The 72,089-nt window shown below is 40.2% G+C and overlaps 1 protein-coding gene across 2 annotated transcripts; it reads right to left on the bottom strand.

Annotated features, from left to right (window-relative positions):
- Positions 1 to 34,441: 34,441 nt before the first annotated feature.
- Positions 34,442 to 54,918, bottom strand: IRX1 (iroquois homeobox 1). Of its 2 annotated transcripts, none has more exons than XM_065052915.1 (4): positions 54,109 to 54,918; positions 50,490 to 51,504; positions 49,846 to 49,918; positions 34,442 to 44,175 (listed from the first exon to the last, which is right to left on the bottom strand). In XM_065052915.1, the coding sequence occupies exons 1-4, from the start codon at positions 54,370 to 54,372 to the stop codon at positions 44,166 to 44,168; spliced, it is 1,362 nt and encodes a 453-aa protein (XP_064908987.1). In that variant the 5' UTR covers positions 54,373 to 54,918; the 3' UTR covers positions 34,442 to 44,165. The 2 variants fall into 2 exon arrangements, with proteins under 2 accessions (XP_064908987.1, XP_064908986.1); XM_065052914.1 differs by lacking the exon at positions 34,442 to 44,175 and adding an exon at positions 49,020 to 49,420 and having other exon boundaries at positions 54,109 to 54,917.
- Positions 54,919 to 72,089: the final 17,171 nt, after the last annotated feature.

The raw sequence follows: 72,089 nt of genomic DNA, 5'->3' as shown, positions 1-72,089 counted from the left end.
TCAAGGCAATACAAGAAAACTATGTCATCCATTCTCACATCCTAGATGCAAGTAAACAAAGTAGCAGCAGAATTTATTGCTTCATATCCACAAATTGAACTAAACTATGTTTATTAATTTTACAGGTAAAAAGCCAGACAATGGCTTAAACAAGGAAATAGGATGAAAACAAACTGTAAGGCCCTAGAAGTTTTTACCAACCTCCACAGCTCTTTATCCCAGTGAATAACTCAACTTACACACCTTAGCACATGTTCTTATTCACAGAACACAGAAAAGGTTGTCTGGAAAGGAGCTCTGGAGGTCATCTAATACAATCTTCTGGCTAAATCAGAATGAACTTTGAAATTAAATTTGATTGTTCAGGGCCTTGTTGCAACTTGTGTTTGTTGCATCCTGGCCTTCCACTGTCCATGACTATAACCTGAGCAAAGAATGTTGTTGACATTTTCTGACTACTGTCTGTACATACACCTTTCATGACTTCTGTAAACGTTACAAATTCACAAACATTATTTCAGGTGCACCTTCTAAATAACTTATGGAGCTCTTTTTTTTTTTTTTTTTCCCTCTGGACTGCAATGCTTTTTGTTGTGGACATGTTATAAATTCATCCAAAATTAAAAAAAAAAAAAAAAAAGTACAACCTAAATAGTATTATATTTCTGTCTTCACCTGACATTTTTAACTCTAGATGTTGCAGGTCTTCAGATAGCCTCTTGAATGGTTTTATCCTCTATATCTCTCTATTTAGCCCTCCAATAATAAGTAAGAAAATCAGATGTTGTTTTCTTAAGTTAATTGCTTATATAATCCAGATGACTTTAAAAATAAAAGAAAAATAGTTCAAACAAGTAAAAGGCTGAAAACTTATATAAACAAGGCAGCAAATTTTCTGTGATATAGAATTTCATTTCTACCTCAGTTGCTCATCCACATTGCATGTAGCATTCATTTCTGTCAGAATTATGCTTTTCTATCACTTTTTATTTATTCTGTTTATTGCAATAGTTAAAAATAGCTGCAATTCCCATTCCTCACTCCACCAAATCCTTCCAGACCTAGAAAGAAACACCTCAGTTGAGATAGACAGACATTTATATTTATGGTCCAAGTGGAATAACTACATTTTGTTTACACATGTATTTTTAAATTGTCACCGATCTCTGGCTCACAAAAATCTAGGTGAAAAATCACTTCAACTGGCACTTTATCAAGCAGTTGCATCCTTTTAATGAAGACCAGGATGCAAATTATTACATTTGTATTACCTTGAAACATTCCCCTTCAAGTAAAATGGCTACAGCTGTAGGTGTTAATAAAAAAAAAAAAAAAAAAAAACTAATTTCCTGAGAACACATTGTGAGGAGAGAATAATTAGTGTGACTGATCACAGAACAAATATTACAGTGCATTCTTTCTGTAACATTACTGTGTTACCGACAACATCCCTACCAATTCATCATCTCTCGGTATACTTCTAACTTTCCATCATTCTTAGTACTTCAAAGTTTCCTATTAAAACAAAACCAAAGTATGACAGAGTATTTGACTTTCTCCTCATCTGCATTTTACACTAAAAGATCCAGGATGAGTTTTATTGACTATCAGCTTTTAAAGAAATACCTATCACTCTTACCCATTGAAAACCCTTGAGAAAGGTTTTTCTTGTTCCCTCTACACAAATAGACTGATTGCAGTAAAACCAGTACTTCTTTAGAAGATAAAAAGCCTTTTTTACTTCTGATAAGGAATTTATTTAAAATCTTCTAACAAACAAACAAAAAACACAAGAAAACAAACAAAGAAACAAACAAACAAAAATGACCACAAAACCCAAAACTTTCCGGTGTCCATTCTTTATCCTAAAATGTGACGTATGTAAAATATAATAAAACATATTGCAAGATACACTCTCCAAGAAGGGTTCTTACTGTCAGAATGGATTTATTCACCACTCATACAAAAAAAAACCCTCTTAAATCTTTAGTTATATGGCCTCTACATCACACCATCATGTATATATAAAAACGTTTAGAAAAACAATGTAGAATAACATTAAGATTACAAAGTGAAAGACTGAAGTTTTGAGATGTCCATATTAAAGTTGCAAGTAAAAATCTAATTCAAGGCTCTTGCATATGTGATTTTTAAAATAGTGTTCAGTTAATTAATCACAAGTCACTCTCCACATATCACCACTTCATTCAGCATGCAGAATTGTTGACATTGTGATCTTGAGATAATGTTAAATACTTTGCTTTCTTCAGTGTTTGCCTCTCCCGCCTTTTACTTTAGCTCATTCTTCAAATCCCACTATGAACATAGACTTTCATTTTCCTGTGGGTGTTTTCCTGTGTCACTGTAATATAATAATTTATTTTTTGAAATAACAATATGAAGCATAGAGGTGTAACTATCATTACTTTACAAAGTGCTGATGCATGCAGACACTGAAGGCAGAAGTTTCCAATTAAGTATCCAGTCTGAGATACCTTACACAATAAAGCTCAGCATCCACCAGTTTTGCTCATCAGTGCACAGTACCCTGGCAAAGTCAGCCCAGGTACACAGAAAATGAGGCACACACAATTAGAGATCGCTTGTGAAAAGTCTGGCCTAAGGAACTTGCTAAATATCATGACAGGGCAGCAAAGAATTTGGTTCTCCAGGCTAAAACATGGCAATAGCAAGACAATACTACCTCTCTTCATTGGCTGTAATTACAGACTGCATTCACTAATTCCTTCTCATTTCTGAACTAACCTGGGGACGAAAGAAACAATAGCTTTAATAATGATGACACTGGTTCATCACTGTTCTGTGTCACAAGCAAAATTGTTCATTGGAAAAACAAGCAACAAACACATAATGAAAGAATGCACCTAAATCGGCCACAGTACTTCACTGAATTCAGGACTTGCGGTTTTAGGGTCCTGCCTCCAAAAATGCAAACCCTGGGAACTGACTATTCATCTGCCAGCTAATCCTAGAGGTACTTCAGGTTGCATTATCACCTTCTCTTTCATCATTTTTAACTTCAGAGCTCCGCAGGCACCTAGACCAAAGCATGACAAGTCTTTACAATCTGGGCAGCTCAGCAACCAGCCTGAGCTGGGGCTCTTGTCAGTATCTAGAAGCCCTACACTTGTTTGCTGACACCTCCAAGGACTTTGCCTCAGTCAGTGGTCTCAAAACACATTTAATATGCTCCAGAATTATTGGCTTCTCACAAAAAGTGATGCTACAGACAGGAGGAGCTCCTTCTCTGTCTGATTTTAAAAAGTATTGACTCCTTTTTTCATTGTAAATAGCATATAGTCACCTGTCTCCATTAGGTGTCTCTGAGATGTGTATCCTAAATACACAAAATGTCTCATTTCTCTCATAACACCGTGGTTAAACTGGAGGAATTAAGACACACCCCTGTTCTGACCCATTCCTACTTCTTAGCTCCAGGCAACAAGATGCTAATTGGGCTGTTCAGCATGCAAACATTTTGAATCTCATTCCAAAGTACATGATGTTCTTATTGGGTGATTAATGAGAGGCCAGTGTCTCTGTTTCTGAGATTAATTCTTTATGTACATTCTCTCTACTAGTGTAACAGTCTTTTAATTTCTGTAGCACTGTCAGATAATTGGCTTCTTCTTGATCATTTTAATGGAAAACTTTTCAGCAAATCTAATGTCATGGGCTTAATAAGAATAATAATAATTTTTTTTTTTAAATCCCATTTTCTTCAGTTTTCTCTATAGCTCCTTTCCTTTCATAAAAAGTTCAAATCCTTATATTAATCTCTTTCACATGGCTGCTGTATGTTTGCAGAGTTCAATTTGCAATGGGGTCTTACACTGTTTCTGCACTTTTTTAATCAACTATATATTTCTTTTACAAGAGTTTTCTTCATGTCTTTCACCTCTAGTATCAGATAAGCTTTACAATTGGTGGTGAAGAATCATTTCTTTGTCATACTTCTTTTGTACACTTGCAAATATTTGGAAGATCCTGAAAAGAAATAACAAAAATTTCGTATGAATTATTTTCCTAATGTCATAATATCTCTAAGAGCAAGCTAAACCAAAGCCAGTACAACACATACATGCACACAGGTACCCATATATGCAGCTTCCCCCTGTGCTCTTAAAGGAGGTTCATGCCTTGATGCCAGATACCAATGGAGGGTTCAAATGCTAAAATATAAGGTCACCTTAGCTTTTTAGTTGTTTAACCGCTTTATTAGTTCTGTGTCATAATGTATACAGATAGGACTTGAATTAAGGTTGCTTAAGCAGCTTCAAGTGTTGCAGTGCCTAACTGTTCAGTGTTTGACTTCACAGCCTTGCTAATGTTTTTCACTGTAATTTTGCCTGTAATCATCTAGTTTTTCAAAATGTGTAGTGACCTCCTCCCTTGTTATTCCATGGCATTATTTTGATGCTGGCGTTGACCCCATCCTGTTGATGAGCTGACCTAGACTATGCAAGACTATCAAAGGAGCCCACAGGTATATATGGAGACTTTTGTCTCCTCATCCATAAACAAGAATGGGATGCTTTTCACAGATATTTGCCAGTAACAAACAAAGAATAGAAAATTCTAATTTAAAAAAAAAGCATAAACACATGGCCAAATGTAAGCAGATTTAAGTGGGATTGGTAAAAGCATATATCTGACACAATTGTAGTGTTTTGCCCAACTTCAAGTCTTTACAGCAAAGAAGGTGGACTCTAGCTTAAGAAATTATCACAGAGAGGGTCCTCGTATTCATTTTTAGCACAAAAAGAAATACAAAAAGCTCATTCATTTTTTAACAAGGGAAATACACAACTATACTTTATACTTTACTGAATTCTCAGTTCCATACCCACCCTTGCTTCACTTTCCTATCTCAACTTCCATTTGTCCTGCCCTGTACCAAAAAAAAAATGGACAAATTTGGATACTCAGAATGAAAAAATGTCAGACCCGGGGTTAAAGCTGTGGAGTCATAAGCACTGGAAACCAAGACCTTACTTAAAATGCCAAGAAATCTTTATAATTATAAGAAAACCTGTTACAGAGCAGTAAGATGTCTTGTAATTTAACCTTGACACTAAAAGGGATAAGAAATGTTCCTAATTTTTTATTGTTACTTTATTCCTATCTTGGTCTGCAACAAATAACTGGAGCTCAGAAAAGACCGAATACACAAAACCTACGGAGCTAAGAATTAACACAGTGAGCAAAATGCAGCATTTTTCCCAAACAGTAACACGAAGCTGACCTTAAATGACCATGGTAGGTTTTAGTGATGATAGCTTATTTCTATTTGTATTTGAAATATTTTTATCTGGATCAAATTAATGTATATATGTCTCTAAATATATTTATACATATATAAAATTTACAAATCAGATGACATATAAAATTTAAAAATCAGATTAATTAGTACCAGACTATTAACACAGAGGGTTAATAAAAATCTATGGGCTGAATTCCTGTGTTATTCACTAGGTCCTTTGCAATTCAATACTTTTTGTCATCTTTTCCTAAACCGAAACAACATTCTCTCCAGAGAGCAACGTGCATAGTAATGTGTGAATTTTTCCTCAGAAAATATATTACTTGGTGGTCCCAGTATAACTAGTTTACTGCTTTGGCCTAAGAATTTCCTTTCTGCACCATGGATAAACACTGCACGGATGAAGCCAAACACTTTTTTGATTGCCCTTTCATCTTGACAGATGCAATGCAGAGGCACGTAAGTGGCACCTACTGAGAACAGTAATGGACTTATTTCCTGGATTTTAAATCTTGACAGAGCATTTGGAATCTGGATTCAGATGAAGACCATGAAAAATGCACAAATCCAGACATCTCACTCCATAGGGTAATAACAGTAATAAAGAAATCACCTGCCAAGCATCTTTTGAATAGTTTACCTGCATTTCTCACATCAAAGAATTAAGAGTCTCATTTTAATAATTCTAACTGACTGGGAAAAGGAGGCCTCTTATTACTGCAAGCTGTACTTGTTAGGCTAACATCTTGAAATTGGTTTTAGCCAGTGTGGAGTCATGAAATATATTGAAATTGGCCAATATATAATCACAAAGCCAATGACTGAGTTGTTGTCCTGTTTTTGTATATCTGCAGTATTATAACAAACAGATGCCTACAATTTTGCAGTGCAAGTTTGTGTCTGTATGACTGGCTTTAATGAAAGAAAATTCAACTTCAAGTGATTGACTTTGTAGTGAAGTTGCCCATAAAAAGTGTTCTGCTTAGTTCTGGAGAAAGATTGTCTGCATGAGGTAGCATCTGATGAGCCTGAAGGCTGACAGGGAGACAGAGCCCCTCATTCACAGACATTTCCTCTTATATCCATCCCAAGTTTGAGAGGCTTTGTTTTGGCACAAGATGATAATCACTATGAGAATGAGAAGTTCACAGGCAGAACTGAGTAGTGTGGGAGAAATATGTGACATGAGACGAGATAGAGGGAGGATGATGTCTGGCATCACAGCTGGTGCATAATTTGTTTAAATATGGCACTGTAGACAACCTTGGAGGCCCCTATACTGATGTTTTGATGTAACCCTTTTTGTCGCTGCTTAAGATGAGTGACAGGGGGATTGCACTAGATGATCTTTCGAGGTCTCTTCCAATCCCTAACATTCTGTGATTCTGTGACAGGAATAAAAGCAGCCTGTGTGCAGATGGGAACAAGGAGTAGGGTTCAAGCCTTCATCCTGAATGCAATCATGAACTATGAGCATACCTATATGTAAGCTCATGTAATAAATCCAGGTCTACAGGTGAGAAAAGACTTTTAGTTCACCTATTAACAATTCCTTCTGTTTCTCCATCACTGGATCCACTATTCACATTTCTAAGCTAGCCCTCCAAGGACCCTAACCTGGTGCATGAGTCCGGGAAACAGAAAAGCACTGTGGTACTGGGGTAGGAATATGATCAGTGGTGGTACCATAATAGAAGGTCAAGAGAAAGGGAGCTAAAGCCCTGGAGGTCTCACAGTAATCCTGTTCACAACCAAGATGGCAGAGCAAAATGGTGTTCCTTGAATATATTGGGCTTGGTCCTGAGGATGTGATCTGCACAGTTCTTCAGTGCCCTGGTAAGGGCAAAGCAGGAATAAAAATCAGGTCCAGATCATTTCATTAAGTTGTTCCCACCTTTCATTATTTTCTAGCATAACAGATGTCATGATCTTTGTCCTATGTTCCGTTTGACTGAGAAAGAAATTTAAAGTGTTTGCAGAGTCTACTATTCATAATTTAATGTATACTGTGTACATAAGCAAGAATGCATAAATAAAGCCTGGGTTATGCAAAATTGTCAAGACTGTTTTGTTGCAGCCATCTCTTGAAATACTGGATGAAATTTTCCTTCTTCTGAGATAACAATAGTATCACCTTGATATGCTTAACATCCCCTGTAAAGTAAAGCTATTGTTGTATCAGCTTCCAAGATTTCCTTCATAACTATGACATTTTCTTGTGTCATTCTGCCTGAATTCAAGTGAGTAAAGTAACCTGGGTCTGGTGTGGGCAGAGGTTAAAGGTAAGATGAATTGAAGCTGTGCTTTTGTGGTGGTTCCAGCTGAAATTTAGCTAGCTGAACTTTTGAAAAATGGCAGACAGGATGGTTAAAATTTCAAATGGTATATTAGACTGAACAACCTTTTATTTTCCCTCTTCTAACATTAGTGGTTTTACTAAAACCAACAAGAAACAAAACAAAAAACTATATAAATAATGGATGCTCAGAGCACCAGTGACTCATGTAGAGCTGGGAGAATTGTTCATAGTAAATAAATTGTAGAATATTTTTTTTATTTTTCCTGTTTGCAAATTGTCTGTGAACAGTTCATAATTTTCTTAGATTTATTTATTTGAAATTAATCAATTAATTATTTATGTGATTCATTCATGGCTGTATCTTATTCTGAAATAATTAATTGAAAATCTGTAATAATAGGGGTCAAGATTGCCCAAATATTTCACTGAATTTATCTATTTTCTAGGTTATCTGAGTGAAATTTCATCTCCGGTTTTCAGATATTCACGTTTGTGAATTTTAAAATCCCTTGACAATAATATTCTTCAATATGTGTTTGTAAGTTCTATATATCAACCAACATTCATATTTGTAAATGTCTCTATTTAAATTATTTTTAGAAATCAAACAATGAGTGAAACAAAAAGACTAAGTATTAAAATAATATTTTCCAGAAAATAGTGCTGAACTGAATTTTTAGTGAGAGTGAATTTTTTAATAAGCTTTGTTCATTCCAGGTACTCACACAAGCATAGACTTACTTACAAAATGGTATTAACATTTGGCAAGTCAGCAAATGTGCTGGTTATGCTGTGACTCCTGATGGGAAGAGTAATATTACTGAGCTAAGGGACCAACAGAATGAGACTTCAATTCATTAGTCCATCAGTGATAATTTCAGACGCTGAGTACCAGAACTCCCTGATTGACATTCAACATTAATTGAAAGACAAGTTGAAGTCAAAGAAGGTACAAGAAAGGGCAAAAAAGGGGATTTCATTTTGGAGAGGAGAAGCCTAAGGGGAAATACAATTGAAGATTATAAAATCATGATGATCAGTGAGAATCTTTGTTTAGCAAATTCCTAAAGTCTAGAATTTCAGCACTCCCACTGAATCTATTAATAGTAGAAGGTCATCTAAAATGGATGGAAGAAATTAATTTCTTTTACCAAACAGGTAGCAAAATTTTGATATGTGCTGTCTGAAGACAGACGGTATCAGTGTTTCAAAAAAGATTAGACAGACTCAGAGACACAGTTCCATAAATGGACTCCCAAGAGAATATTCAGGGATGTATACTCTATCCCATATCCATAAGTATCATGTATCCAATAGCTGTGAATCCCAGGAAAGGAAAAATGCAGGTGGCCAAACTCACATGTTCTGGCTAAATATCCTCTTCCACTGCCAGTGTTAGAGATGGGGTATTGTGTAGGATGCTGGTCTTGCTCAGTGGGATGTTTATCATGTTCTTGTAGCACTTGAAATGTTTCTAGTATGCACATTTTCAGTTTGTATATTTCTACTCAAAATTGACAGCGGTTTCCCATGTACCATCCATCAGTTTCTTGTGATCAGCCAGCATGAGGCAGAGATTATTAAAATTTTGGCACCTTCACAGAGCAAGACAAACCCTTATATCTGCATACATTCCTTAAAGATGCTGTAGGGACTTACTGAGGCATATTTATTCCACATCCCCCTCCCCATAGCGAACGCTGTACAATTTCACAATCTCACAAGGTTCTGCATCACTAGCTGTTAAACCTGCTGTTTGTGAAAGACAAAGTCTTAATTTTGTTCAGTGAGAAATTTCTGTCTTTAGGAATTGTCTCATAATGTGGTGGGTTTTTTTTTGCTGGACACAGAAACTGCACGTGAACAAATTCTAACCAATGTTCATGCACTGGTGCAGCTCTGCCTGAGAGCAAACCAGAGGAATTCAGAATGAACCATATTCTGACAGATAATATGAGTCTGTCACTATTGAAACCTACCTTAAAAGCACGTTCAGCTCACCTGGAAGTTCCTTAGGAAAAAAGAGTGTGGACAAACACAATGGAACAAACATTTTTTATTTTTTTTTTAAGATCACAAGGCTGAGAAGAAGCTTGCTTATACAAGTGTATTTAAAGAAAAAAGTCCTTCCAGGCTTCATAGCTGACATTCCCATGGCTGACAGAAAGAAAGAAAACAGACTGTTCTCTTTAATGCCCTATACTTTCTTCCTTATGACACAGTCAGAGAAAAACAGACAATCTTCTACCACCCATTTCTCTCATGGTAGCAGAGGAAAATAAAAGTGACTCTTGAAGTCTCACCCACCCCCAAATCTCTACCTTATCAAAGGAACACAGAATTCATGAATTCACATACTTCTCAACAAAACAGCCAACCATCCTCATTTTCTAAAATTTACCTAACATTGAGGAGATGTCTGCGCTGTTCTGGGGCCTTTTGCTTGTAACTTTGTGACTTTGTTACTCAGGCTGCAAGAAAAACATAGTTCCTTTCCTCCTTAGCCATATGTAATGTTATCATACTAGATGATCTTTCGAGGTCCTTTCCAATCCCCAGCATTCTGTGATTCTGTGATATCTCTGGAGGTGAAGTCCTGAATGCAAGCCTGCAACAGCAACACTTCAACACAATTCATTCAGTTACATAAATTTTCTTTCTTGTCAGAGAGTTGTTTTCAGTTTAAGGCATACATTTAGGCTATGTAGCAACTGAGATGATCTCTCTGGGTTTATATTTCTTCAGAGAGATGCTGTAACAAACTTTCAATACAGAGGTCAAGCATCAAAGGCAGTTACAGGTTGTTGCCATTCATTTGTCTTCTGGGTACAAAAGAGAACACTTACTCACTTTGAAGATGGAAGAGCTGAAGCAGGCTTTAAATCAGTGTATGTTAGAGGTTAGTTCAAAGGGCATGGAATATAACATCATACTACTGGTCTATAGATGGGGGGAAAAAGATAAGGACAGAATAAAAAGCTAAAAAAAGTGTCTGCAGAGATGCTGTTAAAAGCAAGAGAAGAAAAGATTTTAAAATATGAAATCTTTTACTGAAATTATAAATAAACATATATAGTGAAGATTAAACTGTTGACTTTGTGTAAAATATTAGCTGACTTAACACCAAAACTTTCTACAATCATGCTAACATGAGAAGAAAAAGAATGAAGTAGATCCTTGCAATTTTTCTTCCTCTCCAGGCACTTTGCTTACTCATGACCATCAAGAGGGCTGCAGGCAGAGCAACAGAAGCAGGTCTGTAGTCACCTGAGGAAGTAGTACCAAAATCTAAATGCTGTCTAGAATTTGGATGGTTTTAGTGTTCAGTGAAAACTGAAGAGGCTTTTCAGCATATCCGGACTTAATTTTAGAAACAGATTTCTAAATTCTGATTTAGGTCTATTCTAACTAGATGATTAAATTCCACTTTGGGTCTCTGGCAAAAATATTTCAGATGCTTCCTTTGTTTCTTTAGTGTTCTCTGCTTCTCACAAGTTGAAATATGACGTACTTCTAGAAGTAAAAATTATGTACTTTCTTTGGAGGTAAACAAGGTGCTTGAACCTTTATTTCAATAAAATTTAGATAAATATTTTCTTCTGATCTTAAAGTCCAGTGATATCTGTATATTTGCAGCTCTACAGCTATGCCTATAGATACCTATCATTTTGAGGTCACGATCAAGTTATTCTTTCAGAAATCTTGCAATTTGTTACAGGAATCTTGCAATTTGTTACAGAAATCTTAAAGTCTAATCTTTGCCAAGAAAATCCCAGTGTTAATGATTCATTCTCTAATGAGAGATTAAGCTCCATATAAGGAGTAACATCCTGTGCAGTACCTTAAGTTCAATAATACCTATTTTGAGAACTAAAGTGTTGCTTGTAAGTGATACATCATCTGTGAATACATCTTTTGCTCATAGTTGAATTCACATTTGAAGAATATGAAAAATTCTGTTATCAGATCAAATAGAATCATAGAATAGTTTGGGTTGGAAGGGACTTTTAAAGATTAACTAGTCCACCCCCCTTGCAATGAGCAGGGACATCTTCAACTAGGTCAGGTTGCTCAGAGTCCCATCCAGCCTGACCTGGAATGTTTCCATCTACCACCTCTCTGAGCAACCTGCTCTAGTGCTTCACCAGCCTCATAGTAAAAAAATTCTTCCTTATATCTAGTCCAAATATACTCTTTTTTTAGTTTAAAACCATTACACCTTGTCCTATCACAACAGACCCTGCTAAAATGTTTGTCCACATGTTTGTTATGAGTCCCCTTTAAGTCCTCCAGGCTGAACAACCCCAGCTCTCTCAGCTTGTCCTCACAGGAGAAGTGTTCCAGCCCTCTGATCATTTTGTGTGGCATCCTCTGGCCCCTCTCCAACAGGTTCATGTCTTTCCTGTACTAAGGACTCCAGAGCTGGATGCAGTAATCCAGATGGGGTTTCATCAGAGCAGAGGGGCAGGATCACCTCCCTTGACCTGCTGGCCATGCTTCTTTTGATGCAGCCCAGGATATGGTTGCTTTTCTGGGCTGCAAGTGCACATTGCTGGCTCATGTCCAATCTTTCATCCACCAATACCCACAAGTCCTTTTCTGCAAGACTGCACTCAATTCCTTCATGCCCCAGCCTGTAATGATACCAGCGGTTGCCCAAATTCAGCCACAGGACCATGAACCTGGCCTTGTTGAATGCCATGAGGTTCACATGGGCCCACTTCTCGAGCTTGTCAAGGTCCTTCTAGATGGCATCCTATCTCTTAGATGTGTCAATCACACCAGTCAGCTTGGTGTCATCTGCAAACTTGCTGAGAGTGCACTTGACCCCACTATCTGTGTCACTGATGAAGATATTAAACAGTACTTGTCCCAATATGGACCCCTGAGGGACACCACTTGTCACTGGCATCCATCCAGACATTGAGTCATTGAAGACTACTCTCTGGATGCAACCACACAACCAGAACCTTATCCACCAAAAAGTCCACCCATCAAATCCATATATTTCCAATTTAGAGAAGGATGCTGAGGAGGGGCCATGTCAAAGGCATTACAGAAGTCCAAATAGATGACATTCCCTTGTTCACTGATGTCCCATGATGACCATTCCCATATGAATAGGCTCTGCTTCCACTTGCCCCTCCAACAACACTGCACAGACAGTTGATTTATATGCAAAACTCATTTTCCCTTGTATTTATTCCTTGTATTTATTTCCTTGTATTTATTGTTAACTGAGCAACATATATAGATTTTGAGTGTCTTTATGTAGGATTTTCATAAATAGCTCTTCCCATACAGCAGGCATCTTCATCTTTGAAAACAAAGAAATAAAAAAATACTTTTTATTCTCCTGTAGACTGCATGAAAGTGGTACTTTAATTTAAACAGCTCGGCTATCATGAAGGAAGCTACTGTACTTGAATTTAAGTTGAGGAAATTCATCATGACAGTGCTCCTAGGTTAGCCAGTGGACCAAAATACAAACCAAAAGATGCCTAAGCCAGAGAGTTATCAAGAGTTCAAAGCTGAATGTCTACAATCATAAAAGCAATTTCTTCTGTAAAATTCAGCTCCACAACTTTCAAAGATTGGCATCCAGATCAGGAAAGGAATTTACAAGGTCAAATGATTTGAAACTCCTAAATATATAAATTAATTAGGCAGAGTTAAGTGAATGGATTGGGATTCACAAGAAACAGCATGTTGAGCACAAAGGTATTTAAACCAGCTAATAAGAAATAATGAAAGATCTGTCTAAAACTCTGCCTCTTTCATGGAAACTTATATCCCAGCCAGTTTTTGCACAGCAGCTCACTAACTCAGGCTCTTGCCTATGAAATGGAAAACTTCCTCAGTCAACTGAGAGTTTTCACACATTTATCCACATTATACACCTATATAGGTATAACCTTACCACCAGCTAATCCAGTGTTATGGATAAAAATTTTCTCTAGTTAGTGAAATACTCTGCAATTCTTAATGCAAAATTCATGGGTGAATCAAAACTGTTTGACAGAACAGGCATGATGTGGCTTAATAAGCAGTGAGGTGATCTGAGAAGCAAATTTTGAAGTATTATGAAACACATAGCAAAATCAATTGTCTGCATTTAGACATGTTGGGCTCTGACATGCACCTGTACATTGGTTCAGTTGGTTCTGTAGTCACATGGATAGTGAGACAATTTCTCCATGAGGTTACCATCTGCACTCAGCCTCAATGCAAATAGAGCAGTTCTCAGTGTCAAAGAGGACAGTACAGCAGCCAACATGGTAGGAGAAACAATATAAGCAATAAAAGAAAAGCCACAAGCAGGAGTACATATGCATATGAAACAAAGTGCCTATGCTGGAGGACTTATTTGCACAAAGACAATATGAAAAGTGTTTGGGTGAATAGAATTGAAAAGGATTACCCTTGCCAGGGTTTCAAGGGAAGAACATTAGCTTGTGAAACATTTCAAGTCCTGTAAGGCTAGAATCATAACAACTGAAGATATTCTAATATCATACTTCAGAGAATAAAGAAGTTAGACTATTTGCCCCAAAATACATGCATGTCATAGGAGAAACCATTCCATTCTACAACAGAGAATGGAAATTAGGTTTAATAGGCTCACAACTCTGGGAATTACAGCATGAGGAGAGAAACAGAGATAATAACATTTATATAAAGACCTGAATTAAAGAGAAGAAATATTTGTCTTTGTCCTAAAACAGGAAGGGAAAAGGAAATTGTGGCAGAAATTGTTGACATAAGGTTTTTTTCTAAATTTGATTAATCAGGGAGGTTCAACTGAAGTGTTTAAAAGATGGGACATCTCTTCAATACTGCTGTGAAAAACATCATTTCTTTAAATTGATTTATATACAACACCAATGACATTTCACAGGAAAATACAATATTTCCTGCACTAGAACTCATATTAAGGCCTACAGAAATTACATCTTGATTTGGGAAAAGTGGTTGAAGGCTGTGACTGGTGGCTTAATACAGCTTTGCAAAGAGCAAGAGCAGTTGTGTCAAGAAGTTTGAGTAACAGAAGTAACATTTCAGGAAGATAAGTGAATATGGTAAACTGTACGGGTAGTCCACAACATAGTCTGGGATAATCCCCAAATCTGTCTTCCAGTAATCATGAAAGGGTCTTGCAGACTCGTTGGTACTGTGAACTACACAAAAACATATATGTCCGGTTTCTTTGAACCAACAGCAAGAAAACTACTGTATAATGATGCCGGATAGCTTAAAATTCTTAATGATATGCTTGATGAACTGGAGGAATAATTAAATACCCTAACAGAGAGGTACTGTGATAGCAAATAAAAATCAAAGCAGCATATAGGTAAGGAGAGTACAGATAAAACACAAAGAAGTTTTCACTATCTTATAATATGGTACTCCATCAAAAGAAGAAACCCATAGGCTGCTGGACAAGTTCAGGGCAGCCATAATCCTGATATTACTTTGTTTAACAGTCTAGTTATACATATTTGAAACATTCCAGAATCCTGATATGGCTTGTAAACTGTTATTATTTTTGTATTTGATTAGGAATAGAAGATGTGAGACTGGACCTTTGAGAAGCTTTAGCAAGAAGTTGTAGATGACTATTATCTCATGCTGAGATTCCTGGTATATAACATTGATTGCTTAGGAAAAAAAAAAAAAAAAAAACAAACCACAGTCAACCTCCTTGGCTAAGAAGGATTTCTGAACAAACATAGCTTTCCCATATGAGGTCACGCTTTAAAAATAGGATATATATTCACCACATACAGTTTTCTACAAGTGAAGCAGTGACATCAAACACAGTAGTTGTTGGCTTATTTAAAGCTGACTTCTTAATGTGGACTCTCCACTCAGTATGAGAGAACACAGTTAAGAGCTGATCAGTAAAATTCAAAAATTTTCCATGTATACAGAAAAAAATAATGGTAGGTTGAACCAATCCCAAAATTAAACTCATAATAATTCTGAGCAAATGACTGCTTTTAACAGTTATTTACTGTATTTTATAGCACAATGTTAACCTAAGCCATAAAACATAATGACTTGGACTGCAAAAGTGGCAGCACATTTTAATTTTCATTCCAAAAATACTAATACATACTGGTTTTAACTTTTGCTCTAGTGCTTTGTATTTAATGTGCAGGCATTTGTTGTAAATTGCTATAAAGATTGGAATTAATTTCCAAAGCAAAATAAAAATAAATTATTTCCTTCTGACCCCCTCAACCATCTCCTGGACCTATAAAATAGTTTCCTTTATAGAGCTACTTATAAAAAATTTAGTCTTTTTCCAAAGTAAAGTTCTCTGCAGTGATGTGCCAAGTGATGTGATCATTATGAGGGAGCTGGGTAACCATGGAGTTTGTTTTCCATCTACTTCATAATTATATTGCTTATAGTTCATGTTTTTAGCTTGCAGCTACCATGAAACCTTTTTCAGTGTGTCTGACAGCCAAATCAGTTTTTCTGTCCTTGGTCACCACAGTAGCAGTGGTTGGTTGTAGCCTTTCTGACGGGTATCTAAGTGGTCTCAGGCATAACACCTTGTGCCTAATTGAAGCTAAAGTACTGTACAAGGTGAAAATCAACGTGTGGAGGGGAGAGAGAGCAGTAGTAGAAGCTGTCAAATACCATTTCTGACAAGCACTTTTGCCTGTAAAGGAAACACAGGCCCTTCGTAAGATGGAAAATTGATGTCCCAAGTTGTTGTCTATTAGGTGCTTTCATTCTCAATCCTTAGGAAAATTAAGTAATTGAGGCAGTTTACTTTTAACAATTAGCAGAATTTCCTGAAAATGTGACAGTGACAGTGGCCTTTATTCAGAGGTCTGCTGAGAAAAGAACAAACCAAGGACTAAATGTCTCACAGCTTTTTGGAACACAAATAGTGAAGAGAACAAGAAGCAGGGAAGAAGGACTTTCTAGATTCACCTCTAACCAACAGGGAAGAACTTGTGAAAATCTGAAAATAAAAGGTAACTCTGATGAGCCTGGCAACAAAATGACAAAAGTGATCATTCTTAGAGAGAGAGGGAAAATGGAATATTAAGACAAAAAAAAGAGAAGTGTGGAAGCAGACTCTGGTAAACTCAGCTTTGCAAGTAAACTCTTATGGAAAACAAATCTAATGAGGTAAAAACTGAGTTCTGAAAAGTAAAATATATCAAGGACACAAGTGTAAATTACACCATGGTAGATGAAGGATAGAAAGTGAAATTACTGATAATGAGTTTTTCAATCACTTACAATTTAAGAATAGAGACGTAGAAACTAGGTAATTTATGAAGGAGCTTAAAAGAATAGTTGGAGCATGAGGAAAAGAAGAGACAGGGCTCAAAACAGATGACTGCTGGCAAGAGACATAAGTAATAAGAACACCAGAAGAAGGGCTGGCCACTTCTCAAGGGAGCAGGAAGCTCTCCATATGATATCAAGAAACTGAAAGTAAATCTTATGTTGTGGGCTTTTTTTCTCCAGTCTTTGCTAAAAAGGTCAAGCTCAGTCAAACAGGAAATGCAGCTAATGCTCATGACAAAAGGATTAGGAGTCAGGCCACAGAAGGGTAAGAACAAGCCTGAGATTGCTCAAATTGTTTATACAACTTTAAGTTGGCTGGACATGCCCATTTCCACTCCAAGATATGCAAAAAAAATAATTTCACTAATGTCAGAGGCATTAGAAGTTCTTCTGGAAAATTTCTGACAATAAGTGAAGTTCCAGAAGACTAGAGTGGGACAAATAATATCCATCTTTAAAAGTGCAGGAGAAAAATAGGAATTACAACTTTACTCACAGAAATTAATTACAAAAGAGGGAAGATAATATGGACACAAACGAAAGCAAACCTAGTAATCAAACATGTCTCATTTTCTTCTACAAGATGAGGAGCACTTGCATGTGGGTGAGATCCAGTGTCTTGATGTCAATAAAATACATACAGTTGTAAGACAGCAAACCAGGGACTGGAGTGTGCTGAAATATTTTGGAAAACCGTATTTTCACTAGTGAATTAGAAGACAGATATTGTCAATTTCCAAAAGGCACACAGCACACTAGGAGGGGTAAGGAGTTGTTTCCCAGAACACACAAGGCCTAAGGCAGAGTAGTCTCGTATCTCTAGTATGGGGCATTGTCCAAACAAGGCTTACAAGGAGAAGGCAAAGAAGAACATCACAAAGAGTCTTTGAAACACTGGGATTGTTTAGATTGAAGAAGATATACAGAGTAATAAGTATCTGACGTGCAGATGTGACTGAGAAGAGCAAATAGAAAAGTTGTTCTCCACACTGTGCATAGGTAGGGAAGAAACAAAGGCTTTAAACTGGGAGAAGAAATTGAGCTCCAGACTAGGAATAAAACTTCCTAGTGGTAAGACCAGATAAGAGCAGGAATTGGTTTCCCAGAGAGAGAAAGTAAAAATATTGGGTTTTAGAAGCAGATTAGCAAACATTTTCAATATTGTAAGTGAAGTTAACCCAATTTGAGACCAAGGAAATTGACTGGATAACCTCAGTTTCCTTGTGCATCTATCTGCCTGACTGTGGAGGGGAGCACAGGAGGGAAACAAAAGAACACTTCAAGTTGGAAGATCTTACAGAATGAGAAGACTGGGTACAATTCATCACTATGCAAAAAGTGAACACCAGATATGTGCAACATGAAGGTTTCCTTAAATCCTACAGACTAAGTGGTACGTAAGAGATCTACTGGAATTACACTGGCCTTCAGAACAGGAACTTTCTTGCCTTTTCAAAACAAAGTGAACCAAAACCTCTAATTATTTTATTTTAATCTTGTTTGCTATAGTATTGTCATGAACTAACCAAAACCAAAGCCCTGCTATGTTAGATACTACATAAGAACAGAAGAGTGGATAGTAGCTGTATCAGAAAGCTTACTGTTCGAAGGTGTATGCAATATATTCTTCCTGCTTTCCCGGTAATAATTCTCATCTACATGAAGGTGGAATTTTTTATCTCTGAGATCTCTGAAGATATGTAAATATGTGTTTCTGTTAGTGAAATATATTACTTTATATCTGAAATCTCAAGGAAAATCTGTTATCACTCTAGTTTTCAGCATTTAGTCTTTCTACAATGAGCATTTTAAAACCTGAACTGTTCCAGGACCATTTCAAATAGGTCAGGTTTTGCATTGTTTGAGGTTTGGGATATTATTATTTCAACTGTTTTCTCTATTTAAAATGTCCTTCCACTTGGAAAAGATTCTACCAGTTTGCAATAACTAATATTTCAAAACAAACCTAAGTACAACAGCTTTACCATGCTAGAAATTGTCTGCCATTTCTGAATTACATAACCTGTATCATCTGACTTTGATTCGGTAAGCCAATATGGTTTTAATCTGGTCCAAATGTCATTCATTTCTATTGTCAGACATTCCATATCTTTAATTTGAGCTAAAGAAAACAACCATTCACATGAAGAACATACTGCATGAAATGACTCTATGGATTTTGACTCTCTTAATTGTTTTATCTTGATGTTTTGTAAAACTGTACACACACTTTCAAATTACTGGCATGGTTTACTAAATTGTTAGCATTTTAAAGTATATTCTTTAGACATAATTTTGCTGGAGCATGGAAGAAATGAAAGCAACATTACAGCATTAGAGAAATGAGGGTCATGTGATAGAATGTATTTGCAGGATTAAACAAAAATGCAAATGTTGTGTTCCCTTTTCTAGAGAATTCATCACAAAACAATACCATGTACATGACTGTTGTCTCATAATATATGAGTAAATGTATCTGAAAACAAACAAACAAAAACAGAAAAAAACCCACCCCACAACTGTTGCTAGATATGGGATTTCTGTTATAAATGCCATTGTATTAATCGCAAGGGCTTTTTCTCATTGTGTACTTTGTCTGTTTGAGTAACTATGATGTGATATTCCTTTTCCTTTTTCTTCAAAGAAGTAATGATTTATGACATCTAAAAGTCATAGTTGTTCTAACCTACAAATCATAGAGTTTTTTTTAAATAATTCTTAGCATTTTCCAATTACAGACAATGAATAACTTAAGCTAATACTAATCAAACAAGATCATAGGTTTTGCTGTTAAAATGACAATTTTATTATTTAATGGTGTGTTGTAGCTGCATTTACTGTATGTATTGATGTATGAACTTTATGTTGTTTTTCTCTTATCCTTTTCTCCATCCCCTCTGTAATCGCAGTCTGAATTTCTGCAACATTATAAGTGGTTATTTTCTATTTGTCAAGATTTGCTTGTGATTCTTCTTCTCTTGGTCTTAACATTTTCATTAATATTTTTTTATTTTTATAACAGAGCATGAATTATCAATATATTTATTCTGGGTCCAGTTATTTGTCTTTGTGCATATGTATACTCCCCTTACCTTTAGAGGAGCAGTTAATTAATACAATCCACCGCACTGCTTACCACTACTCTTTTTTTGAGCCTGCTATGGTGAGTAAGGATGGACTGAAACATTTGTGTTATGTTGTCTGTGTGCTTTAGTGATTTATTGAAGCAGGCTATGTGTGCAAAATTAACTATATGTGTAACTGTTTGTAAGAGAAAAACTCAGTTGTCCATAGAGACATTTATGCAATTAAATCCATGACACCACTAAAAAAGCCACAATGAGAGATATCTGAATTCATGCAGAGCTTGAAATAAACTCAGCAATACATCAGGGTAATGGAAGCTTCTCCTTGGCCTCTTTATAAGTATTAGTAGCAGTATGTACATGAAAATGTGAAATGAATATAACATTAATGTTATGCATTTGACATAGTATGAATATAGACAGTACTTTGGTAGTTGCAATAACAATATATTCTGAAGTAAACCTTAGTATTATGGAAAAAAAATTCAAGTGGAATTTCAAATTAAAATATTTTATCTTTTTTATTTCCACATTTGACACTGTAAAAAACAGAAGGTATTTCAAAATTTTTTATTGAATTTGATTGACAACTTAATTTTAAGGCTTGTAACTTAATGGACTCGTTACCTTACAATTAACCCATTAATCCACGTAATTCATTTACAAAGCTGAAAATCTGACCAAGGATTGTTCTTATGAAACAGACATAGCAGTTTTCCCTAATTTGATTCAATAATTTTTAATACATATATTTTTTAAAACATGTATTATGCACTATGTAGTAGAATATATAATTTTATCATTTGCAATAGTTGTAGATTTAAACATATATTTTATTTATTTGCAAGATTTACTTTTTTTTTTTTTATGGGGAAAATATATATTTGTGCAATTTCCCCACGGTTTAGCTATTCTTCAAAGATACTACAGTGAAGTGACATGGCACGAAATCTGTTTGCACATTATAGTAATTAAAAATGATACAATATTGTTGCTTCCTTTATGCAAATGAGAAGTGAAATAGCCTTGAGATGATTTAGATATACCCATAAATCAGACAAGCCAAACAAAGTAATCTTTGCTTTGCACAGATGTGACAGCCAGATGTGGCTCTGCTTTTTATTTCATAGCTGTAATCTGTACTGGATTTAAGTTATTTCCTGAAAAACAAGGCATGCACTCAAATCTGAAACATCACTAGTAGCTTCAGATCGGTACTTGTTTTTAGCAGGGATCATTTCTCTGTTTGGATTTTTTTTCTCTGGGGAAGAGATGGAATAGAAATTGTTGTTTCAGGGCTTTTTCTTAAGAGTTCTTAAGAGAGGCCAGCAGATTTCACTGCATTTAGACAGTGGGATCATTCTTTAGATTCGTGTTTGTTTAAAAGATTCATTCAAATTATTAAACAGGTTCTTGGCAAGCAGCACAAAATGTTTTCACTGTAACAGGTTTGTTTCTATACCACATTAATTTATTGTTCTTTTAAGCCATAATTAATGTATATCCCAAGATTAATAAGTTTTAGTGTAGAGAAAGTGCATTATTAGCAGGTTCCTTTGGTGAAACAGGAAGTTTTCATGAGTTTTAGTTTTCACATTTTTTAATCTATACAGCTGGTAATGCCTTCTCTAGAATTAAGAGATCAAGATTTGTCCTTGGCATGCACACTATTCTAATTAAAGGTAATGGGTGAAATTTTGTCCTCAATTATGTGAACATGATCTCCAACAAGCAGATGCCAATTTTTGTGGAAATTATGAACACAAAATCTAAAATCGCAGATGTGATCTCCTGTATGAGGTGCAGGAAAAGTGCTATCATATCTCTGTGCACTGTACAGTCCATATTCCTGTTGCCTTGTTAATGAATACTCTATATCTAATCCCTTGTTCATGGATGGTCTATATCTAACATCTGCATGCTCCAAATGAGTAAAAAATTCCTAGGTGCTTGACAGTGAGAACCAAAGACACTGAGGCCTTCAAAGCCAAAACAGTAGGCAAACACCTTCCACTTGCAGATGGATGAGGCAGAAAGATGACCTTAAGATACACAGAGTGTCAAGTTTGTTTAAGCTTTTCTATTCAGCTGCTTTCTGTGGGTTTTTCCTCCCTCCAGACACTGTTTTTCCTGCATTGCCTGGCAGCTACCAGGCAGTCCTCACCTCTGAACCTCCCAGCTCTGTCTTGTGGTAAAGATGCGTGTTCTGAGACAACGGATAAATACTCATATCAAACTGGATTCTGGTCATCAGCAGTTAGCCACTCTGGATAGACTATCATTTCTGATAGCACACAACCAGCTTTGTGGAGTTAACTGAAAAAATAATTGTTCTAGTCCTTTTTCTCATATATGGTATGTTCTAAACAAAATGTCTGCTTGGTACTGTGTTTGTAGATTTTCAAGGCTTACTTTAACTGTAGTTAATACAAGGCACATAAGCTTGTAATCTGATTCTTTTTAGGGTTTTATGACTCCTACTAACTTATATGGAATAATTTTGGTATGGTAGGAATAGGACCAGTTCTCTTTACCACTTTATGAAGACATATTCTTGAGACAACACATAGTCATGCTGTTGGTCAGACCAAGAAAAAAAAGATCTTCCATTAGAAAGTAACATAGGCACGAAGTGTGGTTGTCCAGCTGTCTTGGAGTCTTCTGTACTCAGATTATCTGATTGTGATTTTGGACATGGTCATGGATTAAAAAATGATAGCTTGGTTGCAGCTTTTTCAGTTGCAGTATTCAGCACATTAAACTTTAGGTCCAAGGTCTTTCCAGTGTAGATCTCTTTCTATTATTTTTTCCTTGGTTTTTGTTTTTGGTTTGGTTTTGTTTTGATGTTTGTTTTGTTTTGTTTTGTTTTGCTTTGTTGTTTTAATTTCATCATTTGATGAACCTTGAGGCTGATCAGCTATTTACATCATCTATACCTAATATTTAGTTTTTGTTAGATATTCTTATCTTGTATTGTATGGGTAGTTCCTGTTAATCTGGAAAAGAGAATAAAAATAGGCAGATGCAGTTTGCTCATTCAGGTGGGCAGAAGGTTAATGAGTAAAGAAATGTTGGCATGGGACAGTGCTCAAGTGTAATGACTCAGTGTTAATTTAAAAACAGACTTAGAGAGTGGTCAGATAACAATGTATAATGTGTCTAAATAGATGGCTCTGGAAGGCTACACTATTTTTGCTGTGTTTTTCCAAAAAGTGGTTCGCTCTGTCACCTGGTAAAAGGGCAGTCTATGACTGCACCCCATCTAGGATGATACCCTGGTAAAGAAGTGTCTATTAGTTTGTCATGACAAAGACTACATTACTAAATTTATAATTCTAGGTTAATTTTGAAAAATTTGTTTAGGTCTCACATAATCAAGTTAGAAATACAACTGCAGACTTCCCTTTATGATAGCCCTACTTAGTATCACTGCTTTTTACTTCAGTCCATCACTTGCATGCATTTCCATTATGGTGACAAATTTCTTTAGTTCATCATCTTATATATCAGAAATGTAAAACTTTTTTATATATTTCAACACCAAAAAATTGGGGTTTTTTACAAATGGCAATCCTGGATGCCGCTGAATATTTTGATCTTGAGTTTATGCTCAAAATATAGAATTTCAAAATACAGACTTCTGACTGGCTTGAAAAAAGATGTACTTTAAATACAGAATGTGGTTGTTTTAAGTCACAGCGTTTTTGAGAAAGACTACATGAGCCCTCTGTAGATGTCTTTATAATGAGCTTCCACATTAATTTTAAGAAATCAGTATGATGTGCTGCTTGCAGATTATAATGTAATTCTGTAATACAAATTAGATCAGCTTTGAATGTCTTTGAAATGTAGTGTGTTAAAAATGGTATGTACAGGTTAAAAGATACAGATTCAGAACACTGGGATTTACATGAAATTATCACACATGCTTTGATAGAGTCCTAGACTGATTCAAAAGAGCAAGTTTCATATGAAGCTGTCTCATTTTCTTTGATAGCCACCTTGATCTTTATGCAGTCATCTATTAATTATATTACAGATAAGGTAAATAAAAGTGTTGAAATATTGAGATCACAGCCTCCTTTTTTCTTGTGAAGACTAAAGGTATGCTTCTATGAAGTCAGTGAGCAATGGGGGATGATAAAGGTATTCTTGAGCTGTCAGACAGTATTTATTTTGACACGTGACTGCAAGATCTAGAGTTGAATAGCTAAGAGCATAACTGAAAGGGTAAAACTTTTATGTGATCAAGACCAAAGGTGCTATAAGACTGTCTACTGATTTTCTAGAGCCAATACACTGGATAACACTATGAAGGTTTTCCTAGTGGAATTATATTCCATTTAGTTCTTAGAAAATTGCATTGTAAACCCTGTCCTGCAATGTGCTGATCACACCAGACAAGTGCCACTAACATCACTGGGCATTCAAGCTTGTTTCCTCTCAGGTTTGGCCTCTCTGAACTCCTCATACAAGCAGCTCAGATGGTTTAACCCTGCTAGTTTTAGAGGAGCCCATCATGGTTATTACAGACTAAACATAGGAATTTGCTTATTTTATCAGCATTCAGGATTTAGCACTGTGGGTTTTGCATATAGCAATTTTTCAACTCTTTTTTTTAAGACAGCAACATTTAGCTAATGAAACAGATAACACAAGCTGCCAGCAAAAAAGGAAAAAATAAAGGCAATCAAATCATGGCTATGTCTGCTAGAACAGTATCTTTATTTAAGTAAACATACAAGTCTCTATACAATGCCATCTCTCAGTGCAATACGTTTAATTCAATTCATGGCCTCTACTGATATTGGTGTTGTGGAAAGATGACTTCAGAAGTCTTCTTTTTTCCTTTTTCTTTTTTATTTTTTTTTTTTATTTTAGGAGATGTTCACATATATTTAAATTTGAATCTGATATCAACATTGGTTTATATAGCTCACTATGACATCACCAAAGTTAACACTGATGTCTACTTTGGTGTGTTAAAAACGTGAACTATCAATCTGCTAAAAAAAGACTCTAGATCCTCATAGTCATTAAGGGTGTATTTCTGCTTTAGGGGATTCTTCTTCTACTTTTGTATGTTTCAGTCATAGTATTTAAAGGGTTTATTTTCCAAGCATGCATATCATTCCTACCACCACTGATGATATTTATGCTACAAATGTATGCAGAGGGAAAACACTCCTTATGCTTTTAAAAGTAGTTTATATAAATATTGCAATAATAGAAGTATGCAGATGGCTGTATTTTTCTGTGCTAAAATTCTTCTGTAAACTCACTTTGTAGTCAAGACAGATGAGTTTTTTGTAAGTTTATTTTTCTCAAACCAAGGAATGCAATTAGGTGACTTTTATCTAAAACACAAATCTGCTGACTTGATGTTAAAGTTTGGAAAATGAGGAAGCAGGCAATGGTTACAGCAAGAATTGCCTAGACTGCAACTGTATTGGTGCTTCTTCCTAATTATGTGCTTTATACTATAGGATGATTATATGGGAAAACTGTGGAAAGCATACAGTGGCTATATGCAAGCAGAAAAGAGCATGAAGAATGATGGACACAAATCCCCTACAGGAAAATATATAGAAAGCTATAAAAACATTATTCCTCTTATAGGATGACCTGGCAGTATCCTCTGCTAGAGAGGTTTTCATCAAAGCCAAAGTGATGATTTGTATGTTAAAATCATCTTGCGTACAACACAAAGAGCGGTAACATATGTGCTTGAAAAAAAAGTACTATAACATAGCGATGTAGCAATATAGAGATGAGAGATGTTAGATAAGTATGTATGTTTTCCATAAAACAGAAGTGGAGTATTGCCAACAAATGATGAGCAGTTTAGTCTGTGAGGAAGTAGCTTCAGCAGGTTTTCTTCCATAAGCTCATTTTACTGTAAAATACATCTTCTAGTGGGTCCATTGCTGTTCTGGCCTTTGGGTGATTTCTGTAAAATTGTAGAAACTGAAAAGTTATGTGGGCTTATAAGTCATGTGCATGTTTGATATTTTTGAAAACTACACCCTGAACTACATATCAGACCAGACAAGATATGTTTACATGGAAAGCTAAAAAATATCCAGGACTTTGCTATGCAGATTTACCATTTGTTGTTGTTGTTGTTGTTGTTGTTGTTTTAATGACAAAGTGAGGGACAGGGGAAAAAAAATGACATAAATCCCAGAGTATGCCAATGGAAATACATTAATTTTCACACACTTTGCTGTAGCAGGAAAGTAACACATTATATTTTATTGAGTATGTTTACTGAACAATTCTTTAAATCATTATTTTCTCTTCCCCTCCAGATTAATTCACATGCCTATTAATTCATATGTAAACCTCATCTGTTGTTTGGGTGTTTGGCATTTTTTGTTTTTGGCTTGGTTTGATTTCTGGTTTGTTTGGGTTTTTTTTTAGTTGTTAAAAAAAAAGTACCTCCACTGAAGCAGCAAATTCAAATGCAAAGACTTTCTAGATCATCTCCAAATAGTTCTGGATTGTCTGACATAGACCAACATCTCATACTACAAAGGCCATGATATGGTCTAAGAAAAACACAATCGACAAACTAGCTGGGGACCCCAGAGTTGTAGCCACAAATCTCTTTTTATGTTCTAAATTGATTCCTGCCCTTCCTGCAGCTTTGAGAGCTGGCACCAGCACACTACTTGCTGATGTGCACAGAAACGAAACTTGTGATAACACCATGAGAGTCATTAGAGGGGGAATGACATCAGGTGACCTCAGCTGGTTGGCAAACCAATTTTCAGGCAGAAAATGGGCCATCAAGGGCAAGCAGCAGATGAGCAGGAGGGGCAATTTTTTTCTGGTTCGTAGCTCTTTTACTTCAGTACCTCTTTTCCATCTTTTCTAACCAGTTCTTTCATCTCTTAAGGCCTATATTGAATAATAAACAAAATCCACTGATTTTGCTTAGATTGACTGTGGCTGAGCCCTTAGAAGTAGAATACTGAAGTATTTTTTAGCTTTTATACAGGGTTTTTTATCTTTAGTACGTTTTTTTTTCAATATGCATAGTTTGTATTTTAAATGTAGGTCTATTGCACGTGAATATATTACAGAACATATTTTTAAAGATAAGCTAACAGTTACTTTTTTCCAACTGGTTAAAAACTTTGTGCCTTTGTTTGAAAATCAAAATAGGTGTCTCCTTGCAGGAAAAAGCTATAACCACAACATTAAAAGACACGGCAAGATACGGTATCTCAGATCAGTTGGGGAATTCCGAGACAATGTTGTCTTGATAAGTTATTAGAAGACCTTGACTTATCATACATTTTGAAAGGTCACTTACCTTATGATAACACAGGCTGACACTTCAGACCCCAGCTTCCTCTTACAGATACCAAGCATCTGAGAAAACCCATCAGTATATAGCACACCAGAGACCACTCAACAGATGTCTGCAACTGGTGTCCTCAGATCAAGCTTCATCTACTTCTTAGCATACCTTACTCCAAAGCTGGCATATACGTATATTTGTATATATGTATGGTGTGTACTATTTCTGTACATGCTTTTCAATAGAAAAGTAAGCTTCAAAAGGAATTTAGATCTGTGTCGCAATTCACATATATCTGTATTGCACAAATAAGACAGGGAATCATAAGTCGTACCACCTTTTCTGCTAAATCTAACACAAAACATATAAGTTTTTGCAGCAAGTATAAGTACATTTAAAGCTGGTTGGAAGACAGAAGTGATACGCAAAACCATCCATAATAATTATGCTATTTTTCCAGTATTTCATTCTTGTCCTATCCTAATTTTCCTGCCAGCTAGTCCTAAGATGCCCATGCAACTTCTATTGATATATTAACATAAGATGTTCCGAAAGTTTGTCTTTCTCTAAAAATACACTTGAACTAGTTGAACTTCCTGATCTACTTCTTTCCTCAAAATAAACAGTGAGTGAGATCTGTTTATATTTGAGAAGAAGCTGCTGTGAATATCCTTTAAGTGCTTTTGTAGAAGTGCATTTAACAGCACATATTATTCTAAGTTTTGTATTATGCAATATTTCAAATATGAAAATTCCAAAGGATTTTAATTGGAACATAAAAAGAGCAATATCCTTAATCCGATATGTTAGGATTTCATTATTGTATTTAATATTTTAAAATTTATGAAAATCGTGAATTACAATAGATTGTTTTGGAAAAGGTCCAACATTATTTGTTCTCTAATAGTCTCAAGGACATGATATCTTTTCCAAAAGAAATATAAATCTTATTTAAAAAAAACTCAGAAAGTTGGTGTGTATATATATAGAGAGAGGTTACTTTCCTTTTCAACTTTTTTCATCCACATTCTGATTTCTTTGCCTTTGTCAGCTTAAATTAGGCTTTTAGTATTATTTTAATGTTTTGTATTTAATATGTACTGAAAACGGTCTGGGCCTAATGTTAGCACAGCTGTGAAATTTGATTTTTATCCTCTTTGCTAAAAGACTTGCGGGAGTATAAAGATTTTTATAACACTGCTTCCTAAGGAGGTAAGAATAATCAATATAATAATAAAAAATTTAAAAAAAAAAAAAAAAAAGAGAGAGAGAGAGAGAGATAATTTGCACAGTACTCCTGACCATAGCAGTGATTAAATAAACACTAGGTAGGGTCACATGCTGCTTGTAAGCCATTACCATCCCCTCCTGCCTTTTATGTATCAAATTCTGACACTGTGACAGCATCTCTAACACATTGCATAAAGTTATGCAGTAATTTAGTAGAACGAACCTCTAGAGGTGATCTGGTCCAGCAAGGCCAACTGAAATTGGGTTGCTCAGGGACATGTCCAGCTGAGTTTTGGATATCTCCACAGAGAATTTTAAAAATCCCTGCATGTGTTCGAAAATCCTTGTGGAGAAAAGATTATTCATAATATCTAAAAGTTGCATCTTCCATCCATTGCCTTTTATCCTGTCACTGTGTAGCTCTGAGTAAAACCTGGATCTGGCTTTCTGTGTCCTCCGGGGTAGATAAAGACAACAGTAAGATATCTCTTTCCCATTCTCTTCTTACTGCTGAGAACAGACCTCCACCTCCTTGAGGGTGTCCTGTGCTCTGGCCTGGTGGCCCCCTGATGGGCTTTCTCCAGCACCTCACTGCCTAACTTACACTAACTGGGAAGCAGAAAATGGACACAATACTCCAGGTGCCTCCCTCCCCTCCTCAGTGCTGAGCAGAGGGGAACAAACATTTGCCTTGACCTGCACATCCCATGGTCAGCTCACCAATGCCCTTTGTCTGGAAATTATCTTCAGTTTTCTTCAGAAATGTTTTGGTTGCAGTTAAGAGATGGTCATAGCTGGGACATGCTGCCAGCTCCTGAATGGGACAGAAATGACTAAGTGGATGCATGCAGGGGCTGTCTAAGTGTGTGACTAAACTGATTTCTTCCCTAGTTTCCGTTTCTCCCATGCTCCTGCCTGCAAAAGTCACCTTGTTTTGCCTGACTAAGACACGAACTATGAGCTCTCAGCTTCTCCAAGATGATGGCCACCTCTTGTTAGCCCCCTTTGTAAACAAGAGCCTTCGGGCTGGAAACAAGCCACCCGTTATCTCATGGCGAAGACAAAGGAGAATCCCAGAGTGTTAGCCCATGGCCTGGCTGCTTCTCACCATCTGCACTCTTTGCAGATTTCCATGGGCTACCTGGTGTACAACCTGTTTTCATGGCACTCTTCTGCCTTTGCCTGTGCTCCCCTATTTCTAGTGGAGCTTACATCCAAGCTTTTACATCCCACACTTCTTTCACTGAGGGCCTGGTCACAGCCTTCTCTCTCCAAAACCAGACTCTGAGCAGTCTGAGGAAGCACCTCACACTACATATTATAGCACTTCTCACTCTCAAGTCAGGTTTGATTGGTACCACATTATTTTGGTAAGAAGATCCCCTGAGTCTGTGTTACCCAGTGGGGATGGGGACAAGCATTAAGGGGGATGGAGACTCACATCTGCTGAAGCTAAAGGAATTTTGCAATATTGCAAAGCAAGCCAGGTCCTCTCCACCCAGCTTCTTTCTCAGTATAGAAGAGTTCCCTCTTCTTCACTCTGCAAAGGCAGAAGCACTGCAGGTCACAAAAGATGTCACGTGAGGCTGGAAGAAACAGAATGATATCTTTGATCCCCGGGAGACAATGCCCAGTCTGGCAAAACTGATTCCTGCTTCCTGCCTTCAGGATAACTCACTATACTCCATCCCAGGTACTCACTGGCAGGTGTCTAAGCCACCTTACACTATTTCAAGGAACTGGACCCAGACTAAGCAAGGTTGTAGACTACAGATACTTCTACTGCTGGCATAAGATTGTAAGCAATGAACTTGGCACTTCTGCAGGAAGTTTGTTTTGTCTTTCTGAAGGAATCTCAGCCAGGGCCATGTATAGAGGCAGTGGTTGCACCTCCTGCTGATCCCTCACCATGTCCTCTTCAATGTCATCTCCATCTCCAGTGTGTCTGGGCCTTCAGTGACCTAGCAAAACTATTCCGTCCTAAATGTTCTCCCTGTGTGCTCACTTCTTACCCTGCTTCTCCATATCTTTCCTCCTTTAGACTTTCTCCCTTTATCCAGGCTTGACAGGCAGAGGAACCAGAACCACTTTTCCAGGAAGGAGTGAATGCCTACTTCTGCACCACAGGAGTGTCTCTCCCACTGCTGATGCAGATGGTACAGCAACTTCTCATCAGGTCTTTGTTGAAAAGACTTATTTGATGGGGCAGGCTCATGCCAATCTTTCCCAAGATGGACTGGGCTCTGGGAAAATGTTCTTTCTTCAAAAGGTCAATGGGAAGTCCTTCATGCTCCAATCAAAGAGCTGACAACTCCCCTTTTCCTCCTTACACCCCTGTCTGCTCCAAGGCCCCTCAGTGGTCACAGGGATGACACACTCAGTGATTTGAGGGGCCAGTCACGTGGGTGGACTTCTTTTAAGGGCTAGGGTACAACAGGTGGGCTGTCAGGTGGCTGGTGACAGCAGGAGGCTATTGAAAGATGCTGTGCTTCTATTTCCTGTCTCCAGGATTTGAAGTCTTCCATCGAAGCTACCCACTGGGTGGCTTTTCCAGGAATATGTGGAAACTGCTTAGTATTCCAAGATCACTTTCATCCCAGTTCAACAAGAAAGCTAGCACATACATCTCTTGTTCATCATTCTCTCACACTTGATGATTTTTCAAAGAGAAAATAGGAAATGTCAGTAAAGATAAGTTTCTCATTAACATTTAAAATTAACCAGAAAGAGTATTTGTTCCACATGTATTCTGAGATCTCTAGGTGAGGGTGAAAATATGGCACTGAAGTAAAATATATTTTACAATTACATTTTCGGTTATTCTACTTTTAACTTTTGTCACCTTCATTTTTAATATATTAGTGTCTATTTAGCATGTTTTTTCTCGATAAGACAAATATCGATCACTCATGATCAAGACTTCTGTCATTTTGTACAGGTAATTTATAAAATACTCAACATAAGACTAGATCAAAATTATAAGCCACTTTTCTTATATTATACTGTACTCTAACTAGTAATATTACTTAAATCAATAATCTCCATAATGTAATGGCATCTAAGATATTTTGTACCAATGGTGGAATTGTTGCATAATATTAGCCTGTTTCATGTACAGTTGAAGGTAATAATAGAAGTTAATCTTAATTAATTGCAATAAATGAAAATATTTTCTAAACTGATGTATCACACTGTTTACTTGGCTGCTTAAAAGTAGTCATCTACCATGACCTGTACTTCAAAAGAAATAACTTTACAGAATTGTGTTTAAAATTATGTAGAGGAGTGCAACAGTGTAGTTTCCATCATTGCTAAGAAGCAGAAGCTTGAAAAATCACTTTCATATAAACCCACAATCAAACTTTGATAATGCATGTATTACAATAGCAATAGAAGAAATATACTAACGCCTCAATTGTTATAGTTGTACTTTTACTTACAGCCATAAAGGTTAAATGAGAAGATTTGAAGAGAGTTTAAATAATAGGGTATTACTGTAACTTTTGCAAATGAAACTGCTACTCTGTTATTTGACCTTTTAGTTAGTGTATGCAGGTGGTTGTCAGAAGCACTTCAGCTTGGTTTTTGGTAGAATATTGGCATTTTTTACTAAAATAACCTTGGCTAAGCTAATATCAAGAAGTAGTTCTTCTATGTTACTAGAAAACCAAGATATTACTTGTCTATATAAAATTAGTTCCAATAGATATTCAACTAGTAACACTGTTGAATGTGTTGCAACTGGCAACCAGAATTGTTTAGGCAGGATTTTTATATTCACTGGTTTTGGTTTGATAGAAAAAGACATCTCTGTGTGCATGTGAGCTATCCACCAGTAGGTAAAGCAGATGAAAAGCAAAAGCAAAAGCAAAAACAAAAACAGAAACAAAAACAAAAACAAAAACACCACAACCTGCTAAAACTTTTTACATTATGTATTTGGTGTACTTGGGGGGGGGCAAAAAAATCAATAATTTTAATAATTTGGGTCCATTGTTTTTAACAAATTTTATCTGAGAGACAAAAAATAGCCAGTATTATGAGTGCTTGTCTTCTGTGAGCCATGAATTTTCATGCCTGTCTGTGCAGATGCATGGAAAGCGAAGAGAAGTGAAGGAAGAACAGGAAGGTCAGTGTAAAAAGTTGCTTAAAAAGACATAGTAAAAGACCTGAAAAGAAGACCCAATTTAATTCAGGAAATAACAAGGACTCGGTGAAAGGGTTATGGTGCATTTTTTACTTTCAATTTCCACAGCTCTCTATTATTATCCCAGCTGATACTACAATGACTGTAGAGGTAGACTTACCAAACAGTGTACCACTACCAAAACTAAAATATGCATAGCTTTTGTTCATTACAATCAGTTCTTACTCTTAAGAAAATGTTGACTCATATGCTAGACTTCTTCCTTATCTGCCTTGAAAAGCAGTACAGGGCTGTTAGATTCCACCTTAGAAACCTCTTACAAGGCCAAAAGAGTTATATGGTTAACATTGCGTTGGGTTAACTGGAATGTTTTCTTTACTGTGTGAAGAAATACAGTATTACCTATTCTTCCACTTCCTTATCAGCACTGAGTTTCTTCAGCTTTGAAATGAGAATTTATTACTGCCAATCTAAAGATGAGTGCTATGTTGGCACACAGAGGAAAAACTATCAACATACACCTTTGTTTCATGTGCTCAAAAATCTCTGAATAGACCATTCCTCCCTCTTTGCTGTAAAACCCCATTTAAAATGGCATTGAGAATACAGGAGGTCTTTAAAGGGATACAGAAATACATCTGTGGAAACATTTTCTCTCCATTTAAACATCTTGAAGGCAAGGGAGAGAGGTCTGGAGTTTATCCCCTCAAAAAAAAAAGAAGCAAGAAAACTTTAAAATTAGGGACATAGCTAAAAAGTAATAGTTACAAATTATCAAACACATTTATATGATGTTGCCATCAACATATATTTAGCCAGCTATATGTTGTCAAGATAGAACATCAGGGAAGGTAAAACTTCAGGCTTTCATAGACTCATGAATCAATGTTTGAAATCCTCTGGATTAAAAATGTATGGAGTGTGAGTGTACTACTCCAGTTTTACAGAGATGAAACTTCATTGATTTCTGGCATGAGAGTATTGTACTGATAAATCAGACTTCTGTATTTCCTACAGGTCTAACACAATGTTTTCTAAGGCTACTCAAGGAAAACAAAAATACACAAACAAACAAAAAACCCACAAACAACAACACACCTCCTCTCTAAACAAACAAACAAACAAACAAACAAAAAGTATTTATTTAATACTATATACTGATTTTAAAATGCATCTCTTGAACACATCATAAAAGTGGAAAAGAAATAAAAGTTGTACTTATTTTGTATGACCTGAATTTAGCATCAGATGTTAAAATCAAGACATGAAATTTTGGTAGAGAGATAAAAGTCAGAACAGAGACCTGACCACATGCCGGATGATATTAGTGGCAGATGTGATCGTCAGAAGTGTGATGGCATTTCCTCTGAATAGGCGAATGTACTCTTCAAACTTTGATGTTAACATGATTAGCAATGAAAGTATGCTTTGTTCCTTTGCCTTCACATGGTCTCAATATTGGCAGTTATCGTTTACTTGTATTTTTAAATCAAATATTATCCTGCCCTGTATTCATGTGCAGATGCTTTGCACAATGCTGCTTTTTCTGTTGGACCTAAAAGAAAACTGTGAACCAGTGTACTGAAGAGGGGCTAAATATATATATTTTTTTTTCTCTTTTTCTTGATACAAGCATTTGTATTTCCTAGTCTTATACTGCAAGGCCCACTACCATGCTTTCCACTTCACACCAATATTCCTGCTACTTTGTCCATTGCCCCCAGACAGTCATTAATTGACTGCAAACACAACTTTATTGCAAAATGACTGCAGCTTTAATAAGGAACAGGATTTACAAGTAATAACATAATCAATATAACACAATATATCACATAATTAAGCAAGATTCTTACAAACTCTGCCCATATCCTGAAATTTATAGAACATCTTTGTGGCCAGTGATAGCAGTTGCCCAAAAAAGATACAAAACATGATTTCTAAAGTGGGAAAATACATATCTCCTCAAAATTGAAGGAAAGATGTCTTGTTTATCCCACAAACACTCTCCCCAGTCACCTAAAAATTCTCATTCATCCATCTTAAAATATAACAACTGTGTAAGAATTCTGCTATAATGAAAGTTAGAATAGCAAGCTATGTTCTTGAGGAAATACTGGGACTGACTCTTCTATTGAGACTCCTGGAAGACAGTTATTCTTCCTGTATTTAACATTACTTGCATGAGTAAAGATGGCACATTTGAACTCAGAGTGACTGGGAGTGACTAACAAGTGAAATATGGAAAAGAGTGCCAAATGTTTCACCGGACTGCAGCAAACAAAATAGATAAAATGTTAAGTCTTACACATTAGAACACCCTTGAATGTTTTTCAGCTGCTGCAGTAAATCTGGGTATACTTACAAAGTTCTGTGAACCTAAAATAGAGTTTACTATTTCCATGAACTCTTATCTGTATGTGAATGAATGACTCTTGAAACGACTGAATCTATTCAAATAGTATTGATGTTGCAATGTCCTTGAACACATAAATTCCCAAAAACTTGCAAAAATAGTCTTTGATGTTTTCCTGTTTCTTCTTTTTTATCCAAAATATCAATTATTCTTACTACAGTGGACACATGCCAACCTGGAAAGCTATGTCTACACTGTCTTTTTTGTAATTTGGTTCTGTGGACAGCCCTGAGGTCAAATTCCCTGACCAAACTCCCTTGTTTTCATCTAGTTTTTAAATGTTCTCTGGGGCATGGTAAGCATGTTGCTGCTTGAACAGGGAAATAGATGGCAAACAAACATGGAAGTGTCCAACACCTCCAGCATACACTTCCATACAGCCTCAATACCTGTTCTCTGCAGTGCCCCTCCTGAAAAAACCTAACATTATCCACAACTCTCTCACATACACACAAAAAAAGCCCCTAAACAATTTTGTAACATAAGATCATAAGTTCTTCACGTCATGTCCCTATACCTCCTTTCTGCACACAAAGTGTATCTCTTCAAAAAGACATGGCACACATTGACCTCTTAATTCTAAGTATAGCAGCCAAGCAAATAACAATATGCTGCCTCTGGGAAATCATCAACTCAGGAGAAAATCTAGACAAAGTTAGTTTAGGAGCATGGTATGGTAACATCAGTTGCAGCAATTCCAGTTCTACGGAGAGTACTGTCAGTTTGGACCAAGTCAACCTAATGTAGAGAGGAAAACAGTAGGAAAAGCCGATGGAGCTTCACAAACCAATGGGAGTAACTCTACCTGTAAGGGTGCAATGTATAAAGAGCTATGTATAAAGAAACTACTGTGCAACTCATTCTGTTCTTGGAATGGAAGATGGGAACACAGATCTCCAAACTAGTAACTCAAAACATAATGGAGGAAAGTAGGACAGAAGATGATATCTCCTAAAGAAGGATATTTCAGGAAAGACAGAGAGCAAAACATCTATCATGCACATAAGTCTATGAGTGACCTCTTGCCACAACTTCCTATTATTTGCTTTGCAGGGACTTGCACCCAATTGAGGCAAACCCCTCAGCTTGTTTGGAATCACTGCATAGTGGCAGTGAGAGCTATTCCAAAGATATCCACTGCCCAGCACCATGTTTCCAGGCTGGCAAACTCTTTCTTCATGCATCTAGAAGTTATTCTTCCTCCACATATCAGTGAGTACTACTCACAAGCGGGAGATCAGTTACTCTCTCACACTGTGTAGGATACACTTCTGCTTCCCGTACAGTCCTCTGAAAATCCTATATTGGGATATTCAGACTATCCCTCTACACCAGATGAGAGGGAATAATTGTTGTGTGCTGATTAACTACTTCACAAGCTACATTTCACAACTTTCTGAGGAAATTCCCTCAACATTTCTAGGCAGCAAGACAATAAAATATTTAAGGAAAGCAGATTTACAGCAAAAAAACCCAAGACAGTGTTCATTCTGCAGAAGAGGAAGTAGAGGGAAGGATGGAGATCACTTTCAGACCAGAATTCACACAACTGCCCCATCCCTCAGAGGGACCCTCAATTTAAACATAGCACACTTCCATAACTAGTCTTGTCCCTGTTGCCTGAACATGAGGATGAACATGGATATAAGCCCAGAATTCCCTCTGGCAGAGAACTGTGTATTATCAAACACAACAAGAAATAACCAGATCAAGAGCTGTGTCCCAGGAGAATCTCACAATCTTACCCACTCTGGACACTTCCTTATGAATAACTGGGCAAACGGCCCAAAGCCTGATCTGGTTAGAATTGCACATCAGGTTTATACATTTGACAACAATAAAATATTTTTTGAACTTTCCAACATGTGTTAGTTCTCTGGGCTTGAGGTCCTTTGGGACTGCCCTTAGCTCTACTGCTGCTTTCTCTGTCTTCCCTGTGAGATCTGCACGCACATGCCCTGATCCTGGGAGATGAGAACCTCTGCACATTTAGGTATGGACTAATGGACTCTTACAGAAGACCTGTAAGACTCAAGTCTCATTCCAAGGGAAGGTCTGAAAGAGATGATTGTCAAGTGTAAATATTCTCCCGGGGATCAGAGATATGAGTGATTGTGCTGCTTCTGACTAAGAGGTTCACAGACAGCATTTTTCTGCCATCCTTTGAAACTGATGGAAAGAGCAGCTTCCATCAGGAAAAAGAGCAGTATTCTTGTATTTTTCTGTTTGGATCAAGGCCAGCAGAAGACTGGACAGGATAACAAGCTGTGATGTTTGTAGTGATGACCTGAGAGCAGCATCTCATTTGTCACCTTCTCCCAAAAGCCCAGTAAAATGACATCCTCAATAGTGAGTTGAGGAGTGCTTTCTGATCTAAAGGAATGATGGAGGTGGGCACTCAGTGTGGAAATATTTTTTTTTCCCTTGTAGTTTCACAAGAAGTGTAAAAGTGTCAGTTTTTCAAGTAAGAGAGGAGGAGAATGCTTTTAGTTTGGAGAAGGAAGGGAGAGTAGAGGCATGGAGACATGGAGGTCTGGTGTAGAAGACAAGAACAGTCAGGCTGTCTGCTGACAGCAGCCTATTCTTACAGCAACACATGGGAAAGCCTCCTATCTGCTGAGAGGGCACAGGGAGAAACAAAGAGGATACTATTTGAGAGAGAGGACAAAGAAAGAAAGAACCAAGATAAAAATCTCGAGGACAGTGAAAGACCCTGAGAAGATGGGATGAAGATGATCGATGAACCCTTACTACAAATGGTCTTCAGCCACACCCCTTCCACTCCAGGAGCAACTGACTGAAGCCACATCCATGGTCACTGAGCCCAGAGTTATGACTGCTTATTGTCAGGAGAGACTGAGCAGATTGAGGTTCCAAAGATAAGAGCCACTTGTCAAACATGCAAGCGAGAACCTTCCATTTTATGTTGGTGATCATACCCAAGACCCAAAAGACCTGCACTGTGTGCACAAATATCATGTACTATCAAAGGATGCTCTCCACAGAAATATGAACAAACTGAATCAGTTTCTCAAAGCTGGTAAGAGGCTATCAAACAGATGTAAATAGGATCTATACTGTACTATAAGTAATTTTTTTATTTTTTGGAGGGTGGGAGGGGGCAGGCAAACGAATAGCATAGTAAAACCAAGAACATGCACATGCCACTTACCATGGAAAAGCAATTAAGAGGGACAAGTTTGTCAGTGAGAACAGCACTTCTGTTATGCTTCTCTGATCCTTCATGTACCTTGCATGAATAGGTAAGGGAGGGCTTAGGCAGACTGTTGACTTGTCCTGCCTAAGAAAGCCATGTGTTTGGGCATTTCAAGGAGCCAAACCACTTAGCTTTCACACTCCTTCTGAGAGCATCCTCATAACCAGATAGCAGCCACACAAGACATACAGCAAGATCAGACTTCGTTAGCTTCCTGGTAGATTTACCACAGATTACCAGAAGTATACAAATTTCCTGTGTTCACAGTAAATCACCTCCTCTTACCTCTTGTCCACATGTAATCACTTAGATTCACAGAGCGGCCCCTAAGAGCAAGGCCTGGGGGAATAATTTCTTCGTTCTCTAACATACACATGCACTCACATATACAATAGTAGAAGACCATATAAATTAAAAAAAAAAAAAGGTAGTTGGTGACATGAATTGGTTTCCACTTCCTCCTCCTTTCTACTGCTTTTATTTATTGTAAAGTTAGTAAGAAGATGACTACAGAGAAAATGTAACTTGAGAAGGAATTTATGTGTTACTCTTCTCCAAAGGGAGATGCTGAATTAAAGCATCTATATCTATCTCCTAATCCCTCACACAACCTAAAACATGCCTCTCTGGGATGAAGACAGTATCCATTTTCCCTTTTCCTCTGTGTATAGAAGAACCACATAGATACAATTATCATAATCTCACTTTGCAAAACAGTATTTTTCAAGGTTTACCATCTCTTTTAAAATTAATTTTCCAATTTTTAAAATTATCTTATTTTACGTATAGTTTTTCGTGTGAAGGTGTAAATTATTTATCCTTTTATAAAAAAAAACTTGAAGGATTTGCTCTGAAACAGCTGGTAAAAGATCCTATGAAGTGCAGTGTGGTAAAAATGAACGCTGATCTGATCTGTTCATGTTCAATTTACATGTTCCCACTGTTGCTTGCAGTTAATGTGTGGATTTTCTTGAAATCATGTCTGTCAGATACATTCATTAAGGCCTATGAAGTCTTTCCTGTATGTAAATTCAGTGGGCCTGAATACAGAAATTTAACTTGATGGTGAATTTTTCATGTTACGCATACTTAGAAAATCTAATCTGGGAGGTTCATTACTAGAACAGTTTTATTACTTTTGCTACTGTATCATTATCAGACAGGCAACATCCTGAATTTGAGTAGAGGAGACACTTGTTGGTTTGTTTGGTTTCTTTTCATTTTGCAGCGCCTAGAATTAATAGATGGAGTCCACTTCACAGTCACACGTGAAGAATGCAAATAGTTATTCCTAATACCACAGCTCCCACATTATGTTATTCTAAATGGGTCTTCCTTCGTATAACTGTTGTGAGGTGAATTGTTAATGTTCTGTTATCAATAGTGATGTCACTAGGCAAATGCAACTGTATCAGAGGGATCAGCCCGAAGTCAAAACTGAAGTTTACAAGGATTAAGATGAAAGAAATCAATATAAATAACGAGAGGGCAGTGCTACAAGGCTCTGCAGTGGTGGACTTGCTAACCCTAAACCCTTCCACCTGAATTCTAACAAGTAAATCAAAGCACTCGTATCTGGATCAAGGCACTTTCCAGCTTTGCTGTAGTGACAGGGGAATGGGCATTACCCAGAAGCTGCAGGGTGATGTTCAGCTGCAGCTAACAAACCACCAGCTCAGCTTTTCTTTTCCACAGGGCAAGCACTCTGAATGCTCCTCCTCCCCTTAACTTGCTGAAACTTGCAGCTGTGATTCACAACCTGACCAACAGTGATAGATAACAAACCACTGACCTTGAGGGCAGCTTTGTGTGTCAGCCTTCTTATTGCGTTGAGTCACCACACTCCTCGTGTGTGTTATTTTAAGTACCACATTTATCAGCCAGTACCAAACAGAATATGTGGCCATGTGTATTTTATTAGTGGGGTTTGAGCATTAAAACAAAATAAAATAAAATAAAATCAGAAAAAAAAAATCCATTTCATTTCAAAAAAGGCTTGAAGGCCCTGACACACTTTAGAAATCTCCTTGTTTTCAGTTACAACATAAGGAATCTATATGGATGCTAATATGTTTGCATTTGTAGTTTTTCCAGACTTTTTTTTTTCCTCCCAACACACTGCAGTATAGCAATGTCAGAAATACACCATTCCCCATAACAGGACACATCTGTGGTGAATCTGCACAGAAGCAATTAATTTCCTTGTGGTATTTTTACACTGGGGGCTTAATGCAAGTCCCCATTATACAAACAAAAAGCTCTAGACAGCTCCTGCTGCCTGATAAAAAAAAAATAAAATAAAATAAATCAGATTGAGAAGGGCTGTTTGGCCTAGGACTGCTACAGGCAATGACTTGTAATGAGGCATCCCAACACTAATTATGAAGCTTATTAAAGAGAATTGTCTAAGTTGTACTAAAGTGCACACTATAATCATGTTAAGGGACATGTGTGTACTGAATTGGGGTCCTCCAGTTTCTTCTCTTAGAGAAGCAGACCCACTACTTAATGAAGCCAATTTGGGTCTCCATTTATAGTAGCGATGTTATTGTACTTGGCAGACTGGTCAAGACAAATTTGATGGAGAGGCAGGTGAGAATCCCAGCAGCTTGGTGATAATTCACACATCATAGCCTTCAAAACCAACTAACATCTGCAGGCAAGTGGGCCAAGCAACTGTCAAAACCAAATACTTCCAATCCAGGATTTTATTATTAAACTTCTCTCAAATCTTCACTAAGGCTGGAAAAGCACTATTTCAGTGTACTGTTTCCAGAAAGGAAAAAAAAAAAAAAAAAAAAAAGAGGAAAAAAAATTAATAAAGATGTTAGGAGGCTGAACTGCTGTGAGATTTGTTTAATTATTCCCCACAGTACTGCCCCAGCAATCTGCTGACATTTAGCCCCGACCTTGCAAATCCTCAGTAAATATTAATATATCAACTCAAACAGGGACCGTTGTTTTATTGGTTCACGGAGCTCAGAGAGATTCGCCACAGCAGTGAAAAATAATGTGCAGAACTGAGGAAGAACGGCTCCTTTGATATCACCTTCTGCTGCACACATGTGCTGGGAGCATCAACAAAATGGAAATTCTGTTACTTTGCCACAGCTGTAGAGTGACACTTCAGATGCCTTTGCTTTCCTTTGTACAGCCTGCTGGAATAATCCCAAAACCACAGTGGCAAGAGATTAGAAAACACACACACGCGCGCGCGTGCGCGTGCACATATACACAGACACACGGAGGGAAGGGGGGAGAGAGAGAGAGAAAGAGATCACATTTTATTATCTGACACAGTGGAAATTTTAATAATGTTAAGCTCCCATCTTAAAACCTAATAAGCTTTGTCCAGAACAATGAGTACACTAATAAGAACTGAGGAGAGCTCAGCACAATCCACTGGAATCTGTTTACTACGGTGACTTTGCTCCTTGCTTCCATAAGCGCAGCATAAACTTCTTTTTTCTCCAAACAGTTGCCCCTATTGACTGCTTCCTAATGTATTTTATGTGCCTACCGGTCCTCACAAATCCTGACAAAATACCCCAAATTTCTTTTCTCCTTTTTATTTGCTTGCCTCAAATGTAAATGTACATTATTAAAATATCTTCTCATAACTACACTGCCATTACTAATAGATGACTGTTTGATGTGGGTCAATACTGCATCCAAAATTCTTGGGTTTAGGGGAAAGGGCTGCTGTGCAACATTTGGCATTCAGATGTATTGAGCTGCAGAGTTAATGCGTGATTAATTTTATTCATAAAAATGTTAATCACTTCATTGTGAGATCTTTTTAACATTCTGTGCACCGAACACCTTTTAACTTCTTTTTTCACACAAGCTCACAAATGTATTTAATATTTTCAAACATTCTGTTATTACCAATAACACTGGTAATTAAACATACATTTAAAATGCAATAAAAAGCTGGCAAATAACGGCACAGCACTGAACACAAATGGAAGCCCGTTGCCCGCTGCCTCCCCCATGCACCCTCCTGCTTGGCAGCAACTGACCAGTTTCTTTAATGTGCACTTGTTTGTAGAGTCCCGGAGGCATTTTTTTTCCTCAAGCTTCAACCCTCACTGACACAGCCAAATATCATGAAAATAATACAACCCTGTAGTACATTATAGACGGTTCTAAAAACACTTCTGCTCTCAGGGAGGGAAGGATCACAGTATCGGGCACATTGCAGCAGGTTGAGGGCTCTGGGGGTTTTGGTTTGGGTTGGGATGGGGTTTTTTTTTGAGACAAGCACTCAAGCCTCATACAAGAGTGGTGTCAGGCATTGGTGGGTGTGCCGGCTGCACTCCCTGACTTCTTGTTTCCAGCTGGGCAAGGCTATTGTGAGCGTATTCAGCCAATGCACTCATGAAACTGGATAAATGGATTAGTGGATCAGAGACACCATCGGCATCTTCAAAAGGAAAACAGCAGCCTGCAAAAAGACTGACATTTGTGTACTGGGGCAGAGGGTGTGTGAATGCTCTGCCTCCTCCAAAGGGACAAGACAGTGATAAACTTTCCACACTGACCACCTCACTTTGTGCTACAATTGACCAACAAAATAAATGGATTGCTTCATTGTTTTTGAACCGTAGGCAGCACAGGGAAAGCGCTACTTGTGCAGCAACAAAGGACAATGTATTGTGTGGGGCCAACAGCTCAAAATAAAACCTTTAATTATCTACGGGTCAGCCATAAATCTGGAGTAAAAATAAATGTTACTTTTTAAACCTGCCTTTAGTTCTGCATGGAGTTTACGCCGGCACTTTGTATTCTCAGGAGAGGCACCACCGGTACCTATCCGTGTGCGTCCCGCATTTGCATTTTTGCATTAGCTTGGCTCCAAAGGCACATGTCGGGATACAAGTTTGGCTGTCAGATGTGAAGGATGTCTGTAATGCTAATTAAAGTAAGTAAAAAACAGATAAATGATGTATTTTTTCTGCTTTTTTTTTTTTTTTTGCAAACACTCATGCATGTATTCTCTTTACATACACAAAAGAGAAGCCAAAACTAATATTAATAAAGGTGACGGGACTCGAGTAAATTAATTCCTCACAGAAGTACATTGTTTAGTTTTAAGAGCTCATATTTTCTAAGTCTTAAATTTTGAATACCCATTTCTATGGGGTTTTCAGTCTCCTGGTTCTTCCAGCGATTCCTGTCCACATGGCTGGTTTTACAGGCAAGCTATGAACGGCACTGCATGGGGGCACCGCACAATGGGGAACACCAACCTCGCCAGGAGCCGTTTCTGTAACTTCTCACTGGAAAACACACTACGCAGGCCATGTTTATTACATGTTCCAGCATTTTACTTGATTTGTTAGTCCCAGGTAAGATTTACTGCTGAAACGTAAAACTTGGCAGCTCCAAACCTGGAATCGGGCCCCATGTCCCTCATCGCCACAGTCCCGACAAAGCTGGCGCTGGGCTCAGGCCTCGTCGGTCACCCTGGCAGAGTGGGACCAGCAGTCCCGGACGGCACAACTCCACACAACCTTCTGCTCCCCATGGGCCAGCAGGGATCTGCCCCAGATGGTTTAGGCCATGACTGCCTGACCCATGGCAGGTTGCTGGGTTTCAGGGTACCTCTCCATGCGCCAGCAGCCTGTGGGTAGGTGGGTGGTGTGAAAAGTGGGACTTAGGCACAGGGTGGTCACTGAAATGGCAGGGAGGCCTTCCCCCACAAATTGAGCCCTGGGAGCCAGGGGAAGGTGGACACATGACAGAGCCGGTGTTTTGAGGCTCCCTTTGGCACTTATGACTCATCAGCCCCGTGCTGCTTGTGTGCCAACAGCCTGTCCAGCGTGCTTCTGCCAGCCGCCCCCATTCTTCACACCTTGCCTTTTATGGACATCTAGGAATTAAAAAAATAAAAATAGTTTTTAAAAAAATTATAATAATAATTAGACAGGCAATGGGGACTCCCTTTAACACCTTCACTCCCCAGCCACAACGCAGGCACCCAGCCTTTGCGGGCAGGCTGAGCCCCTTAGCCCAGGCAGGGCACATCGCAGGTCAGCCTGAGTCCCTTTCCAGCTCCGGGGTGCACACCCGACATGGCGGGCGCCTGGCAGCCCGCATTGCCCTGCCTCTGCGTGGCCGAGGGGGATGGGGGGCGAGGCCAGGCTCAGGCAACCCTTTCCCCGGGGCCGGGCCGGTGGGGAGACGGCGTGGGGCGGCGGTGGGCGGCCGGGGCAGGCCGAGGAGGGGAAGCAGTGTCTGCGTGAGTCCCGCCGGGCGGAACGAATGCCGGGCCCGCATTGTCCCCCATCAGTCGCCGGGTCGCTTCAATACGAAGCTGTTTAACACAGGGCCGATGGCCGGCAGCGGCGAAGAGCCCTCTCTCCTGCCGGCCCCCGCCTCCCCGCCCCCGCTACTCTCCGCTCTTTTGTAATAGTCTCATCTACAAGGACGATTGAAACTTTATAGTGCATGATTCATAGAGCGGGGCTGCGCTCGGAGCCGCTGTGCATATTACATTAATCAGTGTCAGGCCACTAAAACAGAGATATGAATATGAATTCTCCATATTGCAGAGGAGATAAATGTGCTTGTGAATAATTGATCGGCGCCTATAAAAAAAAAAGAAAAAAAAAAAAAAAAAAAAAAAAAAAGCTGGGGAGGGGAGGAAAACACGGCCACACAATGAAAGTTACGGGGAGATGTGACGTGCCCCGCGATGAGGACTGGTGCAAGGGCCCCGGCGGGACCCGGTGATGGGGGCGGGCGCGGCCCGGGGGCGCCCCCGCCGCGGCTCCTGCCGGTCGCTGCCGGTAGCGGCTGCGCGGCTGGTCAAGCTTCGGAGAGAGAGCCTCAAAAACTCAACCCAACCAACAAAAAGAGATGACAAGAGCCGAGAACGAACAATCATAGGAACGAGCGTTTAAACACACGCACCCTGCTAATTTTCTTGTTCCCTTTCTCCGGGCTTATTTTTTTCTCCTTGTTAAAAATAGATTTATTTTTCAGAACAAAATAGAAAAAGAATGAAAAAAGAGGCATGTGTACCAATAAGCACGTTTCATAACTACGTCTCAGTGACAAAGCTAAATCCCCGTAAAGCTGCCGTTTGCTTTTAGTGTGTCCTGCCAAATGCTAATTTCGGAGTTTGCTGAACTCGAAATTGTATCAACTATTCAGTGTTCTCTCTTCACAGATTTCTGACATTCTTCTGTTAATGCTAAGTAAATAACAACAGACACAAGACAGGGAGCCAATTTTTACTGGGGGACGATGGAGGATTACGCGAACGTGTGAAAAATGTTTACTGCCACACTTTTAAATAGCAAGAAAATGTATCCTGGCACTCGGTCGCTGTTCTAAAAGAAGTATTAGAGTATTAGTCAATGTAGCTCACATCCAACTCAATGCAAATTTTCCTATCGACTTTATTTAGCAGTTTCAGGTTCCGTCATCTTTAAAAAAAAAAAAAAAAAAAAAAAAAAAAGGAAACTAGGACTTTCCAATTTACTCTTATCAGCTCGAAGCGTTCCCAATTAAGGCAAATCGTTAGGCTTAAGCTTCTCCTTTATTATTCTCCCTACCCTGTGGTATTCACTGGTAATTTACTGGTATACATCTGCCAGGGCGGATCTCAATGAAAACGGAAAATATGACAGAAAAACTAGAACTTATTTTCCTGCCAAGGTGACGTACACGATCATTCCTAGCACGGCTCACGTGACAAGAGAAACCCAGGAAATATGGAGCCCGTGCTCCCTCCTAAAACCGGTGCGGAGCGGCCCGCGGCGCGGAGCGGGAAGGACGGTGTATGCGCATTTCCCCGGCCCCGCACCGCACCCCGCGGTGCACCGGGAGACCCCGAGGGCCCCGTGCGATAATGCGTTGACCGCTCGCATGCCTCCGCTCTCTCTGAAACGTCCTCCAGGAGGAAAGGCCACCTCGGTGTGGCTGATGGAGGAAACAAACGAAATCACCTTTTCCTTTCGGGTGACAGCCAGGCTAAGGCGACATCCCTCGGGGGCTGCTGGGCACTTAGGCACGCACCCACACGAGAGCTTGGCTCACTTGAGCAACACGACGCTTCTCAGTTGGCCTTATGACTTTTCGGCTTTGGCTTTTCTAATGGGAAGCCACTTTGCGCTCCTCCTGTCCAGAAAGTTTGGACGCGGCACAAGTACCCTCCGTCCGAGCACTCATCCCGCGGTCCCGGGGGCGCTCCTCCCGCCGCCAGCTGGCAGTCCCCCTGGCAGCCCCCCCCTTCTCCAGCCGGGGCGGAGGTAGGCGCCCGGGTGCTTCGTCCCATCCCGGACAAAAGCTCCGGGCGGAGTGGGGGGAGGTGCTGGAAGGTGTCGGCTCGGCGCTGAGCCCGCGGGGCTTCATTCAACCCCTTCGTAACCCCCTCAGCTGTTTGAGGAGGGAAACATCGCAACTGTTGGTGTTACTGGGTGGGGGGAAAGGGGGCTGGGAAAATCAAACAAGCAGATGGAAAAAAAAAAATCAAGTTCTGCGGCAGAGTCTGCTCTAGAGATCCTGAAGCTTCCACAGGCGGAAAACTGTCAGCCAGATAACTAGTGGGAATTATCACTCTCCGGAGCATAATCAAAACTGGAAGCACACTCCGGAGGATGTTGCTGGCTTTCTGGCTGAATTAAAGGCGGACAGCCCGCCCCCCCCAGCAATCTCACCCCCGGCTGAGCTGAGTTGCCCGTACCTCCGGCTGCCGCCGCGCCGGGCGATGGAACGGCGCCGCCCGCAGCCCACAGAGGGCGCTGCGAGCCCGCCCAAAGCCCGGCCCGCGCCCCGCCGCTCGGTCCCGCTCCGACCCGCTCTCGTCCGCTCGGAGCTGCCCGCCGCTGGCAGGCGGGAAGCGGGAGTGCCCGCTTACACACGCACAGAGGACACACACACACTCACACTCCTTCGCTCTCCACAATTAAAAGTCCCTTCTAGACGTTCGTATGCCGCAAAGTAATCCCCTCTCCTCCCTAAGCCAATTTGGCACCGCCGCGTTCGCTGCTCCTCGCCAGAGCATCACTGCCCGTTTTTCACATGTCCTCTCCCCCTTTTGAAGGAGCGCTGCCCAACCAGGACAGTGGGACTGGCGGCGGAGAGGGGGACCAGGGCTGGCCCTTGGCGGCAGCATCCCGGACCGCCGGATTGCTCAGGACCGGCTGCGGCTCCCCTGAGGAATTTGGGAAGCCAGGCCTAAAGCGGGAGAGAGGCGGCCTGTGCGGGGCTGCAGCTATTTCTTCTGAACTGGTAGGAAGCAGAAAGTGATTCCATCACGTTTACATTAGCGCTGATCTGACGCGCCTTTTGTCTTTACAGGCGTGAAGTCTTTTTTATTTTTCTTTTTCTTTCTTTTTTTTTTTTTAAAGACTTTTTCCACTCCTTTTTTTCCTCGGAAAGCTATGTTATTACGGTTTGGTTAAAACTGTAATATACTCTTTTGTTAGAAACGCTGCCAACGCAGGACTGACTGTGATTTCGGAAAAATAAAGCAATTAAAGCCAGAAAGCAAACACATTGATGCTATGCTGGGAGCCGCAGGATGGCAAAAAGAGTCTCTTTTCAGAGAGACGGCGCGCTGTGCACTTCAGCCCTTCAGATATCCCACACAAAATCTATTTCTCGTCTGATCTGTTTCTCTGATCCATTTGAAAAACGAAAAAAATAGAAGCCTACCACTTCCACTGCTTTGCCAGCAGATCTCTAAGCGACAGTTCACCTAGACCTCGCTTTGCTTGCGATGATTTTGCAGCTAAAGCAAGATCAATATTCTGATATCTGACAAGGATTTTATTAATATTTTATTTGAAAATCTCATCTTGTTTCCGACAAGTCTTGGTTTGAGGTTGGTTCCGTTTGGATAGGGCGTCACCACATTATTTCTTAATGACTTTCCCAGCTGCTTCTTTCCATTTTCCACCATCAACAACCATCTGGTATCTTATTAGCACCTCAATGCTCATTTAGTGTTCTCATTTAGGAGAGAAAAGAAGTAAACACTCAAAATATTACACATTTTAACGGACCGTCTTTGGAAGATTAATGCCTTTATGAATCTATAGATTGTCTCTCTGTCTCTTTTTAGCCAACAGATAGGAATCGCAGAACTTTCTTCTGGGAAGTGCAAGAGCTGCCATTTTTTTTTTTTCTACTAGGATTGTGCTTAATCTCACAGGGAAAAAATCTTTCACAGTTATATTTTCTCCGTGTTTATTTCAAGTGTGAATCGTTACAAATAATTCTCTTTCCTAATCTTTTTTTTTCGACTTCATCAGGAATGTGTACCGAAGCGCTAAAGCTCTTGATCCAATTTAGGAACCGGTTTGCACAGAAAAGTTATACATTAGGAAACTGTAAAAAAATGTGTCCCTTTCATTTTCAAGAATGTGTTTTTTAACGTAAGTGGAACTCAGATTAATTTATGGATGGAAAATGGAAAATGGATACTACAGAACACGTCTGATTCATCACAATTGAAAAAATACCTTTAATTTTACTAGTCAAGAACCAGCTTCACTCAGCTTCTTAAATTTATGTGAATGAAAAGGGAAGCTCGCGTCTTGTTTTTGACAATCTACAAGACTCATTAAAAGTTTGGATTTGGTATTTTAAGTTTCAGTTATCGACAGGCAAATAGACTTTCTAGAAAGCAAATTATAAATGTTTGAATAGATTTGTAATATATGTATAAGATCTGCAGCAACAGAATACATACCTGAAGAGAGCTCATAATTTCATTTAGTTTATTAGACAAAAATATATGATTTAGACAAGTTTTGCTGACGCGCTATTTACAATCTGAAATCACTCTATATACAGAAAAAACACAAACACATGGGGAACATTTGCCAAACAAATAATCCAAGAATGGTTAGAATAACACGATCTGAAATGGTACAATGAAGAAGGGGATCCATCTACAGATTTGTGTAATCGCTTTTATAGATTTGCTCCACCTTATTGCAAAAGGAGATTGATGGGAGTCGTTTGTATAGTTTTTTTTTTTTTTAATCTTTTTTTTTTGTCCTTAATACCAGTCTCTGTAATATGTTTTCACCAAACCATTTAATCAAGCGGAAGGGAGAGCTGTTAAAATTCTCGGTGTTCCCTCTTGCTGAGCCAAAGAGCTGCAGGGGGGAAAGGAGGAGGAGGAAAAAAAAAAAAAAAAAAAAAAGAAAAAGAAAAAAAAAAGGTAACAATCTTTCAGAAAAAAAAAAAAAAAAAAAAGAAGAGAGAATCCTTTCCTATAATTGCCTGTCTATTGCTATGGCGTCCTAGTATTAGTTAATTGCACAGAAATCATTATCATTGTCACTGGTGTAATTAACACGAGATCTTTGAGGTCTGTTAAGTTTCAGAAAAGTTACAGTCTGGCTATGTACAATTGTAATTTAGCCTTACTTTGAAAAGATTACAGCAACTTCTATGTTGTTCTTGTTGTCTGTATGTATTATTACGGTGATGATTAGGTGTTATAATTAGTCTTTATTATTCAAACACTCTGTTCCACATAAGTAACATTCCTGCAGTGAAAACAAACAAACAAACTCACTTGTCACGGACAGGCTGGAAGGGCGATTTTAGCGGCTGAGGTGGGGAGTCAGTTCTTGGTACATTTTCTCTTTCTAGAAGGAGACAGAAGAGAAAAAAAAAGGCAAAAACAGGAGAACCATTTTAGAATAACAGCTGAAAACCTCTGGGCTGTGTGCAGAAAACAAATCTCCCTCTCCCCGTCTTGTTCAGGCATGTGTAGGTATATGTGTGTGTATGTGTGTGTACGGCGCTATTCCTTACTTTCAATATTTAAGGAGTATGCAAGCTTTCTTGCCACATTTTGGACTGCCACTGGAATTATTTGGACATGAGGGCCAGAAAGGAGGGAAGGAAAGCAAAACTAAAACTATATATTTCACTGCACTTTTTCTGCATTCTCATCTTATTGGATGGGCTTATAGGGTGAGAATGTAATCATCCACGTAAAATCGGGTGCAATCAACATGTTTGAGGGAAAAAAAAAAAAAAAAAAAAGAAGAAAGAAAGAAACAAGCAAAACAATGCTAGGGTAAACTGTCTTTAACTCCGTTAAAAGCAACCAGTTACACCAGGGCTGAATCTGACACCATCCCTCAAGTAGAAGATGTTCATGTGTATGTGTTAGGAGTGAAGGGGGAGGTGGGTGCCTGATGCATTAATTACCTATGTGTTTGGGACTGGTCCTCTCTGAAGGTTTTTCACTGCTTAGGGCTCCCAGGGTGGCTGTTAAAACAGAAGGTTGTTGCTGGGCCTGGAGGTGATGATTGTGATGAGTAGCGTGGTGGTGATTTACTCCCAAAAAAGACCTCACATTTAGCAGGGAACTCTGAGTGAGGAAAGCCCCATTTGTCCAGTTGTGAAATTTGCCAATCTGGCATGTGTAGAGTCCATGGCTAGGGAGAAAAGCGGGGTGCTGGATCTGTGGAGAAGTGTGGTTAACCTGGGGAGGAGGGGGTGGAGGGGGAGAAGATTTCAGGGCACCATCAGGACTGGTTGCTGTCTCTGCCAAAGACCAAATCTTGGGTTTGCTGTGAGATGGCATCTGTAAATTGTTCTGTCCCCCGGGACTGATGATTCGTGTGCTGTTGTCAGAGGCCTCCTTCACCATGGTCAGTGTGTCTTTGGGTTTCAGGCCTTCAGACCCTGTCAGTGCCAAATCCTTCTCCTTTTCCAAGTGCTCCTCTTCACTGCTTTGTCTCAGGAGTTCAGGTTTCTCCTCCTCTTCCTCATTGCTCTGCTCCCCATCGTTCTCGTCGATTTTATCTATGTCTATGCTCTCCAGGTCGATTTCCTCGTCGTCTTCATTCTTCTCCGGGTCCCCCTCGTTGTCACTCCCGAAGATATTTGCATCTTCTTGGTCCTTGCTCCTGGAGCCCCAGGTCACCTTGTTCTCCTTCTTGAGCCGCCGGCGGGCATTGGCGAACCAGGTGGAGACCTGGGTGAGGGTCATCTTGGTGATGATGGCCAACATGATCTTCTCGCCCTTAGTGGGGTAGGGGTTCTTGCGGTGTTCGTTGAGCCAGGCCTTGAGGGTGCTGGTGCTCTCCCGGGTGGCGTTTTTGGGCCGCCCCGGGTCCCCATACTGGAACTGTCCGTAGGGATAATAGCCGGGGGCAGTGTGGGCAGCAAAGGTAGCGGGGTGGACACCCGGATTATCTTTCAGCTCGTACTGGGAGCCCTGTAACACATTCAGACAAGCGGAGAGGAAAAAGCACATCAATTACCTCGTTAGCGTCTCTAACAGACCTGAATAGGCTACTCCTGGAGCCGGAATACGCCTTGGAGCGGTGCAGAGGGTCTTCACAGGCAAATTCGGCCCTCCCCGCTCCAGGCTCTTCACGTTTAGATCAGACAGAGTTATTCCCAAATGATCCCCTATTCTTGCGGGGGAAGGAAAAGAGAGGGGCTAAGCTGGGCTCTGCCAGACCGTATGCTAATTTTCTCCGCAAACCAAATCAAATCAAACGATGGAAAAGAAGCAATTTCGCAGTCGCCTCGGCGACACAATTTATTGTGCTCTTGAAATTATCAGCCAGAGAAAGCAGGTACTACACTACAGTTATAAACTAATGCCTGCGCACAACGACGCATTTTACTTGAAAAATATCCAGGAGGATATTAGAAATGCATGCAGAGCATTCGTCTTTGGCCCCAGATCTGCCTTTAAAAGGAGTTGGCGTGAGACGAGACGGGGGAGGTGAATGCACAACTTCAGTACGAAGACACTTAAAATGTAAGAGATTTTTCACACTCAAGCCAACGCCTCCCCACCTCCAGCCCCTCAGTCACACTCTAAGATTCTGGTGTAAAATATTAACTTCTAAGTGTTGGAAGAGCCTTTAAACTCTGGAATTAAAACTAATTCAAACATTGTAGGATATGGATATGCAACACTTTATCTCATAAGTTTTACTTTGATCTGGGCAGGGCAAACACAAATTGTTTACAAGCATTTAGAGACGGTGATTTATTTGCAATCAATATTCTTTTTATCATCAGTAGTAAAACACAGCAAGTCAAATTACCCCATCAGGTGTTTTGGTAAATAACATTTTATCTTTCTAGCAACCTCATTAGGCCTCATTATTACCCCAAATTGTCCAGATATTAACTTAATATTTTAGCTCATCATGTACAAATGCTCAGAATTTTAGAATTTATTTCAAAATATCACCGTCATGGTAAATCACTGTAGTAAAACATCAAAGGATACTTTGTGAGTAGGAACTGTTCCTGAATAGCTAACATTTAGAGATATTTTCAGTTTTTTTCTTCTACTACAATATCGCACTTTTTTTTTCTAGTCCAGAAACATGTTCTTGTTATTACTCTTGCGAAATTTGTGTCAGCCTTAAAAATTAACCTCTTCAAAAATGTCCGCGAAGAAACTAATCTAACTTTGCCAAACAGTTAAAAAGGATCATGTATTTTAATTTCAGAGACAAAGCTTATTCACAAAGAGAAGCCCGATGTAATTTTTGTAATGTGTTACAGAGTAGGCTTTCTGCACTCCCTTTATTGCGCTGTCTGTTGTTATTGTTGCTGAAATGATATTTTTTGTGTAATCTCTGTTGGGAATTCTTTTGAAGAAGCCACTTGTAAATCACTCATTGCTTCTGTGTCAACTTTTACTGCATTTGAAAAATCAAGGTTAAAAAAGTAGGAAGTGCATGATCTTAAAAGTGCCTTCGAAGGAAATATTTGCAGCATAAAATGATCTGTTTTCATATGTGGACCCTTGTTCAACACCGTATCTACCTACTTGCCTACATATATGTATTAAATACCCTCACAAGTTATGCCTTGCATGCACCCAGTTACAAATATTCACACTTCTGTGTTCCAGGGGGCACAAGAAAAGCCTGTGCGTACCGTCACCGAGAAATTTGGGAATACTAGCAACGAAAACGTTTCAACGACATGAGAGAGAAAAACAGTAATTTTAAAATAAATAAATAAAAAATTAAAAAAATGTTACACTTCTAAACTATTACGTTCTAAAGAAAAGAAAAAATAAAAGATTCGAGGACAATCTGGGTGACGGTAATTTGTTTTAGAGTTAGAGCCAATATCTCTTTCTGCTCCGATGCATATAGTGGGATGTAGATGCTCTCCTTCGCTTGATGCAAATCCGATCTATGATACTTGCCATGATCAGAGTATGAAAAGTTCAGGGAACCGAACGGACCATTTTTAGGGCTTAAGGAAAACGTCTTGAAATACACGGGCGTCCCAGCTAGCTAACTGCACTTTGGCCTTTCGGACAGAACCTGTTAATAGCTCGGCGGGAAAGCAAAGGATCAGGCGGAAAGAGGAGCGCGCTGGAAAGCCAACTGAAACAACAGGACCGACAATATCACCCGTCAACAACACCACCAGTAACAACAATAAAAAAAAAAAAAAAAAAAAAAAAAGCCGAGTTGCTAGGGAAAGCCGACAAGACGGAGGCAGGACCCCTGCTCAGCCTTTCCACCGCCAAGAAGACAAACTCGGAGGAGTTTTTCCCGTCTGGAACGACGGGGTGGATGGGGGCTGCGCCTGCAGACGGACTCCGCAGCCCCCCGGCCCCTCTCTCCCTCGCAGACCCGCCGACACACACGCTCCCCTCTCCGCGGCGAACCCCGCGCCGGGCGGGAGCCGTCAACGCACCGCCTCGCCGCTCCCCGCGCTCGGCTCCGCGGCCTCCGCCCGCCCCCGCCCCCGGCTCCCCCGGCCACCGCGCGTCGCGGCCGCGCTCGGAGGGCCCGGTGGGGCGCGGGAGGCAGCGCGGTTGCTCACTCACCATTTGGGAGAAGAGGCCGAGGTCGGCGGTGTAGGGCAGGAAGGCGCTGTAGTTGGGGGCGCTGTAGGGGCTGGCGTACATGCCCAGAACCGAAGTGACAGCGGCCGAGCCGCTGCCCAGCTCGGCGCCCGCGGGCCGGCCCGAAGCGGCGGCGGCGGCGGCTGCGGCGGCGGCGGCGGCGGCCAGCACCCCGGGCCGGTCGCTCCCGTACACCGCCTGGCTGGCGCTGAGATACTGCGGGTAGCCCAGCTGGGGGAAGGACATCTCCGGGGCGCGGGCACAGCGGCGGCGGCACTGGCGGCGGCGGCAGAAGCGGCAGAAATATAAAATTAAAAAAAAAAAAAGGGGGGGGGGGGAAGGAATTATACAAAAAAAAAAAAAAAAAGGGGGAGGAGGGAGCCTGGACAGCCGGGGAGGGGAGCGGAACAAACCCGGGCTTCTCTGGATCTCTCTCTGGCTTTCTTTCTCTCTCTTTTTTTTTTTTTCTCTCCCCCCCGCCCCCACTTCTTTACTGGAGTCAGGCAGGGCGAGAGAACAGAAATCGAGCCGATAATTTTCTTTTTTCGTTCTGATTTCTTTCTGTCAGAGATATATTGCAACCTAGATATGGAGGAGGAGGAGTGTGGAAGGATTCAGTGGGGTGTCTTTCCTCAAATCTCGGCTCTTCTGTGCTCCTAAATCCCTTAGATGTGATCTGATCAACAATTGAGCTCCAACTGATGTGTCTGCCCTTAGGTCCTAGGCTGATCTTTCAGATACAATTTGAAGTTGATGTTTTGATTGGCACCCACTTGAGCTGTAAGCACCGCCCCGCGCCCCCTCCCGCCCCCCTCAGTGCAGCACGTGGTGCACAGCTCAGCCTGGGCCACTTTCCTCGGTGCCTGCGTGTGCGTGTGTGTGTGTGTATGCGCGCGTGTGCGTGTGTCCGCGCAGCTGCTGTGCTCTGCTGTGTGTGTATTTAATGTTTAGCAATGGGCTCCTTTCAGAAAAGCCCCCACTGCTGTATGACAACCTGTCTACACGATTTTACAGCTGTCCAACATTGGGGTTTTGCTGTTTCGCAGCCTTAGTGTGTCCCCTTTTAACAAAAACAACTGTGTTGCTGTTTTTTTCCACCTTTGAGTCCCCCTTGTCGTCGTTGGACTCAGGAACAAACGAGTGTGGCCGTGAGAGGAAAAGGGGGCTTTGCAGCCAGGCGACTTGTAACAATTTACCACTTTGAAAGAAAAGGGGGGAAAAAAAGGCATACGAATAAATAAATAAATGCGGTCTATCTATAGCAACCCACAAACGCCACACATGCACAACTTTGCCGAAAGTCAAAAGCCTCTTAGCAGCTCTTCCCAGAAGGATCTTTAGTTAAAAAAAAAAAAAAAAAAGACTCGCAGCGATCTTTCTCCGTACCCTTTCTCCTCCTCATACCCTGCGGACCGATTTACAGTCAGGGACAATTATCAGAGGCTTTGGGACAGTTCTTGGAATATTAGCAATAAATAACCCCGCAAATCAACAGTGGCGACATATATGCCGAGGGGCACAGAAGACCCCCAGACCTCGCCCCCGAGCCGGGGCGGCCCGAGGGGTTTCTGGATTGTCAAAACTTCCAGCCTTCCGTTTCAACAGGGACCAAAGGAAACGCCGGGGTGGACATGATAGGACCAAAACGGGCTGTTGCTGTTACCGTCATTAGCAGCAATGATTAGATGAAAATATTTTTTTTTTTCCTTCTTCTTCCCCTTTTCCCCGTGGAGCGGGGTGGAAGGTGCAGCGGGAGACAAAGGACCCCTCTGCGAGAGACCGAGGGACTCGGCCGCCTTGAAGGACACGAGTTGTCATTGCTGTGACCTGCCCACGATGCTGCCCGCTTCCTCGACGTGAGGGGCTCACTCGTACCCCGCCGGGGCCGGCAGAGCCTCGCATTTCCCGGCCGGCATCGCAAAATTTCCTTTTCCTACCGCTGCCGGGTCTTCTCAGCCCCGCCAGTGAGGGATACGGGGAGCGGGAGAGCGGCGGGCTGAGGGCTGGGCGTTTCTTCCCCCGACACTTCCAGCCCCAGTGGGACTGGCCGGGGCCCTCTTCACGAGTCCGGCCCGGAGCCCGCGGCGGGGCTGGGCAACCGCTCCACCGGGTGCGGGGAGGGCAGAGCAGGGTGCTGCCGCCCCCTCGGCCCGCCCCAGCGGAGCGGCCCCGCGGAGTAGCACGGAGCGGCCGCCCCCCGCCCAGGCCAGCCCTCGCCGCCGCGGTCCCCGCCGCCCGAGAGCTCCGTCTTTGTGCTGAAGGGGTGGACGGGGCCACCGAGCTCTTCCTCAAGGGACGGCGCGACGCTGCTCGGAGGGGGCCGCAGAGGAGAAGGCCTGCTGCTTTTCGGGATGCAAGCGGCGGGGGCGGGAGGGAGAGAAGAAGGCGGGGGACCAAGGGTGTCTCTCCTCTTTTGCAGAGCCTAGGGCGAGACGCAGCTCCCAAGGTCCGCGCCCCTCCGCGGGGCTTTGAGCCCTGTCTCCGAGCTTGCAGCCGGCGGGTTCAGACCGACACCACGGGTCCCAGCCGCCGCTGGAGCGGAGGGAAATGCCTCTCCCACTACGAACGCCCCTGCGGGGTGTCTCTAACCCCGGCCAGCTCTTCCCTCCCAGCTCTCCACGAAACCGCTCCGTTTCAGAGTTGGTTAAACTTCTTTCCCCATCAGCTGGAAATAGCGAGCTTTGCCCTTCCTATGTCTAACAGAGAGAGGAGGACCTCCCCCCCGCCTCCCGCCCCCCCTTCCAAATTCTCACCCTCAAAGCAGGAGTGCAACCCCCAGGCAAAAAAGCACCGCCGTAACAAAGCTGAGTGGGGCTAGAAAAATCGCAGCGGTGTTTTGCGAATGGAAGTGTCACATTACAAGGGCTGCAGGTAAATAAAGGTGGGATAAGGCACCGACGCTGCCGAAATCTTCTTAGTGCTTTAGATCTGGGTGGAATGTGTATCCAGAAAAGGTTTCCACTTGGAGGCTTAAGAAATGTGAGTCATCCCCTCCCCCACCAGCCCCATCCTGCTCAGATCGGTTCAGGGGAAAAAAAAAAAAATAAAAAAAAGTCTCGCTTGCTTTTCTATCTTTTCGGGGCAAACTTTGCTATTCTTGACCTTGCGTGGAAATAGAGAAAAAAAAATACAAAGTGCAGGTTACCCGTAACGGTGATTTTGAGGGAAAAAAAAAAGACAAAAAATATGAAGGGAAAAATAAAAGAAAGTAGGGAAGGAGGAAACTCGCCGAGGACGGGAAAAGTTGCAAGAGTGGGAGGAGAGCTTTGTTGCTCATCTGCAAAGTTTCCGGCGCAAGGATGAGCAGAGTCCTGAGAACGGCATTAATTATGCACAGTTCTGATCAGTAAATGCCAATCCCTCACCACGCGATTCCTGCTCCTGCATTGGACATTGCCCATTTTTCTGGTGGTTTATTAAGTCACTTTAGTAGGCTACCTTTCAAAGCCCTTTATAATTTTTTTTTTCTCCCTTGTGCAAGTAAGCTGGGACCAGAGCTGCTATACTAAGCTACTTAGCTTGAAAATCAGTTTAGTGAAGGTCTGGGAGATTCTGGGTTTATTTCCCCCTATACAAGACCTATAGCAAGAGCTTAATAACAAAAGTGCAAAAAAGAACGAAACTGTACGGAAAATTACAAACATCAGCAGCAGCTACCAAAAGCACCAAGAAAATCTTTCCCTAAAGCCGAGACCTAAACAGTCAAAAGGTTGGTGTGACCAACCTCCCTACCCATAAATTAGCTTGGAATTGTTCAGAGATGGAATAAAATACTTTTTCAAGGAGAAAAAAAAACAAAAACAAAAACAAAAAACAAGACATTTTAAACATAGGTTGGCAGGAAAAAAAAATCTTCTTTTTACTCTTTTTTTTTTTTTTTTTTCCTCTGAGTTCTGTGTTTTAGTTGTTCGAATGCCTCTTGAATTTTCGGCAAAACCTAAAGGAGTGCGGTGCCAACTCATTAGCAGCACTGCGTTTTAAAAGACGGTAAAGAGGCACGTAGCAAAAAAAAAGGGATTGGGCTCGGACTGAAAAGCAGAGCCACCTTCCCGCTGGAGAGCAGATGCACGTCTGAAAACAGGCGGGAGAGAAATATATAGCGGCCCTGGGTATAATGTGATTATACCTAAGGTAATCGCTTAAAATAAATTGTATACTGTTTAAACTAAATCGACCTAAATGGCCATGCTCATATAATTCAAAGATCATTGGGTAGATAAACTTCTCCTTAAAGAGCTTTTCTTGAGAAGTAGTTTGCTAAGACAGTGTGATCCTTCTAGTTTCTTAAGGCGATGCATCCACTGCCAAGAGATTTTCTCTTTATTATTAACAAATCAGTTTAGATAGGGGTCCGATAAGAAATGCAAATCCAGACATAGGGGTCGCTGCTTGGCCGAATTTTAACTAAAGGCTGGCTCTGCAGGAATTGTCTAAAGGGCACGTTTGCGAAGAGGGTATGTGAAGCTTTAGCACTGACTCTACTAAAAAATGAAGTCAGTGATTCTGATCTGCTCCAGATGTCCTAAGAGTGGATATTGCAGTGCTGGGAATCCGCACCAAATATCTGAGGGCACTGATGGTAATCAGCGCAACACATCAGCCAGGGGGGACTGGCAATTGTGATAACCTGCTGCAAATGTGCAGGGCTGGAGATGGCAGTGATAAACCGCTGAAAATGTCTTCAAATGGAGATGACAGAGATGTTGAAAGGAGACACCTAACTATGGGGAGAGAATAGGATACTAAGCAGAGCACAATTTGAGAGTGGAGTTCAGATATTTACTAGTCTACGGTTCACCCGTTTAATTTCCACGGAGATACGCACGTTTGTGCGCCGGCTCTGCATGCAGACGCGCGTATATGGACCTGGTAGTAAAATTCGGGGTTTATGCGGCGTTGATAATAAGATCCACCAAAAGAAAAGGAGGCTTAATCGCTAAAGCCCCTTGTTTGTGGCTTGGGAAGAAAAGTTTTCATTTGATTCTGTGACTGCTTTGAAACATCCTGGTAACGATTTATTTCACAAATCCTGTCTTGATTTTCAGCTCGCACCGGTAATAGACAAAGAAATTTAAGATGATCTCTTCAGTTCATAGTCTGTTTCAATTTTCCTTCCTGTGGAAAGAATGTGCGGGGGTGGGGGAAGTGAAAAAAAATGGATTATCCGTATGGTGTTAATTTTCTAACTGTCCTCGGCAGGTAGTTTCATCGTCTTTTTTTTTTCTTTCCCCCCTCTTTTTTTATTTTTATTTTTTTTTCTTCCCTCGCTGTCTTTTTTATGTGTAAGTTTAAAATAACTCTCCCATGTTAAGTATCAATCCTATACATTTTAATGATACATCTGTGCAGGATTGAATCCATTAATTTAATATATCTCGCCTAGATTCTAATTATGCACCGAGTATCGGCTATTCGGATCAGTTGACTGAGTTTTCATTAAGTGTATTATATTTGATTTAGCATGGGACCGTGTTTCATTTGACGACGTGTCCCTTTTTTGAGGTGCCGGTAGCACTGGCTGCGGCTCCGCAGGACCTTGGCGTTGGTTTCCTCCCGCTGGTGACCCTCTGCCAGGCCCCGTCGCCTCCGCCCGTCCGTCCTGAGCGCTTCTCATCAACCCTGATTTATGAGCCTTGTTAAACACTCATTATTACTTTGCACCTTTTTTTTTTTTTTTTTTTTTTTTTTTTAATCTTTCGGCCGGGTCTGGGAAACAACCCTACTTTGTGACAACAAGGCATGTGTCAAACAATTATAGGCGGAGAGGTGATGTAGCTCTGGAGCGCCACATTCCCCCACTTCTCCCCTTCACGCCCAACCAGAAGAACATTTACGTTTAAATAAAAAGGTAAAAGAAAAAAAAAAACTCACTCTCTAATCCACAGCAACAGCAGCTTCCAGACCTCTGACCGTGCAAACGAATGGCTTGGTTTGTCCACATAAACACAAAGTTGCGATCAGGGATACCCGGTCGATTCCCTAAATGTGAACGTGCAGGTATCCATGGTACAGGTAGTACAGGAAGGAATCCAAGTCTAAGCAGCTAATGTACTCAAGGTAACAGCTAATAAGACGTTTACAAAGATTATTTAAGGAGAGCGCGCATTTAAAAAAAATAATATCTCTGGCTTTTTTTTTAAAATATTTTTTCTTTTTAATTATTAAATTCAGATATATTGATTTTTTTTTTCCTCGACACCCTGGCCCTGACTTTTTATTAATCCGTTATCAATCCACCTCAGTTGCAACTTACATTTGTTTCTGATAGCAATCTGAATGCACAGATGCTCTCTTCCTTAGCGTTTTTGCAAATGAAAGCTTTGCACACAGGCCTATGTGAACAAGCCCACAAATCTATAGAATGAATCATCTGCCTCTCTTTGCATCTATCTGTCCGTCTGTCTGTCTACCTATCTATGAATATTTTATAGGTCTCAACTTAATTAACAAAATAATTTCCATTTTGTCACTAAAATGATCAACAGCAATTATGTGAGATTTTTAAGGTTTATAATTTTATGTCACCAGACTGTTGCTTGGGGGCAGAGGCACAATTGCCGTGCCAGCTGCAGTTGTATTTATTTGTTTTTCTGTCTTGTTCCTGTAGGGCTGCATTATGCAGTTTTTAATTAGTTTGTGTTTGTATTTCACCCGTCCCAAATCAATGCCATCCTGGAGCAATGCAATGTAAATTCCTGCAGTACAGGTGTAGCTGCTAGCTCTGGAACACTAGGAAACTCATGTCTTACAAATGAAAGCAGTGAATGCCATTCAGCCAAACTGTCAGCTTTAAACAGCCAAGATGAAGGAGATCAAAGCAGAGAGCAGGAACTTCTACTCTCCAGATTAGTCTTTATGGTTTGAACGCCTAATGCTATTAAAGGGAACCAGGACATATAGCACATCATTGGCTACAAAGTTACTTCTAATTTTGCTAAAGTCCTGCCTTATTTTGGCCAATGTAAGCCTTCAGAGCATTTCAAGATGCACTGTTTCCTTTGAGGCCTAGTAGCTACTCATCTGAAATTATGCAGAACTAATACCTTCTGAGACACGTTTCTGTTTGTGCACATATTTATATAACTTATCGCCTTTTGAAAGATAATTTTGATTTCCTCCTAGGTTCCACGAAGTCTTTTAATAGAACTCGCAGCAATAAAACCTGAAATTCTAGTATCTCCAGACATGAAAAGTCCCTTTATGTTGTGTTTGGTGTCTCTTCTTTCTTGAAATGACCTCTGTACAGTGGTGTATAAATCTATTATTCCAGTCACTGGGGAATTCTTTTAAAGCTTTCCTTTTTTTTTTTTTTTTTGTTGTCAGGAATAAGAGATCGTTCATCTTTAACTAGGCCACATAGAAATTATGATTCAACAGCAGTGTATATTTAATTAGAGTAATCTCACTTGAATTTAATTACCTAATGAATTATTTGTTTAAAAGGTAAAAAGGCTTGTTTGCCAAGTACAGTGCAACCCACTGATAAGAACTTCCGTTATAAGAACATTAATATATTTTTTAAAAAAATTGGTTTTGTATTTTAACTCTTTGTTTCTGCCAGCCGTCGGTGGGCACACCGAGCCCCACAACCATCAGAGTTCAAACCCAGTCCTTTCGATTGCCCAGAGTGAGCCTTCCGCACCCCGCCGCCGGGGACTCGCGTAAGTAGTGCGCTCCACCGCACCGCTCCGTGCCGGGGCAGGCGGGGTGGGGGGGCGGCGGCAGGGAGGGAGAGATGGGACACGGACGGCTTTGCAGGCTGAATTTCGAGGCGAAATGCGGGCGCGACTCAGCAAGCGACGGCGAGGCCGTCTGTCTGCCGCGGCGAGAGGGATTGAGCGCCGCTCCGCGCCCTGCGCACCGCCGGGCAGCCGCCGGGCGCGGAGCTGCTCCCCAGGGATGTGTCCCCTCCCTGCAGTGCCGTGCCTGGAAGAGGTACTGAACAGGAAGGTGTCAAAACGCGGAGTGTCAGGCTACAAAAGAGTCTTTTTTTTTTTTTTTTTTTTTTTTTTCCCAGTCTTGTGGACAGTGCAGCTAATGATACTGCTTTGATTGTTTATAATTCTTCAGCTAAGACAACAAAAACTCATCAGCCTCTACCCTTGACCTTTCTCCTTGGTTCCTAAGTTTTCCAGCTACCACACTGTTTGTTTCCAAGATGCAATACATACAGCGCTGAACTGCAACACTTGACAGAAGATTCGTCTGAAACCACCACAGCTCGGGGATTATCAGCCTCAAAAACAACAACAACCACCCAAAATAAAAAACCACCCAACCTGATTTTTTTTTTTTTCTTATGCAGTAGTGAAAGCTCTGCTTGACGTATTCTACTGATCTGCTGCAGAAAAACTAGGTCCAAAATATTTTTGTAATCTGTTTGTTTTGGTTTTGTTTGTTTTCTTCTGCGCTGGGAATTCTTCTTAGCGTTTGGCAGTGAGACCTCTCGAAATTACCACTCTGCGGCTACCTGTCGTTCAGACTGAGAACTTTCGGTTTGCCCTCCTCCCTTCCCCGGAACACAACGAGGCCATCAGCAAGGCCTGAACCGGAGGGCGGGAACCAGCGATGGGCCGGATTGACCTCTCCTTCCCCTCCCGCAGTGATGCTCTGGCACCACGCAGGAAGCCCGATCACTGTCAGAATAGGGAACAGGAGTTAAACCGTATCTCTGTAGGTAGCGAAGGCTATCGAGGGATGCCAAACATGAAGGGGTATTTCTCCCTTACCTTCCTTAGGTAGGTAAGAACCTAACAAACATTTCTGCTTGTGAAGCATCAGCAAGAGGGAAAGAGGAGCATGTGTGTACTTAAACAGTGTGTAGGGAGAATAAAAGAAGAAGCAAGCTTAAAACCAAGCTTCAACAACGTTGAGGCTTCAGTTCGAGACAAAGCCGTGTTTGGAGGTTCCCTAACAGGTGACACTGAAGCTCCCACTCGCGCACTCCTGCGGCGAAGGACCACACCACTAACTAGACCGTGAGTGCACACGGAGGAGAAGAGCTGGAGGTGCACCCACAGCTCAAAACATCAAACCCACCTGCTCAGCAGGGAAGTCTCCCTTGCTTCCCCTTCGCCCCCCGAGGCCAGGCAGAAGGTAACCCGCCGGTCGCCCCGCGGAGGCAGCGGGGGCTGTGTGTCACAGGGAGTCCCGCTGCCACCGGCTGAAGGTGCGTGGCTCCTGCGCACCTCCGCGCAGCACCCTCGATCAGTTCCTGGGCTTTTTTCGGCGCCGTCGTTTGAAATGACGATGAACTCGCTACGGTTTCCACAGCATTTGACTGCTTTGCTGCAGACATGCCTGCTCAAGCCCTCAGTCAATTGCAGAGCAGCTAGAGCGGAGCTTAATTACACCCCAGCGCAGCTGGGCTCGGCCCTTGCCAGAGCGGGTGTGGGGAAGACAGGAGAGCCCCTCTCGAACTGCAATACCGACACGCAGAGATCTGGGGATGTGCTGGACGCCTGGCAGGAAAGGAGTGGTGGAGCCAAGCCTCAACCTTTGCTCTTCTCTGTCTTCCCATTTCACGGCGGGGATGCGGGGACTTCTTTCTTTTCTTTTCTTTTCTTTTCTTTTCTTTTCTTTTCTTTTCTTTTCTTTTCTTTTCTTTTCTTTTCTTTTCTTTTCTTTTCTTTTCTTTTCTTTTCTTTTCTTTTCTTTTCTTTTCTTTTCTTTTCTTTTCTTTTCTTTTCTTCTTTTCTTTTCTTTTCTTCTCATGATTTCTGGAGATCTGCTGAAAAGAAGCAGCTTTTATGTACAGGTTGCACAAACTACTGGCACCGTGGCAGCAGTGGAGCTTACCCACTCACCAGCACCTCAACTCCCATTTCTCGGTGCCAGAAGTGCTTGAGTCTGATGCTTATTTCACACTTTCAGATAAATATGCCAGGTCCTGAACCCAAGAGTAGCCTCCTGTACACCTGAAAACTCACAATTATATTAAAAATGTTTAAGACATTCATAGCTGAGACAGTAATTTTCAGATCTTATATAAAAATTATCAGAATATCTCACTGTTTAGAGACACATAAATATATTGGTGTCCTCTACTATGCATAATTTGCACACAGTATTATTAGAATCAACTGACAACTCCATTGAAACATTTGTAAGACTCAAAGATACTATAGGAGTTATATATTCATAGGCCTGGCATTTTAATTCTTGAGGCCCTATGCTTTTCTTGAAGTTATGAGTTGTCACAGCACAGTAATGTAGTTTACTCCATTAATTTTGATAACCAAATCCCTATATTAACAGATTATATTTGCCTTGTTTTTTTTTTGTTTTGTTTTGGTTGTGGTGTTTTTTTTTTTTTTTTTTATTCTTAGCCCCTTTGGAAAATGTATGCACTTCAGCTCTATTATTACTGATAAAGTACAGCTGTATAATTTCAATAATGTAGTTATGGTAGAACAGACTATTAAATAAATCGTAGACTGGAACTTGTTGAATTAAAATTCTTTACAAAAGCTCCCCAGATTCTTTTTAATATTCTATAAACAGCATAATTTACAATGTCATTCTATCTCTTCTATAGCTTTCTTCTAGTACTTCAGCATTAGTAGCAGTTGGTGTGTTTTCTTGCTTTGCTTTCTTTTTTCTTAGATATATAGTAACTCTTTTTGCTAATATAATTAACTTACATATTTATTGATGTGTGCTGCATTTTAATGACTTTTTTGTTGTTTTATTTAATAATACTTTTAAATTATATTTTTTGATTGTATTTTAAGGACAGATGTAAACTGTTGATTTAGTTTTTAATGGCTAGTGTAGATCTGGGCAAGATTTTTACTTGTGGACAGATTTGTTCTCAAATCAGACTGTACATTTTTATGCATTTATACACTTACATACATTTTCCACTTTAGGCTTACTAAACTGTAATTAGCTTCCTCTTCTGCTTTTTTCCTCTACATTACTATGGCAGTAAGTCAATGAGACCCATCTCTCTTTTATATTAGTAATTTCTTATAACACGGGAGTATTTGAATGGCAACGCAGTTTGAGCTTGGCCTGTATCAAACAGCACTAGTGCACTGAAAGCATTCCATCAGGATTACAGTGAGACCCTAAATAAAGTGGATTTAAAAAAATTGTAGTAACTGAATGAAAATACTTCTACTGAAACACGATATTATGAGGAAATCCTTCATATGTGGTGCTTAGAACAAATATTGACTGTTGGGCTAATAATACAGTTTTTCTTAACAAGAAAGTTAATAATGTCCTCTACTGAACCATTATTCTAGGTGCTGTAAGAAACAAGAAACTAGACTGCTCATCTTTTTTTAAGTCTGTGTCTTTGTGGTAGTTAAATTACTGTGACAATGCATAGAACTTAGTGTGCAGTCATGAGCTGCATCATTGTACTCTACAAAGTAGCACTGAGTTTATTTTATTGATACATTGCAGTTTTTTTTCCCCTCAGACTGCTGTTCCTCATCTCATATGTTTCACTTTACTTATGCATGATACTTCCTTGCCAAAGATGACAATTTTTAGGATTTTGCCTAGGGTTGAGAACACTCAAATAATAATAATATCACATCCACTATTAATTCTTCATGTGTAACTAGACTGCTTCAATTTACAAGATATTTTATACAATATGGATAGATTTTTTTTTTTTCCCCCATGTGTATTCTACTGTTGCCTCATATGTTTTGCATTGCAGACAGACAAGATAAATTTTACAAGTCTAAGTCATGGTGTTCGGAGACTTACAGTCATTATTAAGAACACTAAAGAATTATGAGCATTTATAAACACAAACGGCCCAAATTAAGACCCTCAGTTGAGCAGCTGGAAGCTTTTTGGGGTTAATTACTACACGCAAAGAGAAAACATGCAAGGAACTATGTACTCAATATATTCTGAACCCTCAAGTTAAAGAGATTAGCAATGGAGTAAAATATTGGTTAGCTTGAGTAGAGATAGTGGAACCTGAATTGAAGTTTTTTATTGTGTGCACCTGTGTCCGTAAGTTCAAATACTTAACACCTGGATGCTTTTTGAATGCCACAGGTTACTTGAACAAAGTCAGATGCAAAATAAATCTAAGCCAAGCAGATGTTTTGAAGACAAAGAACGTAAAAGGCCATATCCTGCAAAACTGGGCTAGTATCAGGCAGGGAAATATTTACCTTCTCCTTTCCTTCTCCTTTCCTTTCCATGAGAGTCAGAGTTAGACAATAACATGGTCATTCAGTTGTTCACAGATTTTTTTTTCTCTCTCACTTTGTCTCACACCAACATCTGCAAGCATTGCTTCACACTGTGCTGGCATCAGTGCTGTAATTGCACTAGTCCAGAACACTGTTACCATAAACATTTCTATACTAACCTTAATAATTCTAATGCTACATGGAAGTAGTCTTGGTGCAGTTGCATTGATGTAGTAGATACTGCCAGCGTAACTCACAATAATCTCGCAATCCTTACAAAGCCTGTTCTGTGCAATTTCCTTCTGCTTCACATTATTTACTTGGTCTAAACTATTTACTGTTTCATATAGTAATGAATACCAGTTCATTTAGTTCAAATAAAATAATCTCTTCAGATATTGATTGGTGCTCTGACTAATCCCCACTTCAGTCCATCTTGGCACCTGTTTGGAAATTTTCCCATAATGCAGTGCCACTGCATTGCTGAGCAAACTTCTGTGTCAATATAACAAATTTCCAGTTATACAGAGGTTTGATATGGATTTCTTACATTGTTAAAAGTTTATGCATTCTTTTAAACCATGGTAAGCTCTACAGGTATAAAAAGAACCTCTCTAGCAGAAACTGGAGCATTCAATGGAAGAATGTGGTCAAGAGCCTTTGTCATCTCAATTCCACTGCTCTTTTGTTGTGAATTGTGACTGCAGCACTGCCTTGAAGCAGGAGAAGGACCCTATCCAGTCAGCGCCCTATCCCACTGTTCCCAAGCAAGGGGAGCAGGACACCTGAGTTTTTCTCATTTGCTAGGGCATAGAAGCAGTAGAATAGTCCTTCTTGGGCAGGAAGGAACAACTCAGTGTTGAGAAGGCTGTTGGATTCCTCTGTCTCCACTGACCAACATAGCTGCTACAAATGTCACTATGCTAACATATAAAACTTGGGTCCTACCAGGTAGTGTCTTTTGTGTGACAGACTTTCTCTCCTAATTCAGTATACTTTATTTATCATCATTCTTTTTTTGGTCTTCTCACCTTGCTTTCTTATCCTCTGCTCATTAATTGCCACTTTTTTCTTTCATGTCCATTTCCTGTCTTCAATGTTTTCCATCTCCCCTAGCTCAGTCTTGTCAGATCCATATTTGACTCCACATGAAAACCACTCCTGCTCTTTCAGTTGTTCTTATTAAAAGCAGCATCCCTATATTCTTCATGTTTATCTGTACTTGGTAGTTGATAAAGATTTCAGAGGAGGAATTGTCTTTCTGCATGTCTATGTACTGCTTACTCCGAGACCCTAAAGCCTAGGCAACAATAAAAAAAAAATTGCATTCTCTACTGATGTGCCTACTCTGCTTAAAAGTGATAAGTTTAAGCAATTAGGAACTCAGGTGACTCCTTGTGTAACTACAGTTGTGTGACTAATGATGTTACTCTTTTCACTTCACTAAAACTTACACTTGAAAGAGCATGTACATATGCAAGAGTGAAAAAAAACCTTTCTGAATTTGTTTGCTTTTGTGTTCCTCATTAATATGAACACGTTTTTGGGAAAAAATGGTGGCTTGTGGATGTAATCTGACCTTCAGCCAGAGCTGATATCAAGTAACCTTACAGTTTGTTATCTGACTGTTCACAGTGCTAGATGAAAGTATTGGTGTATGTGCCTTTAACTGTGTGTCATGCTCTGTACATATAGTACTTGTACTTTTTGTCCAATAGTAAGAGAATTAATTAATATACATACAATTTTGAACACTTTTTTTTTTTTTTTTAATTAGTGCTACTATTTAACTTTACTTAACATTTTTATGAGCAAGAATAGAAATAAAGGAATAAACGTAAGAAAGGAAATAAAAAGCATTTAAAAACACCTAAAGGATCACTTCAGCCAGCTAGACAAGCCCATGGGACAACTGAGGATACAGCCAAAAACATGAAGAAGTAGATGAAGACATAGCAAGGGTCGCTTTTCAGTTCGGGACCTGAACCTGAGAAGTGAGCTTCAAGGTGGGTGGATCACTGATTGGCCTGTGAGACTTCAAGGGTTGTGACCATGGTTCAAAGTCCTGCCAGGGGAGTTACTGGTGGGTTCCCTCAGCGTAGTAACCTGTATTCTTACAATTCTAGGAGGTAGGATAGAGTGTACACCTAGCAGGTTTGCAGGTCATACCACATTGGGTGGGAGTGATTCTTTCACTGGAGGGCAGGCAGTTACTTAGAAGAACATTGATAGGCTAGAGAAAGAGTCCAGCAAGAATATAATGAGGTTCAGCACAGGTGAATGTAGAGTCCTGGCCTCGGTCTGGGAAGATATCCTGCTTCCATCCAGACTTAACATCAATTGGCTGAAAAGCCATTTTGTGAAAAAGGACCTGAAGGCCCCAGTCGACAACAGAGCAAACATGAGCCAGCAATGAGCAGAAGTTGCAGTGAAGAAGACCAGCTGCGTACTAGGCAGTAATAGTGTTTGTGTAACCAGCAGGAAGGAAGTGATTATTCTCCTCTATTTTGCACTTGTGAGAGTCCATATGAGGGACTCTGTCCATTTTTGAGCTTTCCAGTGCAAGACAAGTATTGGCATGTAGTAGTCAGTGTAGCTGAGGGTTCCCAAGATGATTAGAAGCACAGAGAGCACGATGAGGAGAGGCTGGGGGAGTTATCTTTGTTCAGCCAAAGGCTAATGGAAGATCTTGTTGCTACTTTCAGCTACTTACTAGCAACATGCAAGAAAGATAGAAACAGATTGTTTGTAGAGGTGGCAGGGTGAGAAGCGGAAGACACAGGATATTATATGGGAAATTATGATTAGACATGAAAAAAAAGAAAAAGAGGAAAAACCAAAAGCAAGCTGTAAGCGCCCAGAGAGTCTCTGGACTCATCATCCTTGAAGATACTAAAAAATGAACCGGACAAGGCTCAGAGGAATCTGTCATAGTTGGACTAATTTTGAGAGAAGAGTGGCACTAGATGACATCCAGAGATCCTTTCCAGCCAAAACTGTTTTATAATTTTGTAGCAGTTGGACTCATAGCAATGTAAGAGTGGAGCTAACATTGTTGTCCACATTACAGGACTATCTGGGGCAGTCTACAAAATACGTAGCAATAATGCATATGTCTCTAACATGTCAAACATGTCAGTTATATTCACTACAGATACATTTATTTAACAGCTTTGAATTCTCATCAGAATACACTGTGTAACAGCACTGATACTCCTCTCTCTTATAGGTGTATAGTACAGTTTATATATAGCCACGATAACTAGTAAGATGCTGCCTGATACAGCAAACAAGCTGTATTAGCAAGCTAGAGAGATCTGGCAAGCACTGTGCCATCTTTATCAGAAAACCATTTCTTTGTCCAGGAAAAAGTAGAGAGGAGGAAGAAAAGAATGAGTAAGACCTGAGGAATAGTCCTCATCCAGCCTATTAGCTGAATTTCCAACCCAGCTGAGGCTTTAATAGGCTGCTTCAGGAGACGTGGAAGTAGCCTTGCATGTAGATGCGCAGGGTCGTTGTGGTGGGTTGACTCTGACTGGATGTCAGGTGTCACAAAAAATGCAATGAAAAGCTCATGGGTCGAGATAAGAACAGGGAGAGATCACTCACCCATTACCATCACAGGCAAAACAGATTTGACCTTGGGAAAAGAAAAAATATTACCAATCAAATCAGAGCAGGGTAATGAGAAATACAATCTAAATCTTAAAACACCTTCCCCCCACCTCTCCCTTCTTCCTGGTCTTAACTTCATTCCTGATTTTTTCTACCTCCTCCTCATCAGCAGCGCATGTGGACAGGGAATGAGGGTTGTGATCACATGTTATCTCTGCTGCTCCTTCCTCCTCAGGGGGAGGACTCCTCACACTCTTCCCCTGCTCCAGTGTGGGGTCCCTCCCAAGTGACACAGTTCTCCATGAACTGAATATGAGTCCTTCCTGCAGCTGCAGTTTTTAATGGATTTCTACAGCGTGGGTCCCATGTGGGGTCACAAGTCCTGACAGCAAACCTGCTCCAGTGCATGCTTTCTGTGAGGTCACAGCCTCCTTCAGGTATCCACCTGCTCCAGCATGGGGTCTTCCGTGGGGTGAAGGTGAATATCTACTCCACTGACCTCACCGTGGTCTGCACCATGGGCTGCAGAGGAATCTCTGCTTTGGTGCCTGGAGCACCCCCTGCCCTCCTTCTTCAGTGATCTTGGTGTCTGCAGAGTTGTTTCATATATTCTTTCTCCTCTCTCCAGCTGCAGTTGTGCAGCAGTTTTTCTCTCTCTTAACTATATTAACCCAGGGGTGCTACCACCATTGCTGATGGGCTCGGTCTTAGGCAGTGGCGGGTCTGTCTTGGAGTCGGCTGACATTGGCTCTGTGAGACATGGGGAAAACTTCTGGCAGCTTCTCACAGAAGCCACCCTGTAGCCCCCGTTACCAAAACCTTGCCGTGCAAACACAGTAAAATAGTAATGTAAGAAAACAGATCTGTCAGTTATTATCAGATATTATCATGTATTACACTTCTGAGGATAATTTCTCTGAGTACACAATTAAAGGTACTTCCTAGCTGAATTGCTTTTGTCTATGACGCAGCTAACATGATTTAACTGTTGTTTTTTGTGACTTCCTAGGAGAGCCTCTTGGACCATTCCAAGATTAAGATGCTTTGTCATCTGTTACAAAATAATGAAAAAGCAAAGTCACTGAATCTAAAGTGCATGGTAGGGAGCAGGAATGGCTTTAAATGTGTTTTGTACTGTTGCAATGGAAGTGTTCTCTGAACTTTCTTAATCTTAATTATTGTTTATGAAAGAACAAGTACTGCTAAATAAAATATATACTCTTAATTGTAGAATTAACTGTAATTGCATGCCATTCTGAAATATTTCATAATTTTGTAATTGCTTAAAGTGTTGGTATTTAGTGAACATAATTTACAGTAATTCCTTTATTCTTTCTTTGTCTAACCAATAATCATCTTTGTAATAGGTAATAAAGTCCTGAACTGAACAAAACTGTAAATGTAAGTGTTCAAAACATTTCTGTTTGTCTTTTGTTTCAGTAGGAATCCAAAACAAAGTTAATCTGATCAACGGGGATCAATAGAAAAGTGAGTGAAGATTCTTATTTCTTTGAAGCCAGTGAAGGCAATGAAATAATCCTCCTAAACAATGAAGGCCTTTAATTCAGAGTCTTGAACACTGAAAGGCATTGTGAAGTGGGATTTGCTATGTTTCTGGTTTTAATTTAAACTGTACAAGCAGGTGCAGTAATAGGAGGTGAATTACTCTTATTACATTGTTGCAATACCATAAGACAAAAAACACAGAAAAGTCCCAGATCTGATTTGTTAATGACTGGAATAGTAAAATAGTTTCAGAAGAGCTTCCTTCTGTCACTCCCAGTTTTAATGTATCCATCTTCTTCCTTTCTTTGTGATTACCTTATGGCTACAATCTGAAGGACAACTGTATACTTGGGATTCTGCACCCATGTGAGCTGGTCACTTCTGCAAGCAATGTCAGCCAATCCATCAGCCTCCTGCTACTTGGTGCCTTCACCTGAAATGCCAGTAGTGGGCTACAGAGGGCCCTTCTGTGAAATTTTGGGGCTGAGGAACACATAAGACAATCCAGAATGGGTCCGCCACTGTGAGTCATGTGTGGTTGGTCCATCAGGTGGGTAACACATGGCCAGCAGGGCAGGGACTTGCCAGCCAGCACCCTATCCCACTGTTCCCAAGTGAGGGGAGCAGGGCAGGCCCAAAGGTGGCAGCAGGGTTCAACTGAGAGTCCTGAACACT

Source organism: Columba livia, chromosome 2, assembly GCF_036013475.1.
Source record: "Columba livia isolate bColLiv1 breed racing homer chromosome 2, bColLiv1.pat.W.v2, whole genome shotgun sequence".
In the NCBI taxonomy this organism is placed as follows: Eukaryota; Metazoa; Chordata; class Aves; order Columbiformes; family Columbidae; genus Columba; species Columba livia.
This window is presented reverse-complemented; position numbering and strand designations above follow the sequence as displayed.

Bases quoted from the DNA above. Each gene is read 5' to 3' on its own strand.
- IRX1 (XM_065052914.1), bottom strand. From the start codon at position 54,372: ATGTCCTTCCCCCAGCTGGGCTACCCGCAGTATCTCAGCGCCAGCCAG. The intron at 51,505-54,108 runs GTGAGTGAGCAA...AATGTGTTACAG, and splicing joins TCGGCCTCTTCTCCCAAATG to GGCTCCCAGTACGAGCTGAA. The intron at 49,421-49,845 runs GTGAGTTTGTTT...TCCCCCCTGCAG, and splicing joins TTCCAGCCTGTCCGTGACAA to CTCTTTGGCTCAGCAAGAGG.